Genomic DNA, 72,089 nt, shown 5'->3' with positions numbered 1-72,089 from the left:
GAGGGCATGCATGAGGAGTTCTAGTGCGCAGAGTTCAAATATGGGCTACTTTGCATGTTTTTCAACTGAGGTTATTTGAACCTCCAATTGAATATGATTTGAGTATTTGTATGTATTTGTTATGGATCCACATTAGCTGCTGCTACTCTTCCTGGCATCCAGCAAAATTAAGGCAGTTATGCAATTTCATAAACATTACAATACATTCATAACAGATCTCACACCACTGTGTGCCCTCAGGCCCCTACCCCACTACCACATATCTACGACACAAAATCTATGTGTACGCATGTGTATAGTACATATATTATCATGTGTATGCATGAGTCTGTGCCTATGTTTGTGTTGCTCTACAGTCCTCGCTGTTCCATAAGGTGTATTTGATTCTACTGATTGCATCAGTTACCTTTGTGAAATAGAGTTCCATATAGGCATGGCTGTATGTAGTACTGTGCACCTCCCATAATCTGTTCTGGACTTGGGGACTGTGAAGAGACCTCTTGTGGGGTATGCATGAGTGTCTGAGCTGTGTGGTAGTCGTTTAAACAGACAGCTCGGTGCTTTCAACATGTCAATACCTCTCACAAATACAAGTAGTGATGAAGTCAATCTCTCCTCCACTTTGAGCCAGGACAGATTGACATGGATGTTATTAATGTTTGCTCTCTGTGTACATCCACGTGCCAGCCATGCTGCCCTGTTCTGAGACAATAGCAATTTTCCTAAGTCCCTCTTTGTGGCACCTGACCACACGACTGAACAATAGTCTAGGTGTGACAACTAGAGCCTGTTGGACCAACCTTGTTGATAGTGCTTTTTAAGAAGGTAGAGCAGCGCTTTATTAATGGACAGACTTCTCCCCATCTTAGCTACTGTTGTATCAATATGTTTTGACCATGACAGTTTACAATCCATGGTTACTCTAATCAGTTTAGTCACCTCAACTTTCTCAATTTCCACATTATTTAGTTGAGGTTTAGGGTTTAGTCAATGATTTGTCCGAAATACAATGCTTTTTGTTTTTGAAATATTTAGGACTAACTTATTCCTTGCCAGCTCTTTGTTCTGTGTTGCAGTCATTTCAGTTGTTGTAGTAGCTGACGTTTATAATGTTGAGTCATCCGCATACATTGACACTCAAAGCCAGTGGCATGTCGTTAGTTAAGATTGAAAAAAGTAAGGGGCCTAGACAGCTGCCCTGGGGAATTCCTGATTCTACCTGGCTTCCATTAAAGAACGCCCTCTGTGTTTTGTTAGACAGGTAACTCTTTATCCACAATATAGCAATGGGTGTTAAGCCATAACACGTGTTTTCTTTTAGCAGATCATGTCAAAGGCCGCACTGAAGTCTAACAAATCAGCCACAATAATCTTTTTATCATCAATTTCTCTCAGCCAATCATCAGTCATTTGTGTGAGTGCTGTGCTTGTTGAATGTCCTTTCCTATCAGCGTGCTGAAAATCTGTTGTTAGTTGGTTTACTGTAAAATAGCTTTTTATCTGGTCAAACACAATTTTTTCTAAAACTTTACTAAAGGTTGGTAACAGGCTGATTGGTCGGATATTTGAGCCAGTAAAGTGGGCTTTACTATTCTTAGATAGCGGAATGACTTTTGCTTCCCTCCAGGCCTGAGCGCAGTAGGCTTGTAGTAGGCTTAAATTGACGATATGGAAATATCGTCCGCTATTATCCTCAGTAATTTTCCATCCAAGTTGTCAGACCCTGCTGGCTTATCATTGTTGCTAGACAACAATAATAATAATTTTTCTCACCTCTTCCACATTCACATTACGGAATTCAAAATTACAATTCTTGTCTTTGTGAATTTGGTCAGATATACTTGGATGTGTAGTGCATCCAATGTGTTGCTGGCATGTCATGCCTAAATTTGCTAATCTTGCCAATGAAAATATCAATAAAGTAGTTGGCAATATCAGTTGTTTTTGTGATGAATGAGCATGAGTTGAGTGCCTTTTTTCCCAAAATTTTGTTGAAGGTGCTCCAAAGCTTTTATCTTTGTCTCATAGTGTAGTTTCTTTTTTTAAAATTCCATTTATTCATATGATTTCTCAATTTGCAGTACATTTGCCAATCGGTTGTGCAGCCAGACTTTTGCCTCATCCCTCTCAACCATAAAATTGTTCAATTCCTCATTGAGTATACTGCTCTACACAAGCCCTTGCTGGAGGCTAAAGGAGCAAATACTCTGCAACGAGCTGCACTGTCAAACTGCCATAAACTAACTCAATTCACCATATTTGATGTGGCCACATATATCTTAATTATTCAAATGAAATTATTACATTCTCTAACTGGAGGATGTTCTTGAATTTTTCTGTTATGGAGAATGCCCACAATGATATAGCTGCTTGTCATATTGTATCAGCCAGAATCTTAATTTTAACTTCATATTTTCTTAATTGTCCGAGGGAGGTCCAGTCTGACCCTACTGATATAGTAACAAGTAATCCACTGTGATGATGGGATACATGGCTGCTCAGAGGGCAGATTTGATAACTGGGTGGGAGATAAGTGACTAATTAGCAAGTTAAATCCAGCCTCCTTAGTTGGGTTGTGTGAGCAGCAGAGCAGGCCTAGTCACTCCCCTGAGACCCCTACCACCAGGCTGCTGCTGCTACACCAAGGAACTAGAGGGAAGGACATCCTACATCACATTTACCGCTGGAGGAATTCACGTAGAAACCCACACACAAAACACTGTATGGACCTCACCCTTCATTTTGACTGGATCTGAGTGCCTCTCAACTGGTGAGTCCTCAAAAGTAAAATGTTAATTTTGTGAGAATAGATACACATACAATGTTTAGTGTTATTGCAATTATCTATCTTAGCTGAATCATTTGTATTCTTACTGAAATGTTTGCTGCATGACTTATTAAACGCTTATTCAGATAGTTCTTGATGCAGAAAATCCATACTTCTCTCTTCTTAAAGCCAGCTGTGGAGAGGCCACTATCTATGCTTAATAAGGTTTTGCAAGGCCCTAGGAGGGGGACTTTTGTCTGGCCCGGTTAGTTTGATAGGCAAACTGAGTCAGGCTATTTTGACCATATCTCACAGCTGGTGCTTTTAAGCTATGTCTGGTTTTATTTACAACAGCATTTAATAGCTAAAGTCCTGCCCAAGCCATTACTTCACTTAGCAGAAGTCCTTGCAAGACCTGACGTAGCTCATTTTAGGGTTATGCTGAACTAGCCATAGAAAAGGGACAGGTGTATGACAGCTAATCATTTCATAATAATGCCATGTCATGCTTTACAATGTTAGGATATGGACTCAGGGGCTGCTGCTCACTCTGAGGTTCTCAGGTCATAGAATTGATGTGGGCTCTGACCACTCACTGATGACCACTCACTGAGTCAACCACAACCACAGTCAACACTAATGTCCTGAGGCGCTCTACCCCATTCTTGAATATTGCCCAGGGCAAATCCTGAGTAACCCGACTAAATGTCATTGAAATTGAAATGCAAGCAATTTAAGTGGTTTCTTATGAAGATAAAAGGCTTCCATTGAATTACTATAGCTACAAAAGGTTCAAAAGGCCTACTTTGGAATGCATGAATCATTACCCCCAGTTCATCTGGTGACTCATTATAATAATCAGAAGCAGTAGCAGCCTCATCAAGCATGACAATGCATGACAAACAACAATATATGTGTACTGTTCAGCCTCTGGCTAGCACAGCAAGTCACTATCTTTATTGCTTAAATGCAATGTGTCAGTCTCTTTGACGAAAGTCACATTTTCAGGTTTGTATTGCCTCGTGTTTGATTTTGAATTATATTACAATATTAGCCAGATAAATAACATGGAGGCCAAAGCCAGAATGCATATTGTTATAAATAAAGGGAGGATCGCTACTCAGGCTTTTTAAAAACCAATCAAGCCAGGTTCCACACACTGTATGCACGATGTCACAGGATAAGGCGAACAAGCAAACAAACTGGTGTCTATAAACAAGCATCAAAAGAACGAGAGACCTCCAGATAGCCAAAGCAAACATAGGCATTTACAGGGTATTTCTGTTATTGTGGGATATTAGTAGGAGACCTGTGTTATGGGATGAGGCTGTACAACTGACGGTGTATTACAGTGTTCTATGTGACAATGTATTACAGTGTTCTAAATGACCATGTATTAGTGTTCTAAATGACCATGTATTACAGTGTTCTAAATGACCATGTATTACAGTGTTTTATGTGACAATGTATTACAGTGTTCTAAATGACCATGTATTACAGTGTTCTAAATGACAATGTATTACAGTGTTCTAAATGACCATGTATTACAGTGTTCTAAATGACCAGGTATTACAGTGTTCTAAATGACGAAGGTATTACAGTGTTCTAAATTACGAAGGTATTACAGTGTTCTAAATGACGAAGGTATTACAGTGTTCTAAATGACGAAGGTATTACAGTGTTCTAAATGACCAGGTATTAGTCTTCTAAATAACCATGTATTGCACTGTTCTAAATGACCAGGTGTTACAGTGTTCTACATGACCATGTAATACAGTGTTCTACATGACCATGTAATACAGTGTTCTAAATGACCATGTAATACAGTGTTCTAAATGACCATGCATTACAGTGTTCTAAATGACCAGGTATTAGTCTTCTAAATAACCATGTATTACAGTGTTCTAAATGACCAGGTGTTACAGTGTTCTACATGACCATGTAATACAGTGTTCTACATGACCATGTAATACAGTGTTCTAAATGACCATGTAATACAGTGTTCTAAATGACCATGCATTACAGTGTTCTAAATGACCAGGTATTATTCTTCTAAATAACCATGTATTACAGTGTTCTAAATGACCAGGTATTAGTCTTCTAAATAACCATGTATTGCACTGTTCTAAATGACCAGGTGTTACAGTGTTTTAATTGACCATGTATTGCAGTGTTGTGAATGACCATCTATTACAGTGTTCTAAATGACCGTCTATTACAGTGTTCTACGTGCCAATGTATTACAGTATTCTAAATGACCATGTATGGCAGTGTTATGAATGACCATCTATTACAGTGTTCTAAATGACCATGTATTCTAAATGACCGTGTATTAGTGTTCTGAATGAACATGTCTTAGTGTTCAAATTGACCATGTATTACCGTGTTCTAAATGACCAGGTATGACAGTGTTCTAAATTACCAGGCTTTACAGTGTTTTAAATTACCGTGTATTACAGCGTTCTAAATGACCGTCTATAACAGTGTTCTACATGCCAATGTATTACAGTGTTCTAAATGACCAGGTATTGCAGTATTCTAAATGACCATGTATTGCAGTGTTGTGATTGACCATCTATTACAGTGTTATAAATGACCGTGTATTACAGCGTTCAAAATGACAACGTATTACAGTGTTCTAAATGACCATGTATTCTAAATGACCGTGTATTAGTGTTCTGAATGAACATGTCTTAGTGTTCAAATTGACCATGTATTACCGTGTTCTAAATGACCATGTATTACAGTGTTCTAAATGACCAGGTATGACAGTGTTCTAAATGTATTACAGTGTTCTAAATGACCGTATATTACAGCGTTCTAAATTACAGTGTTCTAAATGACCTTGTACTACAGTGTTCTAAATTACGCGTATTACAGCGGTCTAAATTACAGTCTTTTAATTGACTGTGTTTTACAGTGTTCTAAATGACCGCGTATTACAGCATTCTAATTGACTGTGTATTACAGCGTTCTAAATGGCCATGTATAACAGTGTTCTACATGCCAATGTATTACAGTGTTCTAAATGACCAGGTATTGCAGTATTCTAAATGACCATGTATTGCAGTGTTGTGATTGACCATCTATTACAGTGTTATAAATGACCGTGTATTACAGCGTTCAAAATGACAACGTATTACAGTGTTCTAAATGACCATGTATTCTAAATGACCGTGTATTAGTGTTCTGAATGAACATGTCTTAGTGTTCAAATTGACCATGTATTACCGTGTTCTAAATGACCATGTATTACAGTGTTCTAAATGACCAGGTATGACAGTGTTCTAAATGTATTACAGTGTTCTAAATGACCGTATATTACAGCGTTCTAAATTACAGTGTTCTAAATGACCTTGTACTACAGTGTTCTAAATTACGCGTATTACAGCGGTCTAAATTACAGTCTTTTAATTGACTGTGTTTTACAGTGTTCTAAATGACCGCGTATTACAGCATTCTAATTGACTGTGTATTACAGCGTTCTAAATGGCCATGTATTGCAGTGTTGTGAATGACCATCTATTACAGTGTTCTAAATGACCGTGTATTACAGTGTTCTAAATTACAGTGTTCTAAATGACCATGTATTACAGTGTTCTAAATGACCATGTATTACAGTGTTGTAAATGACCGTGTATTACAGTGTTCTAAATGACCATGTATTACAGTGTTCTAAATGACCAGGTATTAGTCTTCTAAATAACCATGTATTGCACTGTTCTAAATGACCAGGTGTTACAGTGTTTTAATTGACCATGTATTGCAGTGTTGTGAATGACCATCTATTACAGTGTTCTAAATGACCGTCTATTACAGTGTTCTACGTGCCAATGTATTACAGTATTCTAAATGACCATGTATGGCAGTGTTGTGAATGACCATCTATTACAGTGTTCTAAATGACCATGTATTCTAAATGACCGTGTATTAGTGTTCTGAATGAACATGTCTTAGTGTTCAAATTGACCATGTATTACCGTGTTCTAAATGACCAGGTATGACAGTGTTCTAAATGACCAGGCATTACAGTGTTTTAAATTACCGTGTATTACAGCGTTCTAAATGACCGTCTATAACAGTGTTCTACATGCCAATGTATTACAGTGTTCTAAATGACCAGGTATTGCAGTATTCTAAATGACCATGTATTGCAGTGTTGTGATTGACCATCTATTACAGTGTTATAAATGACCGTGTATTACAGCGTTCAAAATGACAACGTATTACAGTGTTCTAAATGACCATGTATTCTAAATGACCATGTATTAGTGTTCTGAATGAACATGTCTTAGTGTTCAAATTGACCATGTATTACCGTGTTCTAAATGACCATGTATTACAGTGTTCTAAATGACCAGGTATGACAGTGTTCTAAATGTATTACAGTGTTCTAAATGACCGTATATTACAGCGTTCTAAATTACAGTGTTCTAAATGACCTTGTACTACAGTGTTCTAAATTACGCGTATTACAGCGGTCTAAATTACAGTCTTTTAATTGACTGTGTTTTACAGTGTTCTAAATGACCTCGTATTACAGCATTCTAATTGACTGTGTATTACAGCGTTCTAAATGGCCATGTATTGCAGTGTTGTGAATGACCATCTATTACAGTGTTCTAAATGACCGTGTATTACAGTGTTCTAAATTACAGTGTTCTAAATGACCATGTATTACAGTGTTCTAAATGACCGTGTATTACAGTGTTCTAAATGACCATGTATTACAGTGTTGTAAATGACCGTGTATTACAGTGTTCTAAATGACCATGTATTACAGTGTTGTAAATGACCATGTATTACAGTGTTGTAAATGACCATGTATTACGGTGTTCTAAATAACCATGTATTAGTGTTCTAAATGACCATGTATTACAGTGTTCTAAATGACCATGTGCTACAGTGTTCTAAATGACTGTGTATTGCAGTGTTCTAAATGACCAGGTATTACAGTATTCTAAATGACCAGGTATTACAGTATTCTAAATGACCATGTATTGCAGTGTTGTGAATGACCATCTATTGCAGTGTTCGAAATGACCGTGTCTCACAGCGTTCTAAATGACAACCTTTAACAGTATTCTAAATTACCATGTATTCTAAATGGCCATGTATTACAATGTTCTAAATGACCATGTATTAGTTTTCTGAATAACCGTGTATTATAGTATACTACTCTTTCTTCCCCCTTTTTTAAATTCCACCTTTATTTAACCAGCTAGACCAGAAGAGAACAAGTTCTCATTTACAACTGCGACCTGGCCAAGATGAAGCAAAGCAGTGCGACAAAAACAACAACAAAGAGTTACACATAAACAAACGTACAATAAAATGACCATGTATTACAGTGTTCTAAATGACCAGGTATTACAGTGTTCTAAATGACCATGTATTAGTGTTCTAAATTACCAGGTATTACAGTGTTCTAAATTAACACGTTTTACAGTGTTCTAAATGACCAGGTATTACAGTGTTCTAAATGACCAGGTATAACAGTGTTCTAAATGACCAGGTATTACAGTGTTCTAAATGACCATGTATTACAGTGTTCTAAATGACCTTGTATTACAGCGCTCTAAATGACAGTGTATCATAGTGTTCTAAATGACCGTCTATTACAGCGTTCTAAATGACAGTGTTCTAAATTTACATTTACATTTACATTTAAGTCATTTAGCAGACGCTCTTATCCAGAGTGATGACCGTGTATTACAGCGTTCTATATGACCGTGTATTACAGCTTTCTAAATTACAGTGTTCTAAATGACCGTGTATTACAGTGTTCTAAATGACTGTGTATTACAGCGGTCGAAATGACCGTGTATTACAGTGTTCTAAATGACCGTGTATTACAGCGTTCTATTTGACCGTGTATTACAGTGTTCTAAATGACCGTGTATTACAGCGTTCTATATGACAGCGTTCTAAATTACCGTGTATTACAGCTTTCTAAATGACAGTGTATTACAGTGTTCTAAATGACCGTGTATTACAGCGTTCTAAATGACAACGTATTACAGTATTCTAAATGACCATGTATTCTAAATGGCCATGTATTACAGTGTTCTAAATTACCATGTATTAGTTTTCTGAATGACCGTGTATTAGTGTTCTAAACGACCATGTATTATAGTATACTACTCTTTTTTCCCCTTTTTTAAATTTCACCTTTATTTAACCAGGTAGACCAGAAGAGAACAAGTTCTCATTTACAACTGCGATCTGGCCAAGATGAAGCAAAGCGGTGCAACAAGAACAACAACAAAGTGTTGTTAACACATAAACAAATGTACAATAAAATGACCGTGTATTACAGTGTTCTAAATGACTGTGTATTACAGCGTTCTAAATGACCATGTATTACAGTGTTCTAAATGACCATGTAATACAGTTTTCTATGTGACATTGTATTACAGTGTTCTAAATGGCCATGTATTACAGTGTTCTAATTGACCGTGTATTACAGCTTTCTAAATGACAGTGTTCTAAATGTTACAGTGTTCTAAAAACAACAAAGTGTTACACATAAACAAACGTACAATAAAATGACCATGTATTACAGTGTTCTAAATTACCAGGTATTACAGTGTTCTAAATGACCATGTATTAGTGTTCTAAATTACCAGGTATTACAGTGTTCTAAATTAACATGTTTTACAGTGTTCTAAATGACCAGGTATTACAGTGTTCTAAATGACCAGGTATAACAGTGTTCTAAATGACCAGGTATTACAGTGTTCTAAATTACCATGTATTACAGTGTTCTAAATGACCTTGTATTACAGCGCTCTAAATGACAGTGTATCATAGTGTTCTAAATGACCATCTATTACAGCGTTCTAAATGACAGTGTTCTAAATGACCGTGTATTACAGCGTTCTATATGACCGTGTATTACAGCTTTCTAAATTACAGTGTTCTAAATGACCGTGTATTACAGTGTTCTAAATGACTGTGTATTACAGCGTTCTAAATAACCGTGTATTACAGTGTTCTAAATGACCGTGTATTACAGCGTTCTATTTGACCGTGTATTACAGTGTTCTAAATGACCGTGTATTACAGCGTTCTATATGACAGCGTTCTAAATTACCGTGTATTACAGCTTTCTAAATTCATGTGTTCTAAATGACAGTGTATTACAGTGTTCTAAATGACCGCGTATTACAGCGTTCTAAATGACAACGTATTACAGTATTCTAAATGACCGTGTATTACAGCATTCTAAATGACCGTGTATTACAGTGTTCTAAATGACCATGTATTACAGTGTTGTAAATGACCATGTATTACAGTGTTCTAAATAACCATGTATTAGTGTTCTAAATGACTGTGTATTGCAGTGTTCTAAATGACCAGGTATTACAGTATCCTAAATGACCATGTATTGCAGTGTTGTGAATGACCATCTATTGCAGTGTTCGAAATGACCGTGTCTCACAGCGTTCTAAATGACAACCTTTAACAGTATTCTAAATTACCATGTATTCTAAATGGCCATGTATTACAGTGTTCTAAATTACCATGTATTAGTTTTCTGAATGACCGTGTATTACAGTATACTACTCTTTCTTCCCCCTTTTTTAAATTCCACCTTTATTTAACCAGCTAGACCAGAAGAGAACAAGTTCTCATTTACAACTGCGACCTGGCCAAGATGAAGCAAAGCAGTGCGACAAAAACAACAACAAAGAGTTACACATAAACAAACGTACAATAAAATGACCATGTATTACAGTGTTCTAAATGACCAGGTATTACAGTGTTCTAAATGACCATGTATTAGTGTTCTAAATTACCAGGTATTACAGTGTTCTAAATTAACACGTTTTACAGTGTTCTAAATGACCAGGTATTACAGTGTTCTAAATGACCAGGTATAACAGTGTTCTAAATGACCAGGTATTACAGTGTTCTAAATCAACATGTTTTACAGTGTTCTAAATTGTCGTGTTCTAAATTACTGTGCATTACAGCGTTCTAAATGACCGTGTGTTACAGCGTTCTAAATGGCAGCGTTCTAAATGACTGTGTATTACAGCGTTCTAAATTACAGTGTTCTAAATGACGTTGTATTAAAGTTTTCTAAATGACGTGTATTACAGCGTTCTAAATTACAGTGTTTTAAATGTCTGTGTATTCCAGTGTTCTAAATGAACGTGTATTACAGCGTTCTAAAATACAGTGTTCTAAATGACCATGTATTACAGTGTTCTAAATGACAGTGTATTACAGCATTCTAAATTACAGCGATCTAAATGACCGTGTATTACACTGTTCTAAACTACCATATATTACAGCATACTACTTTTTTTTGTATTTTGATTGATTTTGTATTTTGATTTGATTTCATTACAGAATCACCCACCCAAATCGGAACAAGCGGCGTGGTAAAGGACAGCGACGACAGCAGCAGCAGCATCAACAACAGAGGCCAGCATCACAGGACTCCTGGACATGGGAGGAGATACTGAACGGAGAGGGACCCTGGGCACAGGCTGGGGAAAATCGCCTCCCCAAAGCAGAGCTGGAGGCAACAAGAGCTGAGCGGCGGCAATATGAGGAGCCAGCACGGCAGTGCGACAGGTACGAAAGGCAGCCCCCAAATTTTTTTTTGGGGGGGGGGGCACACGAGGTGTGGTACTAAGCCAGGTAGCAGACCTGAGCTCACTCCTCGTGCTTATGATAAGCAGCGCATTACTGGTCAGGCACCGTGTTATGCGGTTAAGCGCACGGTGTCGCCAGTGCGTGCCCGTAGCCCGGTGCGCTATAGGGCAGCCCCCCGAAAGTGCCATGCGAGTGTGGGCATTGAGCCAGGGCGTATGGTGCCTGCTCAGCGGGTCTGGTCGCCGGTACGCAGTCTTGGTCCAGGTTATCCTGCGCCGGCTCTGCGTGCTGTGTCTCCGGGGCGCTGGGAGGGTGCTGTGCGTCCTCTGCCTGCGCTCCGCTCGTGCCGGGCAACTGTGGGAGTGGAGCCTAAGGGAGAGGTGCATGTAGTAAGCACTAGATCTCCCGTGCTTACCCACAGCCCGGTTCAACCTGTGCCTGCACTCTGGAGGGTCCGGGCTAGAATAGTTGTCCAGCCTGGGGAAGTGGTGCCAAGGTTGCGCACCAGAGCTCCAGTGCTCCCCCACAGCCCGGTCTTTCAGGCTCCTCCTAACACCAAGCCTCCTGAAGGTCTCCCCAGCCTGGTGGTTCCTGTGGCAGCCCCACGCACCAGGCTGTCTCTCTGTCTCCTCCCTGCAGGTGCTCCCGCCTGTCCGGCGCCGCTGCCGGAGTGTCCCGCCTGTCCGGTGCCGCTGCCTCCTGTGGCAGCTCCACGCACCAGGCTGTCTCTGTCTCCTCCCTGCATGTGCTCCCGCCTGTCCGGCGCCGCTGCCGGAGCCTCCCGCCTGTCCGTCGCCGCTGCCGGAGCCTCCCGCCTGTCCGGCGCCGCTGCCGGAGCCCCTCAGCCCAGAGGTTCCAGAGCCCCTCAGCCCAGAGGCTCCAGAGCCCCTCAGCCCAGAGGCGCCAGAGCCCCTCAGCCCAGAGGCGCCAGAGCCCCTCAGCCCAGAGGCGCCAGAGCCCCTCAGCCCAGAGGCGCCAGAGCCCCTCAGCCCAGAGGCGCCAGAGCCCCTGCCCCTCTGTCCAGAGCTTCTGCCCCTCTGTCCAGTGGGGTCATTGAGAGGGTTTGCCATGGTGAGAAAGCCACGGAGGCGGACAATAAGGCGGACTAAGACAATGGTGAAGTGGGGTCCGCGTCCAGCGCCAGAACCGCCACCGCGGACAGACGCCCACCCAGACCCTCCCCTATAGGTCAAGGTTTTGCGGCCATGTAATACAGTTTTCTATGTGACAATGTATTACAGTGTTCTAAATTACCGTCTATTACAGCGTTCTAAATGACAGTGTTCTAAATGACCGTGTATTACAGCGTTCTATATGACCGTGTATTACAGCTTTCTAAATTACAGTGTTCTAAATGACTGTGTATTACAGCGTTCTAAATGACCGTGTATTACAGTGTTCAAAATGACCGTGTATTACAGCGTTCTAAATGAAAGTGTTCTAAATGACCGTGTATTACAGCGTTCTATATGACAGCGTTCTAAATTACCGTGTATTACAGCTTTCTAAATTCCTGTGTTCTAAATGACAGTGTATTACAGTGTTCCAAATGACCGTGTATTACAGCGTTCTAAATGACGTGTATTACAGTATTCTAAATGACCGTGTATTACAGCGTTCTAAATGACGTGTATTACAGTATTCTAAATGACCGTGTATTACAGCGTTCTAAATGACCGTGTATTACAGTGTTCTAAATGACCAGGTATTACAGTGTTCTAAATGACCATGTTTTACTAAATGACCGTGTATTATAGTGTTCTAAATGACCGTGTATTACAGTGTTCTAAATTACAGTGTTTTACAATGTTGAAAATGACAGTGTATTACAGCGTTCTAAATTACCATGTATTATAGTTTTCTAAATGACCATGTATTACAGTGTCCTAAATTACCATGTATTCTAGTGTTCTAAATGTTGTTTGGCAGGCTATTTCTGCTATATATTTCATTTTCTCATTCTTCTGCTTTTTTGTGACTATAGTCTTTCTCCTTTTTTTCACAGATACAGTATGTTTTGTTTGATAAAAATATTTGATCTTTATGCTTATATATAGCTGGGGCTGAATGTGTATTATTAAATGCAATGGAGTCTACAGCTAGGTTAGAAATTGTGCAGAAGGGAATAACGATAATGGTAATCCTAAATGATTATGCTGACATGAGGATTTCCCTCAGTATAAATTTAGTGTTAACATGTTAATCCTTAGGTCATAAATTCAGAGAGAAACGTAGATTGGATCGTATTTGAGATTAGGATGATTCATAATAACCAGCCACAGAAATAGCCCTCTCTGGTCACGCTCCCATCACTGACCCTGTCATTAACATGGATAATGCATCCATTGACCGGGCAGGAAGAAAACGGTTACTGCCACTGTTCTCCTATCACCCCCTCGTGTGGTGCAGAAGGGCAGGGGGGCCAGGTGGATGAAACGTATCCTAGATGATGTATACAGCAGCTCTCCTTTCCTTTCAGTCATTGGAAACCAGCCTAAACAGACACACACGGCACACTGCTATCAATTTAGGGCCACTGCAAAGACAGCCCAATGAGAGAGTGGGAGGAGGTAGCGAGGTGATAAAGGGAGCGAGAGAGAGTGGGAAGGGGTGTGTGTGTGTGTGTGTGTGTGTGTGTGTGTGTGTGTGTGTGTGTGTGTGTGTGTGTGTGTGTGTGTGTGTGTGTGTGTGTGTGTGTGTGTGTGTGTGTGTGTGTGTGTGTGTGTGTGTGTGTGTGTGAGAGAGGAGGGATGGAGGGATGTGTGTGTGTGTGTGTGAGGGAGAGAGAGAGAGAGAGAGAGAGAGAGGAGGGGGGTGGAGAAGCTCTCTGTATGGCTGTGATAGTCTCTCATCCTGGATACTGCCTTTCCTCTCTGGTTTTGTCCCTTTCACTGGCCACCCTGTGTCCCCAGGAGCAGGCAGCGGTGTAGCGGCACACGGACAAGTTGTTAGCCACGGAGGAAGCTGGGGATGAATCATCCCCCAAAAAGAGCTATTGAGATGGCAGTGTGTGCGTCTGCCTGGAGGGAGGAACGCGTCAAGCTTTCTCAAGCAAGCAGCAGCCTGCAGTGTGTGCCTGCTTGAGAGCCAGCCCTTCTCGACTGTGTGTGTGTGTATATTCTTGTGTGAGGGTTTGTGTGACGGAGTGTGTATAACGAGTGCTTGTGTACAGTGTATGTGTGTGTGCACACTCTTGCTCGCAAGCCTCTGCCCTTCCTGGAGGAAAGGCTCTCCTTTTCAGCGAACCGCAAGGTAAGGAGCCTGCCATTTTTATAGCACTAATTTCTCCCTCCACAGACCCTGTTTATTCCCTGGGGGCATGGGGGAGAAAAAAGGAAAAGTGGCTTAGCTCCATTGATAAAGAGCGGGCTACTGTGTGTGTGTGTGTGTGTGTGTGTGTGTGTGTGTGTGTGTGTGTGTGTGTGTGTGTGTGTGTGTGTGTGTGTGTGTGTGTGTGTGTGTGTGTGTGTGTGTGTGTGTGTGTGTGTGTGTGTGTGTGTGTGTGTGTGTGTGTGTGTGTGTGTGTGTGTGTGTGTGTGTGTGTGTGTGTGTGTGTGTGTGTGTGTGTGTGTGTGTGTGTGTGTGTGTGTGTGTGTGTGTGTGTGTGTGTGTGTGTGTGTGTGTGTGTGTGTGTGTGTGTGTGTGTGTGTGTGTGTGTGACGTCTGCAGGCAACAGCGTTGGTGGAGGAGATGCAAATACAGAGGGAGAGAGGGGGAGGGAGAGAGAGAGCAGAATGCAGTATGCCCATGTGGTAATAAGGGAGAGAAGAAAATACTATGAAAAGCTGATTGGGTGATGTGCTGGATTCTGGGAAAGGCTGCATCTCAGAAAGGAGCTGCTTTCACCTTCTGCCCACCCACCCCACGTTCTCTCTCCCTCCATCCCTCTCTCTGTCCTCAGCTTCTGTTGAAAGGATGTAACCTCAGTTTAGCTGGTGAGCAAACAGAGTTTTGACAGATTTAATCATGTGAAGATAATACAGACAAAGCTATAGCATTTAATGCTGATTACATGTATGCACTGACAATAAAGGTGCTTAATTGTTGTCACTATGCATCTGTCCTTATCTGTGACTGTGAGCTGAGAGCTCAGGTGAACTCTATAGCTTTATATCAGACGAACACTGAGTTGAATTGGATCCAGCTGCTGCATGTATAGTTATGCTTACGTGGATGCCGAGGGAAGGCATCCACATAAGCTTTATTCTTCTGCAAAGTGACAACATGCACAAAATGTGTTCCTTTTGTGAGTCAGGATGGTTGTACTGTACACAGTTCTTGACTTGGGAAGGAGCTCTGCTGGGGACCGGCCCCTCAAATTTTCTACTGCTTGTGCTCCTGTTCCTCTTTTAGAACATTAGCTCAAAAGTATTGTGGAGTTCCTGCACCTAAATATAAACACCTATTTCATTCCAAGTCAAGCACTGACTGTACTCTGTGGAATTGATGATACAGAGAATACATGTTCAGGGAATAGCAGAGACCCAGTGGCAGACTGACAGTTAAACAGTCATGTCATTTCACAAGGTCTTATACTATAGATTGCATTATTGTAATAGTCTACGCCACACTAGTCTTGTTTTAAGTAATTAAATCAATTAGAGAATATAATGGTATATAGTTTTCATGGGATTGCTGGTACGGTAAAACATTGATGGATTTATCTTTACTGTGACCAGTGGTTAGGACTCTAACTACATGCTCTGGAGGGACACACTGCCAATTATGTCTTAAAATAAATGTCCAGTGTTTCCAGATTTCTCTGAAATATGACCTATAATTAATTACAATATAGGTTCAATATTTTTTAAACTTTTTATTTGATTAAGTATGTTACAAAGCAGTTTTTCTGTGTTGAAATGGTGTGAGCGTACCTAAACAACAGAATGGTGTGGGCATATACCGGTCATTCATATACTGTATACCGGTCAGAGCACTTATTGGTCTGCTTGTCTTCCTCAGGAGGGTGACATCATCCTCTATGAGGAAATAGCAAGCAATTTTTAAACAGTCAGTTTGTGGTTGGGATTTCGAAGTGTTTTTTTTTACCTCCAAATTATGCTTTGGCCACAAATACATTATTTGGGTATGAGTCAACAGAATTTTTACTTTTAAAGTGAGATTTTCACTGGACAGTTACTTGCGGCTAGGTGTCCCGCTAGCGTTCCACTATGACAACATCCTGTTAAAATCCTGTCAAAATACATAAATCGTAATATTAAACATTCATGAAAATACAAACATTCATGAAAATACAAATAAAGCTTAACTTCTTGTTAATCCAACCGTGTTGTCAGATTTCAAAAGGCTTTACGGCGAAAGCACACCATGTGATTATCTGAGGACAGCGCCCCACATCAAAATACTTTTTCAAACCAGCACAGGCGTCACAAAATCACAAATAGCGATAAAATAAATCACTTACCTTTGAAGATATTCCTCTGTTTGCAATCCCAAGGGTCCCAGCTACACAATGAATGGTTGTTTTGTTTGATAAAGTCCTTCTTTATATCCAAAAAAGTATGTTTAGTTGGCACCATTCATTTCAGTAATCCACTCGTTCAACATGCATACACACGAATCCAAAAAGTTATTGGTAAAGTTTGTCCAAACAAGTCAAAGGATGTTTCTAATTAATCCTCAGGTACTCTAATATCTAAATAAATGATCATATTTAATACGGAGAGTAGTATGTTCAATAGGGAAGATAAATAACGAAGAGTGCGAACCTCATTCACGCACGCAACAAGACTACTTTTCTAATGAGGGACACCTTGGATAAACTACAACTACTTGTTCATTTTTCAAGAAACAAGCCTGAAACCCTGTCTAAAGACTGTTGACATCTAGTGGAAGCCATAGGAACTGCAATCTAGGTCACTTTTTTGTATATCCCATAGGCTAGCATCGAAATGGCCTGTGACCTAAAAACAAATGTCCAGATGGATGGTCCTCGGGTTTTCACTTATCATATAAGTTCTGTTATACCCACAAACATTATTTTAACAGTTTTAGAAACTTCAGAGTGTCTTTTACCCAATGCTACCAATTATCTGTATATCCTAGCTTCTGGGCCGGAGTAACAGGCAGTTTACTTTGGGCACATCAGTCATCCGGAATTTAGGATACTGCCCCTAGCCTTAAGAAGGTGCATTCCAGTCTGACTGCAGCAGTATGACATACAGCACTTACCTCTCATACCATTAGTAAAGTTGTGAGTAGTTGACCCCGTTTGACTCAGCTGAATGGCCCCTGTGCACCTGCAGCACAGCACAGGGATGTTTCTTTTACCTAGCAGGCTAAGGGCCAGTTAGAGCCATCAGACAGGGAAGTGCTGCTCTGGGACATCCTGGATCAACAGATCTATAGAGCTCAGCTCCCCCAAACCAGAGAAGGTTAGGAGTGGCAGAGGCTCCACTCCTAGGTGCTGGAGGATTTAATTGAGGTTAATCAATAATCAGCACTCATGCAACTTGATCAGTCATTAATTTACCCCATTCTACATTTTGTAAGTATGTTTAATTAATTGGTGGGGGGAGGCTACAGCTTGGTCACTCTGTATACCACAGCCAGCGGTAACGAACACGCCATGTGTTTGTGTCTCAGGTTTCTCACTGATATTCAAGAAGGCCAGGTAGGGAGGGATAGAAAGAGTAGATGAAAGGAGAGTTTTAATATTCCACACAGAGCCAGATGGACATAGAGTATGTTACCTGGGCGTGAGTGACGCGTCATGCACACTCATGGGTCCTCTACTCACTTCATGACTTCTTTTGGAGCCTTTTTTCTAATTTTTCCCTTCACGGTCTAGCACGGCCTTAGAGTGCTGTCAGAGCGATGGCAAATGAAATTATGCACCCCATGGAGAAGCACACATGTGCTGCTGGGACATACTTCTTCCTATACTGTATGTACCCTTACCATATAGCCCAGCACTGTGTGCACATGTTGGCCTGCCAGAGGAATGCTTGTTTAGCAGTTATGTCCGCTAGGGGAGAGGAGAGCTGAGGAGAGGAGAGTGGTTATTAAAAGCTTACTGTGGCCAATGGCCATGACCAAGTAAAATGAGGACGGGGTGCCCAGCAGTCACATTGTGTGATGAGACAGCGGCCATACTGGATGAAGGAATAAGAACTGAGCTGCCGCAAATTGACAACATGGGAGATTTAAAAATCTTTGTCATTTTGTCTCTGGGAGAGGTGCGCTGAGGATGAAGCGGTGAAAGATGAATCATGGCTTCATAGGGAGAAGGGTGTACAGTAAAGCTCGCTAGGGAGGCCCAATGCATCAATAAATTAGACCCCTGAGAGGCCATTTGACCTGCTTCATTGATCCGGCCAGATGATCAAATCAAATCAAATCAAATGTATTTATATAGCCCTTCGTACATCAGCTGATATCTCAAAAGTGCTGTACAGAAACCCAGCCTAAAACCCCAAACAGCAAACAATGCAGGTGTAAAAGCACGGTGGCTAGGAAAAACTCCCTAGAAAGGCCAAAACCTAGGAAGAAACCTAGAGAGGAACCGGGCTATGTGGGGTGGCCAGTCCTCTTCTGGCTGTGCCGGGTAGAGATTATAACAGAACATGACCAAGATGTTCAAATGTTCATAAATGACCAGCATGGTCAAATAATAATAAGGCAGAACAGTTGAAACTGGAGCAGCAGCACAGTCAGGTGGACTGGGGACAGCAAGGAGCCATCATGTCAGGTAGTCCTGGGGCACGGTCCTAGGGCTCAGGTCCTCCGAGAGAGAGAAAGAAAGAGAGAATTAGAGAGAGCATATGTGGGGTGGCCAGTCCTCTTCTGGCTGTGCCGGGTGGAGATTATAACAGAACGTGGCCAAGATGTTCAAATGTTCATAAATGACCAGCATGGTTGAATAATAGTAAGGCAGAACAGTTGAAACTGGAGCAGGAGCATGGCCAGGTGGACTGGGGACAGCAAGGAGTCCTCATGTCAGGTAGTCCTGGGACATGGTCCTAGGGCCCAGGCCAGTTGAAACTGGAGCAGCAGCATGGCCAGGTGGACTGGGGACAGCAAGGAGTCATCATGTCAGGTAGTCCCGGGGCATGGTCCTAGGGCTCAGGTCCTCCGAGAGAGAGAAAGAAAGAGAGAAGGAGGGAATTAGAGAACGCACACTTAGATTCACACAGGACACCTGAATAGGACAGGAGAAGTACTCCAGATAAACAAACTGACCCCAGCCCCCCGACACATAAACTACTGCAGCATAAATACTGGAGGCTGAGACAGGAGGGGTCAGGAGACACTGTGGCCCCATCCGAGGACACCCCCGGACAGGGCCAAACAGGAAGGATATAACCCCACCCACTGATACGACTTTATCCGCTGAGAGTCAGATTGTTTAAAGGACTGGTGGAAGCAAGGAGCATCATAAATTAGACAGAGTGTGTGTCAGTAGTATACTTTACTTACCTACTGCCTATAGGCCTGTGGTACAGTTAGAAGTACAATATATGACCGGGCGGTTTGGGGGCTAGGACTCATTAGAGCACTCATTTGGTACAGGCATGTGTCAGCAGCATCCCTGTAGACATGCAGTGAATAGCACATCAAAGATGATGACTTGAGATGTGCTGCATTTACAATGTCATTATGTCAAAGTTCTTGGGCTAGATAAGAGCTAACTTTTAATGTACATGACTCGTACATGTTAGTGTTTCATCGAATCTGGCCTAGTGGAGAACAAAGCCATTTTGTCTCCCACTTACTGGGCCTGGAGAATCTGTGCCAATCTAATTCAGGCAGAATGATGTATATTCTTTGTCAAGCTCCCCGTCCTCTTCTCAAATCCCTCTTATCACGGCTTGTTTATAGCCAGCGAAGCCAGTCAAGGTTGACATATAAAGACATTGAGTCTCTTGGTGTTGAGGAGGGATGACAACATGCAGCAAGATAATAAAGTGAGACAGCAAAACAAGTGAAACGTCAGTGGCAGGCGACAGTGACAGCCCTCACTCAATACCCCCCCTTCCCCTCTCGCTCTCTCTCTCTCTTTGGTCTGTTCCTTCTCTCAGACTATTCCTCCACTCCATACTTTGAACATTCAACCAAAAGTGATGTGCAGTCATGCACTGTGTCTACCCTACAAGCTCAGAAAGCACAAAGTTGTTGGATAAGGACATTTATGTATTGTCCTGTCTCTGGCTCCATATCTGGGGCTGTTTTCTGTTCATTCAGTGACTAAAAACATGATAAAAAATCATTCAGGTTTTTTTTCTAACCAGAATGTCCGTGGTTGATGCAGTCTAATGACCAGTGACCTCATGGGTGGAATGTTTTTCATATGTTTGATAATTAATAAACAATAAAAACATGTAACACAGTAAATACAGTGTTTCCCTGTCAAACGGTTATGTTATATTTCAGTCTTCTGTGATGTATCTAAAGTGTAATATTGGGATGAAAATGTAAAAAAATGTAATACATTTCAACTCTATATCTGACATGGTACAGGTGTCTTGTTTTTTTTAGGCCCATAACCATGTGTGTGAGGTGTATACTTTGGTTTCAAAGTAGATTTGTTTACCAAGAAACACTTTGTGACCCCGATTTAGCTCACTGCAGAAGAAGGTTGAGACAGTTCTGACTTTCTTACTTCACAGGAGTCTTTATCTCTTGCAGGGACAGATGATGTAGTTCAGTGAATTTTACATTCTCACTTTTCAAAGATGTTGTTCTTTTTATAGCCATGAATGTGAAAATAATCTGGTTCTGCTCCCATGTGTGATCTTCATTTGAGCTAGCGATATAATAATACGGTTGGGAAAGGCTGTTGTTGTAGCACTTGCTCAAATAAAGACCACACTTGGGAGGGGTAAGCAGCATGCACAAATTAACCTTCTTTATTTTCATAGCATTTTATTTTTGTCTAGCCCTTATTCCACATTTGATGTGTGTAATTCATCTCCTTGAATACGTTGTATTTTAGTGTCCCGTGCCCTCTGCTCAAATAGCTCCTGTTATATTGAGTAATTGTAACATGATTATGGATTATCAGCAAATAAAATAAATTTTTCCTCTATGAGGAAGGTCTGTCCCTAGTGACTCTACTGTCTGGCATGCTATAACACGGCTGCTGGGAGCACAGTCACACTCTGGCAACAATTAACTTAGTGCAGGTTCTATAGCATGTCTCGCTTTTTGCTTGCACACGACTTGCATGATACATCAGACCACCTATTAATGAAATATGCATGTAGGGAGTGTGCCTTTTTGTCTCATATGAATCTAGCTTCATTACACCTGTTTAACACAATAATCATCACACATGTTGACTCATCTCTGTTATTGCCTCTAGAAGTGACTTTTTAGAGAAAACAGGCAGTCCTACTGAATGAAAGGACAGCATCAACCACAGTCATAAACACTGAAATTGTGCCGTCCAGTCACGTCCAGTTCTTGTTTACCTTTCTCTTACCCTCAGAGTGTGTGTGTGTGTGTGTGTGTGTGTGTGTGTGTGTGTGTGTGTGTGTGTGTGTGTGCGTGCGTGCGTGCGTGCGTGCGTGCGTGCGTGCGTGCGCGTGCGCGTGTGCGTGATTGTGTGTGCGCTGAGAAGACAGACACCTCCACCCCCGGCCCCTTGAGGGACAACACAGTCTCATTACACTCAAAGGGCAAAATGGTCATCATAATAAAGCTGATAGAAGAGCACGGCACAGATCCAGCTGTGCTATTTAGCCTTTCATTATGCTTATTTCTGCATTGACAAACGGAAAGAGGATTACCTTCTGTCCTTTCTCCCACCCACACCTCACAATTTGACACAAATCTTGTGCACAACAAACATGCGTCAGGAGAAACTGTGTCCTAAAATTGGATCAGAGGAGGGCTGAACACAGTGGACACGCTACTAATCCTACAAGCATAGTTACCTACACTCTCCATACATCAGTACAAGCCTGCCAAAACAAGATAGAAATGGAATCAGGGCAAAATAGGGAAAACGCTCACTTGAGCTTGGCGGACTCAAATCTAATACCTCTCTTATCTCTCTGTATCTCTTTCTACCCCCTCCCACTCAACATCTCCAAATCTGGCTGATATAACTACGGTAGGGGGGTGCATAAGCTATCCCTCACCAGTCCTGTCCATAATAGATTGACGGGATAGCTGAGAGGCTTGTCTGCCTGTTAAAGCTGCTCACGGGGAGTATGGCTGTTGTTAGATCTGAAGATGAGCGTAGGGTGTGAAGGCATGTTTGGGGTCTGAGGTATGTTGTTTACAGGGCCACTGACATACTAGAATTCATACAAATTAGAAGTGAGAAAGGCTATCAGGCTGTCAGTCTGCATGAAGCAGCCAGAACTGCCAGTCTGCAAGGAGCTGCCAGTCTGCAAAGAGCTGTCAGCCTGCAAGGAGCAGCCAGAGCTGTCAGTCTGCAAGGAGCTGTCAGTCTGCAAGGAGCTGCCAGTCTGCAAGGAGCTGCCAGTCTGCAAGGAGCTGCCAGTCTACACGGAGCTGCCAGAGCTGCCAGAGCTGCTAGTCTGTAAGAAGCCGCCAGAGCTGTCAGCCTGCATGGAGCAGTCAGAGCTGTCAGTCTGCATGGATCAGTCAGAGCTGTCAGTCTGCATGGATCATCCAGAGCTGTCAGTCTGCATGAAGCATCCAGAGCTGTCAGTCTGCATGAAGCAGCCAGAGCTGTCAGTCTGCATGAAGCAGCCAGAGCTGTCAGCCTGCAAGGAGCTGTCAGTCTGCAAGGAGCTGCCAGTCTGCAAGGAGCTGCCAGTCTGCAAGGAGCTGTCAGTTGTAAGGAGCTGTCAGTCTGCAAGGAGCTGCCAGTCTGCACGGAGCCGCCAGAGCTGCTAGTCTGTAAGAAGCCGCCAGAGCTGTCAGCCTACATGGAGCAGCCAGAGCTGCCAGTCAGCATGGAGCAGCCAGATCTTTCAGTCTGCCAGGATCCGCCAGTCAGCCAGACTCTTCCAGATCTGCCAGTCAGCCAGACTCTTCCAGATCTGCCAGTCAGCCAGACTCTTCCAGATCTGCCAGTCAACCAGACTCTTCCAGATCTGCCAGTCAACCAGACTCTTCCAGATCTGCCAGTCAACCAGACTCTTCCAGATCTGCTAGTCAACCAGACTCTTCCAGATCTGCTAGTCAACCAGACTCTTCCAGATCTGCCTGAACTGCCAGTCGGCCAGGATCTGCCAATCAGCCAGGATCTGCTGAGACCACCAGCCAGCCAGGATCTGGTAGATCTATCTACCTGCCTGAGCTTCCTCTCACTCCTGAGCTTCCTCTCACTCCTGAGCTTCCTCTCACTCCTGAGCTTCCTCTCACTCCTGAGCTTCCTCTCACTCCCGAGCTGCCTCAGTCCCGAGCTGTCCTTCAGTCCCGATCTGCTCCTCAGTCCAGTGGGGTTCTGGGTGAGGACTACTAGGCCATGGTCGGCGGCGAGGGTGGACTATCCAGGGACACAAGGAGAGGGGATTAAGACATTTACTGAGTGGTGTCCACGTCCCGCGCCGGAGCCGCCACCATGGACAGACGCCCACCTGGACCCTCCCTATTGTTTTGAGGTGCGTTCGGGAGTCCGCACCTTGGGGGGGGGGGTTCTGTCACGCCCTGGTCGAAGTATTTTGTGTTTATCTTCATGTATTGGGTCAGGCCAGGGTGTGGCATGGGGTTTTTGTATTGTGGTGTGTTTTGTCTTGGGGTTTTGGTGTGTATGTATTGGGATTGTAGCTAGTGGGGTGATCTAGCAAAGTCTATGGCTGTCTGGAGTGGTTCTCAATCAGAGGCAGGTGTTTATCGTTGTCTCTGATTGGGAACCATATTTAGGCAGCCATATTCTTTGAGTTTATCGTGGGTGATTGTCCTTAGTGTCCTTGTAACTGTCTAGTGTTAGTTTGCACCAGTTTAGGCTGTTTCGGTTTTCATTACGTTTATTGTTTTTGTATTGATTCGTGTTTACTTTGTTTTTATTACACATGGATCACAATCTACACGCTGCAGTTTGGTCCGACTCTCCTTCATCACACCAAGAAAACCGTTACAATGTGTCCCTTTGACAAGTGATTTTAAATGATTGTTTGTTCTGAGCTATCAATCGTTTAAAATGTAATTGTCAAAGAGACTGGTGTCAAAGTGATTGGTTCTGTGTTCATGGCAGATATTTGGATTCATGCTATATTGCTGGTGTGTTCATGGAGTTAGAAAGAAATAAACCAGTGTAGCACAATTTAGAATGGCCTCATCCTCTTTGGCTTTTGATATCCTTGACAGCATCTGCCCAAGTTTTGCTTCAGCACTTTGGTAGGATTCAAGCCAAGCTGCATGGGGTCAAGTCCCTGTAGTTCAGAGGCATTTAAAGTGGGGCAAAAAAGTATTTAGTCAGCCACCAATAGTGCAAGTTCTCCCACTTAAAAAGATGAGAGGCCTGTAATTTTCAACTATGACAGACAAAATGAGAAGACAAAATCCAGAAAATCACATTGTAGGATTTTTAATTTATTTATTTGCAAATTATGGTGGAAAATAAGTATTTGGTCACCTACAAACAAGCAACATTACTGGCTCTCACAGACCTGTAACTTCTTCTTTAAGAGGCTCCTCTGTCCTCCACTCGTTACCTGTATTAATGGCACCTGTTTGAACTTGTTATCCATATAAAAGACACCTGTCCACAACCTCAAACAGTCACACTTCAAACTCCACTATGGCCAAGACCACAGAGCTGTCAAAGGACACCAGAAACAAAATTGTAGACCTGCACCAGGCTGGGAAGAAGAAATCAACTGTGGGAGCAATTATTAAGAAATGGAAGACATACAAGACCACTGATAATCTCCCTCGATCTGGGGCTCCACGCAAGATCTTGATCACAAGAACGAGAAGAAGATTGGGAGAATGTTATATGGTCAGATGAAACCAAAATATAACTTTTTGGTAAAAACTCAACTCGTCATGTTTGGAGGACAAAGAATGTTGAGTTGCATCCAAAGAACACCATACCTACTGTGAAGCATGGGGGTGGAAACATCATGCTTTGGGGCAGTTTTCCTGCAAAGGGCCCAGGACGACTGATCTGTGTAAAGGAAAGAATGAATGGGGCCATGTATCATGAGATTTTGAGTGAAAACCTCCTTCCATCAGCAAGGGCATTGAAGATGAAACGTGGCTGGGTCTTTTAGCATGGCAATGATCCCAAACACACTGCCCGGGCAACGAAGGAGTGGCTTCGTAAGAAGCATTTCAAGGTCCTGGAGTGACCTAGCCAGTCTCCAGATCTCAACCCCATAAAAAATCTTTGGAGGGAGTTGAAAGTCTGTGTTGCCCAGCAACAGCCCCAAAACATCACTGCTCTAGAGGAGATCTGCATGGAGGAATGGGCCAAAATACCAGCAACAGTGTGTGAAAACCTTGTGAAGACTTACAGAAAACGTTTGACCTCTGTCATTGCCAACAAAGGGTATATAACAAAAGTATTGAAATAAACTTTTGTTATTGACCAAATACTTATTTTCCACCACAATTTGCAAATAAATTCATTAAAAATCCTACAATCTGATTTTCTGGATTTTTTTCTCATTTTGTCTGTCATAGTTGAAGTGTACCTATGATGAAAATTACAGGCCTCTCTCATCTTTTTAAGTGGGAGATCTTGCACAATTGGTGGCTCACTAAATACTTTTTTGCCCCACTGTATGTGACCAGAAACCATTATTACAGCAAGTGCAAGTTTAGCTCCACATGCATGTGTACTTATTTTCCTATGGGCTGAGAAATCTATAAGATATTGTTATCTGGACATTCATAAGTTTAGTAGATTTGTGAGAGGTCGGTATAAGTGCAGATGCATGTTATTACATCTTGTAAACCAATATTTTTTATTTATTTTTTATTTGACCTTTATTTAACTAGGCAAGTCAGTTAAGAACAAATTCTTATTTTCAATGACAGCCTAGGAACAGTGGGTTAACTGCCTGTTCAGGGGCAGAAAGACAGATTTGTACCTTGTCAGCTCAGGGGTTTGAACTTGCAACCTTCCGGTTACTAGTCCAACGCTCTAACCACTAGGTTACGCTGCCTAGCTCCTCCTTTTCAATTAATTTTGTTGAACATGAATCAAGATACTGTGTTTTTTTATTTGGGTCCAAATACTTGGTTCTTTACTTCGTAATGTCCATGTATACCGAATGGAAACACATAGAAGGAATACAGTGATGTATAATGAATGCTGTTGTGTTCTGTTATCTGCAGGTCTGCATGGCATTGATGCCTCATAGATGATGCCTCATCAATGATGCCTCATAGAATAGCACAGAGCAGTGAGAGCAGCTATTCTGTTTGTGACGGTATCAGCCTATCATCACTGGCATCGGATGACTGTATCAGTTTGCATTTCACTCATGAGTAAATATTGATTGATCTGCTTGTACAGGAAACACAAGCGTAGTGTATAAATATTTGGTTCAGTACTGCCAACATCTGCACTTCACAGTGCTACACAGAACCAGAGAACCGGGCATACGGAGTGAAAAAAACAAAAAAACAGTAGTGTATTTTCTGTCTATTTCGAGCCTTTCGTTACTCAACCTCAAAAGACACACAGGCCTTAAAAGCCTTTTCATGTTTTAGAGTGAAAAACTAGGTCCATTTCTGAAAACACAGCCAGGTTTACCCTGCTCTGTGGTCCCAGCTCCATTCTCCATCTCACCCACCCCCACCTCCCGACAGCCTCCCTCACGCCATAGTGTCCCTGTCAGATGGAATTAAATTAAATTCCTTCTCAGCTCCGCACTATGTACATAGGGAGAGCACAGAATGATACGCTTATGCAACACTTAGCACATTAGCCTTGTGATGGAATTATCCTTGGAGGGGGACATGTCCCTCCCAGCATTGATACTCTACTCCCTCAACCTTGTCCCCACCTTCCCCTCCATCTCTCCCTTTATAAATCAGGTTAATCTGAAGTGTGACTGGGGGCCTCTCCACTCTGGTGCCAGGGTGAAGACCGGGCTGTTGGCATGCAGTGGTTAGTCATAACGGGGGTCACTGCAGCTGATTAGAGGGCTGTCTGGGGGAGGAGAGCAGAGGAGGCTGCCAGTGTGATTGCATGCCGAGTTGGAGAACGCTGCAGTAGTGATTTCCTCAACTCCCACAATGCATCATGGCAGATGTTGGGTATTCTACTGATGGCATCTTTGTTGTGTTAAATGTGATGGTGTGTCATGAGAACTTGTTACAGTGGGCCACCAGCCATGTTCCCATATCAACATTAATCAGTTCTCCAACAATACTTTATCTTTTTTATTTTATTTTTTAACCCCCTTTATCTCCTCAATTTCGTGGTATCCAATTGTTTAGTATTGTCTCATCGCTACAACTCCTGTGCGGGCTCGGGAGAGACGAAGGTTGAAAGTCATGCGTCCTCCGATACACAACCAAACCAAGCCGCACTGCTTCTTAACGCAGCGCCATCCAACCCGGAAGCCAGCCGCACCAATGTGTCGGAGGAAACACTGAGAACCCAGAGTCTCTGGTGGCACAGCTGGCTCTGCAGTACAGCTGGCGCTGCCCTTAACCACTGCGCCACCTGGGAGGCCCAACAAGACTTTATCAAAGAGCAGCTCATATAAAGCAGTATATTTTCAACTAATTATGGACACGTAAATGTGGGTGAATTATGTCCAAGTACAGCAAATTTAATGATATGTAATATAATTGATTACTGTATCGTGGTACAAAATGATTGACACTTGATAAAGATGAGCAAAACTTATGGTATGAAATAAATAATTCAAATACAGAGCTCTTTTGTATGCTACAAACAAGTATTTTATACTAATACAATTGTTCAGGGAAAGAGATTTTGTTGAAAAAGTAATAAAAAAATTCTCAAAAAGGTAGGGGTCAAAATGATTGACATCCCTGTTTTCAATACCTTTCAATACCTCACCTTGCAAGGATAACAGCACTGACCCTTTTTCTAAAATGTTTTATGAGTTGGAGAACACACTGGGAGGGATCTTTCAGATCCTTGATATCCTTTGTCTGCCCTCTTCAATTCAAACCACAAGTTTTCAATGAGTTTCAAGGCCAGAGACAGAGATGTCCATTGCAAAAGGTTATTGAAAGGTATGTCAATATTTCTGACCCCTACTTTTTGAGAAAATAAATTGTTACTTGTTAAACAAATCTCTTTCTCTGGGCAATTATATTAGAATAAAATAACATAATTTCCAATTTGTCTTGTTGTATACAATATAGTTCAGTATTTTGTATTATTTATTTTATACTGTCATATTCACTCATCTTTTTCAATGGTGTCAATAATTGCAGACCTCATTGTACATATAAGATTCATAACAGCAGTGTCCCTAGCTTACACTATGCCACTCATTTTATACAATACAATTGTTCAGAGAAAGAGATTTTGTTTAACAAGTAACATTTTATTTTGTCTGGTTATGTTTGGTTATGGTGGTAGACTCCAGCATAGGGACATTTACATTTACATTTAAGTCATTTAGCAGACGCTCTTATCCAGAGCGACTTACAAATTGGTGCATTCACCTTATGACATCCAGTGGAACAGCCACTTTACAATAGTGCATCTAAATATTTTAAGGGGGGGGGGTGAGAAGGATTACTTTATCCTATCCTAGGTATTCCTTAAAGAGGTGGGGTTTCAGGTGTCTCCGGAAGGTGGTGATTGACTCCGCTGTCCTGGCGTCGTGAGGGAGTTTGTTCCACCATTGGGGGGGCCAGAGCAGCGAACAGTTTTGACTGGGCTGAGCGGGAACTGTACTTCCTCAGTGGTAGGGAGGCGAGCAGGCCAGAGGTGGATGAACGCAGTGCCCTTGTTTGGGTGTAGGGCCTGATCAGAGCCTGGAGGTACTGAGGTGCCGTTCCCCTCACAGCCCCGTAGGCAAGCACCATGGTCTTGTAGCGGATGCGAGCTTCAACTGGAAGCCAGTGGAGAGAGCGGAGGAGCGGGGTGACGTGAGAGAACTTGGGAAGGTTGAACACCAGACGGGCTGCGGCGTTCTGGATGAGTTGTAGGGGTTTAATGGCACAGGCAGGGAGCCCAGCCAACAGCGAGTTGCAGTAATCCAGACGGGAGATGACAAGTGCCTGGATTAGGACCTGCGCCGCTTCCTGTGTGAGGCAGGGTCGTACTCTGCGGATGTTGTAGAGCATGAACCTACAGGAACGGGCCACCACCTTGATGTTAGTTGAGAACGACAGGGTGTTGTCCAGGATCACGCCAAGGTTCTTAGCGCTCTGGGAGGAGGACACAATGGAGTTGTCAACCGTGATGGCGAGATCATGGAACGGGCAGTCCTTCCCCGGGAGGAAGAGCAGCTCCGTCTTGCCGAGGTTCAGCTTGAGGTGGTGATCCGTCATTCACACTGATATGTCTGCCAGACATGCAGAGATGCGATTCGCCACCTGGTCATCAGAAGGGGGAAAGGAGAAGATTAATTGTGTGTTGTCTGCATAGCAATGATAGGAGAGACCATGTGAGGTTATGACAGAGCCAAGTGACTTGGTGTATAGCGAGAATAGGAGAGGGCCTAGAACAGAGCCCTGGGGACACCAGTGGTGAGAGCGCGTGATGAGGAGACAGATTCTCGCCACGCCACCTGGTAGGAGCGACCTGTCAGGTAGGACGCAATCCAAGCGTGGGCCGCGCCGGAGATGCCCAACTCGGAGAGGGTGGAGAGGAGGATCTGATGGTTCACAGTATCGAAGGCAGCCGATAGGTCTAGAAGGATGAGAGCAGAGGAGAGAGAGTTAGCTTTAGCAGTGCGGAGCGCCTCCGTGATACAGAGAAGAGCAGTCTCAGTTGAATGACTAGTCTTGAAACCTGACTGATTTGGATCAAGAAGGTCATTCTGAGAGAGATAGCGGGAGAGCTGGCCAAGGACGGCACGTTCAAGAGTTTTGGAGAGAAAAGAAAGAAGGGATACTGGTCTGTAGTTGTTGACATCGGAGGGATCGAGTGTAGGTTTTTTCAGAAGGGGTGCAACTCTCGCTCTCTTGAAGACGGAAGGGACGTAGCCAGCGGTCAGGGATGAGATGATGAGCGAGGTGAGGTAAGGGACAAGGTCTCCGGAAATGGTCTGGAGAAGAGAGGAGGGGATAGGGTCAAGCGGGCAGGTTGTTGGGCGGCCGGCCGTCACGAGACGCGAGATTTCATCTGGAGAGAGAGGGGAGAAAGAGGTCAGAGCACAGGGTAGGGCAGTGTGAGCAGAACCAGCGGTGTCGTTTGACTTAGCAAATGAGGATCGGATGTCGTCGACCTTCTTTTCAAAATGGTTGACGAAGTCATCTGCAGAGAGGGAGGAGGGGGGGGAGAGGAGGATTCAGGAGGGAGGAGAAGGTGGCAAAGAGCTTCCTAGGGTTAGAGGCAGATGCTTGGAATTTAGAGTGGTAGAAAGTGGCTTTAGCAGCAGAGACAGAGGAGGAAAATGTAGAGAAGAGGGAGTGAAAGGATGCCAGGTCCGCAGGGAGGCGAGTTTTCCTCCATTTCCGCTCGGCTGTCCGGAGCCCTGTTCTGTGAGCTCGCAATGAGTCGTCGAGCCACGGAGCGGGAGGGGAGGACCGAGCCGGCCTGGAGGATAGGGGACATAGAGAGTCAAAGGATGCAGAAAGGGAGGAGAGGAGGGTTGAGGAGGCAGAATCAGGAGATAGGTTGGAGAAGGTTTGAGCAGAGGGAAGAGATGATAGGATGGAAGAGGAGAGAGTAGCGGGGGAGAGAGAGCGGAGGTTGGGACGGCGCGATACCATCCAAGTAGGGGCAGTGTGGGAAGTGTTGGATGAGAGCGAGAGGGAAAAGGATACAAGGTAGTGGTCGGAGACTTGGAGGGGAGTTGCAATGAGGTTAGTGGAAGAACAGCATCTAGTAAGGATGAGGTCGAGTGTATTGCCTGCCTTGTGAGTAGGGGGGGAAGGTGAGAGGGTGAGGTCAAAAGAGGAGAGGAGTGGAAAGAAGGAGGCAGAGAGGAATGAGTCAAAGGTAGACGTGGGGAGGTTGAAGTCGCCCAGAACTGTGAGAGGTGAGCCGTCCTCAGGAAAGGAGCTTATCAAGGCATCAAGCTCATTGATTAACTCTCAGAGGGAACCTGGAGGGCGATAAATGATAAGGATGTTAAGCTTGAAAGGGCTGGTAACTGTGACAGCATGGAATTCAAAGGAGGCGATAGACAGATGGGTAAGGGGAGAAAGAGAGAATGACCACTTGGGAGAGATGAGGATCCCGGTGCCACCAGCCCGCTGATCAGAAGCTCTCGGGGTGTGCGAGAACACGTGGGCGAACGAAGAGAGAGCAGTCGGAGTAGCAGTGTTATCTGTGGTGATCCATGTTTCCGTCAGTGCCAAGAAGTCGAGGGACTGGAGGGAGGCATAGGCTGAGATGAACTCTGCATTGTTGGCCGCAGATCGGCAGTTCCAGAGGCTACCGGAGACCTGGAACTCCACGTGGGTCGTGCGCGCTGGGACCACCAGATTAGGGTGGCCGCGGCCACGCGGTGTGGAGTGTTTGTATGGTCTGTGCAGGGAGGACATTAGGGGTTATGGTGGTAGACTCCAGCATTTGAACGTTAGGGGTTATGGTGGTAGACTCCAGCATAGGGACATTAGGGGTTATGGTGGTAGACTCCAGCATAGGGACATTAGGGGTTATGGTGGTAGACTCCAGCATAGGGACATTAGGGGTAATGGTGGTAGACTCCAGTATAGGGAAGTTAGGGGTTATGGTGGTAGACTCCAGCATATGAACGTTAGGGGTTATGGTGGAAGAATCCAGCATATGAACGTTAGGGGTTATGGTGGTAGACTCCAGCATAGGGACATTAGGGGTTATGGTGGTAGACTCCAGCATTTGAACGTTAGGGGTTATGGTGGTAGACTCCAGCATAGGGACATTAGGGGTTATGGTGGTAGACTCCAGCATAGGGACATTAGGGGTTATGGTGGTAGACTTCAGCATAGGGACATTAGGGGTAATGGTGGTAGACTCCAGTATAGGGAAGTTAGGGGTTATGGTGGTAGACTCCAGCATATGAACGTTAGGGGTTATGGTGGAAGAATCCAGCATATGAACGTTAGGGGTTATGGTGGTAGACTCCAGCATAGGGACATTAGGGGTTATGGTGGTAGACTCCAGCATAGGGAAGTTAGGAGTTATGGTGGTAGACTCCAGCATAGGGACATTAGGGGTTATGGTGGTAGACTCCAGCATAGGAACGTTAGGGGTTATGGTGGTAGACTCCAGCATAGGGAAGTTAGGGGTTATGGTGGTAGACTCCAGCATAGGGAAGTTAAGGGTTATGGTGGTAGACTCCAGCATAGGGAAGTTAGGGGTTATGGTGGTAGACTCCAGCATATGAACGTTAGGGGTTATGGTGGTAGACTCCAGCATAGGGACATTAGGGGTTATGGTGGTAGACTCCAGCATTTGAACGTTAGGGGTTATGTTGGTAGATTCCAGCATATGAACGTTAGGGGTTATGGTGGTAGACTCCAGCATAGGGACATTAGGGGTTATGGTGGTAGACTCCAGCATTTGAACGTTAGGGGTTATGGTGGTAGACTCCAGCATTTGAACGTTAGGGGTTATGGTGGTAGACTCCAGCATATGAACGTTAGGGGTTATGGTGGAAGAATCCAGCATATGAACATTAGGGGTTATGGTGGTAGACTCCAGCATAGGGACATTAGGGGTTATGGTGGTAGACTCCAGCATAGGGAAGTTAGGAGTTATGGTGGTAGACTCCAGCATAGGGACATTAGGGGTTATGGTGGTAGACTCCAGCATAGGAACGTTAGGGGTTATGGTGGTAGACTCCAGCATAGGGAATTAGGGGTTATGGTGGTAGACTCCAGCATAGGGAAATTAAGGGTTATGGTGGTAGACTCCAGCATAGGGAAGTTAGGGGTTATGGTGGTAGACTCCAGCATATGAACGTTAGGGGTTATGGTGGTAGACTCCAGCATAGGGACATTAGGGGTTATGGTGGTAGACTCCAGCATTTGAACGTTAGGGGTTATGTTGGTAGATTCCAGCATATGAACGTTAGGGGTTATGGTGGTAGACTCCAGCATAGGGACATTAGGGGTTATGGTGGTAGACTCCAGCATTTGAACGTTAGGGGTTATGGTGGTAGACTCCAGCATTTGAACGTTAGGGGTTATGGTGGTAGACTCCAGCATATGAACGTTAGGGGTTATGGTGGTAGACTCCAGCATAGGGACATTAGGGGTTATGGTGGTAGACTCCAGCATAGGGAAGTTAGGAGTTATGGTGGTAGACTCCAGCATAGGGACATTAGGGGTTATGGTGGTAGACTCCAGCATAGGAACGTTAGGGGTTATGGTGGTAGACTCCAGCATAGGGAAGTTAGGGGTTATGGTGGTAGACTCCAGCATAGGGAAGTTAAGGGTTATGGTGGTAGACTCCAGCATAGGGAAGTTAGGGGTTATGGTGGTAGACTCCAGCATATGAACGTTAGGGGTTATGGTGGTAGACTCCAGCATAGGGACATTAGGGGTTATGGTGGTAGACTCCAGCATTTGAACGTTAGGGGTTATGTTGGTAGATTCCAGCATATGAACGTTAGGGGTTATGGTGGTAGACTCCAGCATAGGGACATTAGGGGTTATGGTGGTAGACTCCAGCATTTGAACGTTAGGGGTTATGGTGGTAGACTCCAGCATTTGAACGTTAGGGGTTATGGTGGTAGACTCCAGCATATGAACGTTAGGGGTTATGGTGGAAGAATCCAGCATATGAACATTAGGGGTTATGGTGGTAGACTCCAGCATAGGGACATTAGGGGTTATGGTGGTAGACTCCAGCATAGGGAAGTTAGGAGTTATGGTGGTAGACTCCAGCATAGGGACATTAGGGGTTATGGTGGTAGACTCCAGCATAGGAACGTTAGGGGTTATGGTGGTAGACTCCAGCATAGGGAAGTTAGGGGTTATGGTGGTAGACTCCAGCATAGGGAAATTAAGGGTTATGGTGGTAGACTCCAGCATAGGGAAGTTAGGGGTTATGGTGGTAGACTCCAGCATATGAACGTTAGGGGTTATGGTGGTAGACTCCAGCATAGGGACATTAGGGGTTATGGTGGTAGACTCCAGCATTTGAACGTTAGGGGTTATGTTGGTAGATTCCAGCATATGAACGTTAGGGGTTATGGTGGTAGACTCCAGCATAGGGACATTAGGGGTTATGGTGGTAGACTCCAGCATTTGAACGTTAGGGTTATGGTGGTAGACTCCAGCATTTGAACGTTAGGGGTTATGGTGGTAGACTCCAGCATATGAACGTTAGGGGTTATGGTGGAAGAATCCAGCATATGAACATTAGGGGTTATGGTGGTAGACTCCAGCATAGGGACATTAGGGGTTATGGTGGTAGACTCCAGCATAGGGAAGTTAGGAGTTATGGTGGTAGACTCCAGCATAGGGACATTAGGGGTTATGGTGGTAGACTCCAGCAGAACGTTAGGGGTTATGGTGGTAGACTCCAGCATATGAACGTTAGGGGTTATGGTGGTAGACTCCAGCATAGGGAGTTAAGGGTTATGGTGGTAGACTCCAGCATAGGGAAGTTAGGGGTTATGGTGGTAGACTCCAGCATAGCGTTAGGGGTTATGGTGGTAGACTCCAGCATATGGGTTAGGGGTTATGGTGGTAGACTCCAGCATAGGGAAGTTAGGAGTTATGGTGGTAGACTCCAGCATAGGGAGCATTAGGGGTTATGGTGGTAGACTCCAGCATAGGGAAGTTAGGAGTTATGGTGGTAGACTCAGCATAGGGACATTAGGGGTTATGGTGGTAGACTCCAGCATAGGAACGTTAGGGGTTATGGTGGTAGACTCCAGCATAGGGAAGTTAGGGGTTATGGTGGTAGACTCCAGCATAGGGAAGTTAAGGGTTATGGTGGTAGACTCCAGCATAGGGAAGTTAGGGGTTATGGTGGTAGACTCCAGCATATGAACGTTAGGGGTTATGGTGGTAGACTCCAGCATAGGGACATTAGGGGTTATGGTGGTAGACTCCAGCATTTGAACGTTAGGGGTTATGGTGGTAGACTCCAGCATATGAACGTTAGGGGTTATGGTGGTAGACTCCAGCATAGGGAGGTTAAGGGTTATGGTGGTAGACTCCAGCATAGGGAAGTTAGGGGTTATGGTGGTAGACTCCAGCATATGAACGTTAGGGGTTATGGTGGTAGACTCCAGCATAGGGACATTAGGGGTTATGGTGGTAGACTCCAGCATAGGGAAGTTAGGAGTTATGGTGGTAGACTCCAGCATAGGGACATTAGGGGTTATGGTGGTAGACTCCAGCATAGGAACGTTAGGGGTTATGGTGGTAGACTCCAGCATAGGGAAGTTAGGGGTTATGGTGGTAGACTCCAGCATAGGGAAGTTAAGGGTTATGGTGGTAGACTCCAGCATAGTGAAGTTAGGGGTTATGGTGGTAGACTCCAGCATAGGGACATTAGGGGTTATGGTGGTAGACTCCAGCATAGGGAAGTTAGGGTTATGGTGATAGACTCCAGCATAGGGAAGTTAGGGGTTATGGTGGTAGACTCCAGCATATGAACGTTAGGGGTTATGGTGGTAGACTCCAGCATAGGGACATTAGGGGTTATGGTGGTAGACTCCAGCATTTGAACGTTAGGGGTTATGTTGGTAGATTCCAGCATATGAACGTTAGGGGTTATGGTGGTAGACTCCAGCATAGGGACATTAGGGGTTATGGTGGTAGACTCCAGCATTTGAACGTTAGGGGTTATGGTGGTAGACTCCAGCATTTGAACGTTAGGGGTTATGGTGGTAGACTCCAGCATATGAACGTTAGGGGTTATGGTGGAAGAATCCAGCATATGAACATTAGGGGTTATGGTGGTAGACTCCAGCATAGGGACATTAGGGGTTATGGTGGTAGACTCCAGCATAGGGAAGTTAGGGGTTATGGTGGTAGACTCCAGCATATGAACGTTAGGGGTTATGGTGGTAGACTCCAGCATAGGGACATTAGGGGTTATGGTGGTAGACTCCAGCATAGGGAAGTTAGGAGTTATGGTGGTAGACTCCAGCATAGGGACATTAGGGGTTATGGTGGTAGACTCCAGCATAGGAACGTTAGGGGTTATGGTGGTAGACTCCAGCATAGTGAAGTTAGGGGTTATGGTGGTAGACTCCAGCATAGGGAAGTTAAGGGTTATGGTGGTAGACTCCAGCATAGTGAAGTTAGGGGTTATGGTGGTAGACTCCAGCATAGGGACATTAGGGGTTATGGTGGTAGACTCCAGCATAGGGAAGTTAAGGGTTATGGTGATAGACTCCAGCATAGGGAAGTTAGGGGTTATGGTGGTAGACTCCAGCATATGAACGTTAGGGGTTATGGTGGTAGACTCCAGCATAGGGACATTAGGGGTTATGGTGGTAGACTCCAGCATTTGAACGTTAGGGGTTATGTTGGTAGATTCCAGCATATGAACGTTAGGGGTTATGGTGGTAGACTCCAGCATAGGGACATTAGGGGTTATGGTGGTAGACTCCAGCATTTGAACGTTAGGGGTTATGGTGGTAGACTCCAGCATTTGAACGTTAGGGGTTATGGTGGTAGACTCCAGCATATGAACGTTAGGGGTTATGGTGGAAGAATCCAGCATATGAACATTAGGGGTTATGGTGGTAGACTCCAGCATAGGGACATTAGGGGTTATGGTGGTAGACTCCAGCATAGGGAAGTTAGGAGTTATGGTGGTAGACTCCAGCATAGGGACATTAGGGGTTATGGTGGTAGACTCCAGCATAGGAACGTTAGGGGTTATGGTGGTAGACTCCAGCATAGGGAAGTTAGGGGTTATGGTGGTAGACTCCAGCATAGGGAAGTTAAGGGTTATGGTGGTAGACTCCAGCATAGTGAAGTTAGGGGTTATGGTGGTAGACTCCAGCATAGGGACATTAGGGGTTATGGTGGTAGACTCCAGCATAGGGAAGTTAAGGGTTATGGTGGTAGACTCCAGCATAGGGAAGTTAGGGGTTATGGTGGTAGACTCCAGCATATGAACGTTAGGGGTTATGGTGGTAGACTCCAGCATAGGGAAGTTAGATGGTATGGTGGTAGACTCCAGCATAGGGACATTAGGGGTTATGGTGGTAGACTCCAGCATAGGGAAGTTAGGGGTTATGGTGGTAGACTACAGCATAGGGAAGTTAGGGGTTATGGTGGTAGACTCCAGCATAGGGAAGTTAGGGGTTATGGTGGTAGACTCCAGCATAGGGACATTATGGGTTATGGTGGTAGACTCCAGCATAGGGAAGTTAAGGGTTATGGTGGTAGACTCCAGCATAGGGACATTAGGGGTTATGGTGGTAGACTCCAGCATAGGGAAGTTAGGCGTTATGGTGGTAGACTCCAGCATAGGGACATTAGGGGTAATGGTGGTAGACTCCAGTATAGGGAAGTTAGGGGTTATGGTGGTAGACTCCAGCATATGAACGTTAGGGGTTATGGTGGTAGACTCCAGCATATGAACGTTAGGGGTTATGGTGGTAGACTCCAGCATATGAACGTTAGGGGTTATGGTGGTAGACTCCAGCATAGGGACATTAGGGGTTATGGTGGTAGACTACAGCATAGGGAAGTTAGGGGTTATGGTGGTAGACTCCAGCATAGGAACGTTAGGGGTTATGGTGGTAGACTCCAGCATAGGGAAGTTAGGGGTTATGGTGGTAGACTCCAGCATAGGGAAGTTAAGGGTTATGGTGGTAGACTCCAGCATAGTGAAGTTAGGGGTTATGGTGGTAGACTCCAGCATAGGGACATTAGGGGTTATGGTGGTAGACTCCAGCATAGGGAAGTTAAGGGTTATGGTGATAGACTCCAGCATAGGGAAGTTAGGGGTTATGGTGGTAGACTCCAGCATATGAATGTTAGGGGTTATGGTGGTAGACTCCAGCATAGGGACATTAGGGGTTATGGTGGTAGACTCCAGCATTTGAACGTTAGGGGTTATGGTGGTAGATTCCAGCATATGAACGTTAGGGGTTATGGTGGTAGACTCCAGCATAGGGACATTAGGGGTTATGGTGGTAGACTCCAGCATTTGAACGTTAGGGGTTATGGTGGTAGACTCCAGCATAGGGAGGTTAAGGGTTATGGTGGTAGACTCCAGCATAGGGAAGTTAGGGGTTATGGTGGTAGACTCCAGCATATGAACGTTAGGGGTTATGGTGGTAGACTCCAGCATAGGGACATTAGGGGTTATGGTGGTAGACTCCAGCATTTGAACGTTAGGGGTTATGGTGGTAGATTCCAGCATATGAACGTTAGGGGTTATGGTGGTAGACTCCAGCATTTGAACGTTAGGGGTTATGGTGGTAGAGTCCAGCATAGGGAAGTTAAGGGTTATGGTGGTAGACTCCAGCATAGGGAAGTTAAGGGTTATGGTGGTAGACTCCAGCATAGGGAAGTTAGGGGTTATGGTGGTAGACTCCAGCATAGGGAAGTTAGGGGTTATGGTGGTAGACTCCAGCATAGGGACATTAGGGGTTATGGTGGTAGACTCCAGCATAGGGAAGTTAGGGGTTATGGTGGTAGACTCCAGCATAGGGACATTAGGGGTTATGGTGGTAGACTCCAGCATAGGGAAGTTAGGAGTTATGGTGGTAGACTCCAGCATAGGGACATTAGGGGTTATGGTGGTAGATTCCAGCATATGCACGTTAGGGGTTATGGTGGTAGACTCCAGCATAGGGAAGTTAGATGGTATGGTGGTAGACTCCAGCATAGGGACATTAGGGGTTATGGTGGTAGACTCCAGCATAGGGAAGTTAGGGGTTATGGTGGTAGACTACAGCATAGGGAAGTTAGGGGTTATGGTGGTAGACTCCAGCATAGGGAAGTTAGGGGTTATGGTGGTAGACTCCAGCATTATGGGTTATGGGTAGACTCCAGTTAGGGGTTATGGTGGTAGACTCCAGCATAGGGACATTAGGGGTTATGGTGGTAGACTCCAGCATAGGGAAGTTAGGCGTTATGGTGGTAGACTCCAGCATATGAACGTTAGGGGTTATGGTGGTAGACTCCAGCATATGAACGTTAGGGGTTATGGTGGTAGACTCCAGCATATGAACGTTAGGGGTTATGGTGGTAGACTCCAGCATAGGGACATTAGGGGTTATGGTGGTAGACTCCAGCATAGGGAAGTTAGGAGTTATGGTGGTAGACTCCAGCATAGGGACATTAGGGGTTATGGTGGTAGACTCCAGCATTTGAACGTTAGGGGTTATGGTGGTAGATTCCAGCATATGAACGTTAGGGGTTATGGTGGTAGACTCCAGCATAGGGACATTAGGGGTTATGGTGGTAGACTCCAGCATTTGAACGTTAGGGGTTATGGTGGTAGACTCCAGCATAGGGAGGTTAAGGGTTATGGTGGTAGACTCCAGCATAGGGAAGTTAGGGGTTATGGTGGTAGACTCCAGCATATGAACGTTAGGGGTTATGGTGGTAGACTCCAGCATAGGGACATTAGGGGTTATGGTGGTAGACTCCAGCATTTGAACGTTAGGGGTTATGGTGGTAGATTCCAGCATATGAACGTTAGGGGTTATGGTGGTAGACTCCAGCATTTGAACGTTAGGGGTTATGGTGGTAGAGTCCAGCATAGGGAAGTTAAGGGTTATGGTGGTAGACTCCAGCATAGGGAAGTTAAGGGTTATGGTGGTAGACTCCAGCATAGGGAAGTTAGGGGTTATGGTGGTAGACTCCAGCATAGGGAAGTTAGGGGTTATGGTGGTAGACTCCAGCATAGGGAAGTTAAGGGTTATGGTGGTAGACTCCAGCATAAGGAAGTTAGGGGTTATGGTGGTAGACTCCAGCATAGGGAAGTTATGGGTTATGGTGGTAGACTCCAGCATAGGGAAGTTAAGGGTTATGGTGGTAGACTCCAGCATAGGGAAGTTAAGGGTTATGGTGGTAGACTCCAGCATAGGGAAGTTAGGGGTTATGGTGGTAGACTCCAGCATAGGGACATTAGGGGTTATGGTGGTAGACTCCAGCATAGGGAAGTTAGGCGTTATGGTGGTAGACTCCAGCATAGGGACATTAGGGGTAATGGTGGTAGACTCCAGTATAGGGAAGTTAGGAGTTATGGTGGTAGACTCCAGCATATGAACGTTAGGGGTTATGGTGGTAGACTCCAGCATATGAACGTTAGGGGTTATGGTGGTAGACTCTAGCATAGGGACATTAGGGGTTATGGTGGTAGACTCCAGCATAGGGAAGTTAGGAGTTATGGTGGTAGACTCCAGCATAGGGACATTAGGGGTTATGGTGGTAGACTCCAGCATAGGAACGTTAGGGGTTATGGTGGTAGACTCCAGCATAGGGACATTAGGGGTTATGGTGGTAGACTCCAGCATAGGGAAGTAAGGGGTTATGGTGGTAGACTCCAGCATAGGGACATTAGGGGTTATGGTGGTAGACTCCAGCATAGGGAAGATAGGGATTATGGTGGTAGACTCCAGCATATGAACTTTAGGGGTTATGGTGGTAGACTCCAGCATATGAACGTTAGGGGTTATGGTGGTAGACTCCAGCATTTGAACGTTAGGGGTTATGGTGGTAGATTCAAGCATATGAACGTTAGGGGTTATGGTGGTAGACTCCAGCATAGGGAAATTAGGGGTTATGGTGGTAGACTCCAGCATAGGGAAGTTAAGGGTTATGGTGGTAGACTCCAGCATAGGGAAGTTAGGGGTTATGGTGGTAGACTCCAGCATAGGGAAGTTAAGGGTTATGCTGGTAGACTCCAGCATAGGGAAGTTAAGGGTTATGGTGGTAGACTCCAGTATAGGGAAGTTAGGGGTTATGGTGGTAGACTCCAGCATAGGGACATTAGGGGTTATGGTGGTAGACTCCAGCATAGGGACATTAGGGGTTATGGTGGTAGACTCCAGCATAGGGAAGTTAGGCGTTATGGTGGTAGACTCCATCATAGGGACATTAGGGGTAATGGTGGTAGACTCCAGTATAGGGAAGTTAGGGGTTATGGTGGTAGCCTCCAGCATATGAACGTTACGGGTTATGGTGGTAGACTCCAGCATATGAACGTTAGGGGTTATGGTGGTAGACTCCAGCATAGGGACATTAGGGGTTATGGTGGTAGACTCCAGCATAGGAACGTTAGGGGTTATGGTGGTAGACTCCAGCATAGGGAAGTTAGCGGTTATGGTGGTAGACTCCAGCATAGGGAAGTTAGGAGTTATGGTGGTAGACTCCAGCATAGTGAAGTTAGGGGTTATGGTGGTAGACTCCAGCATAGGGAAGTTAGGGGTTATGGTGGTAGACTCCAGCATAGGGAAGTTAGGGGTTATGGTGGTAGACTCCAGCATAGGGAAGTTAGGGGTTATGGTGGTAGACTCCAGCATAGGGAAGTTAAGGGTTATGCTGGTAGACTCCAACATAGGGAAGTTAAGGGTTATGGTGGTAGACTCCAGCATAGTGAAGTTAGGGGTTATGGTGGTAGACTCCAGCATAGGGACATTAGGGGTTATGGTGGTAGACTCCAGCATAGGGACATTAGGGGTTATGGTGGTAGACTCCAGCATAGGGAAGTTAGGCGTTATGGCGGTAGACTCCAGCATAGGGACATTAGGGGTAATGGTGGTAGACTCCAGTATAGGGAAGTTAGGGGTTATGGTGGTAGACTCCAGCATAGGGAAGTTAGGGGTTATGGTGGTAGACTCCAGCATAGGGAAGTTAAGGGTTATGGTGGTAGACTCCAGCATAGTGAAGTTATGGGTTATGGTGGTAGACTCCAGCATAGGGACATTAGGGGTTATGGTGGTAGACTCCAGCATAGGGAAGTTAAGGGTTATGGTGGTAGACTCCAGCATAGGGAAGTTAAGGGTTATGGTGGTAGACTCCAGCATAGTGAAGTTATGGGTTATGGTGGTAGACTCCAACATATGAACGTTAGGGGTTATGGTGGTAGACTCCAACATATGAACGTTAGGGGTTATGGTGGTAGACTCCAACATATGAACGTTAGGGGTTATGGAGGGTGGACTATTTGTGTTTTCCTCCCTCTAATGCACTGAAAGCCTGTGGGCTTTGGCCAGGCCGACTGTGTGCTCGTCAGTAAAAGGGCACAGAGAATGAATAAGCCTTAATAGATATCCTTCATTACACACAGGCTTACAAACCTGTCCCCCCAAGACAGGTTATAAGGCACAAAAGCAAATGACAGACATAAAGCCAGTCTGGAAGATGAACATATCACGGAGAGAATATTTTTAGACTGACAGATTGGAGTTTATTCACTTGTATTTCGTTTTCTAATGGAAGTGTCTGATGTTGTTATAGTAACTTCAACGTACACATTGATGGATAATTGACTGTTCATTGATTAAAGAAGCTGTAAGTGACTTTATCAATGGTAACTGCTCATTTAGAAAAATAATGTATTGAATGTGTCTACTTCTTGTCTATGCAGGGCCGTCTTGACTTTGGCAAGCTGTCAGTCTTCTGGACCTGACGATGTTTCGTAAGAAGAAAAAGAAGAGGCCAGAGATCTCAACACCGAAGAACTTTGAGCACCGGGTGCACACCTCGTTTGACGCCAAGCGGTGCTGCTTTGTGGGCCTGCCGACCCAATGGCACAGTCTGATAGAGAACCTCCGTAGGCCCAAGCCTATGGTGGACCCCTCCCGGATCACCTCCGTGGAGCTCAAGCCAAAGAAGGTACTGGACCTTATTCTCAGCTCACTTTCCTGTTTGCACGTTTTTTTTCTCTGAATGTATTATTTAACAGACAAAAAGTGCTGAGAATGTATAGGATTTTATTTCTGAGATTTTTCCAGTTTTAGTAAGCCTCAAAACCCTCCATCAAAAGTGTTTTTATCAGAGGCTATAACGCCCTTTAGATCTTCAGCAGAGTTACCCTGCTTTTGTCGTCTAACGTTTCCTTAGTCCAGTGATGGCAGTGTGGTTGACAGCACTTGCTGTTCTCCCTGTCATATTGCTTTCTTATCTATCACGGGGCTCAGCTAATGATCCTGCTGTGTACATTGACTGTACTACGCGAATCCTTGAAGTCTCCAAGATTTATTACTCCATGCAGGAAAATAATAACGATCCATGGCTGAGGGATAGAAAGTGCACGTACAGCAGTGGAAATGCCAGTGAGCAAAAAAGCCTGCAAATCTAAGGATTTCTGCACTAGGCTGAATACTCATGCCGATATGCCCCTTACAAAAACACAACACATTTTCATTACCACCATTGGATAATTTTCAGTTTTGCATTTCAAAATCCCACTGTCAGCTTCTGAAGCAAGGTCATGGTTTTAACAGGATCATCAGGATTGAATTGGTAGTACATGGGAGACTTGTGTTCTGTATGTAAATAATGTAGCGTTTACGGCAGAGGCAAAGGTTGGAGAGGTTACAAAAATAATTATTACATTTGAGACATTTGTACAATAATTCGCAATTTTGTCATTTGTAAAGAATTTGAAGTGGGATGTTAATTAGTGTGGCTAAATTACCTGTGCAGCTGTGAGAGCTGACCAGAGCACCATTCCAAAGACAGAGAAACATAGGAGACTCTCGTGATGATGAACAGAACTTTACTTTAACCAGAGATTGAGTAATCAGCCAATTGGCCTTTCTCTAATAGGTTCAACTGGAAGGCCCAACACATTTTTTAAGTCTGTGTCATCTTGTTTTGTCAGGGCAAGGTAATGCTCTTTTTCTACGCACACTGCAATGTTTGCTGCTTGACATTTCACTCTTCAGAAATAATCTATCCGTCATTACAGTTTTTATACAAGCCACATTGCAAAATAGAAGTGCCTGTGTGCAGTATGTTACAATCATTCCAGGTTGGCTGAACATTACTGCTTTCATTTCAGACCATTGTGCGTGGGAGTATGATCGGTCATGGAGACTACATCTCAACCATGATCTCCGACATGAGCAGGTTGTCGGTGACCAGCTCCAACTCCCTGAGGAAGAGCAGCCCTTCGGCCAGGAAAAGGGCCCAGTCCCTGGGCAGGCTGGGTGAGGTGAAGGAGGGGGACACCTACCAGTATGAAGACCTGGGAGAAGATGAGCTGGAGCAGCAGCAGTGGAGAGACAGGGCTCATAACGTCCACAGTGAGAGTGGGACGAGTATTACCTTACAGCCGAACGGCGTTCTCCCCAGGGCCAAGTCCACCTATGAAGTGAGCATCAGTTGTCTGGAGGGACCCCTGGCTCCATCCCAGCCAATGCAAGTGCCTTTTAAAGGGGCTTATATCAGCTGTGAGGTGGGTAGCCCCACAGAGACACTGATGGTTAAGAGAGACTTCCAGGTGCCCAGGGTTATGCCACAAAAACAGAGGCCTATCTCGTTCTTCTACAGCCCAGCCATGGCTGTCCAGCATACCGACCATGGGGGTCGCCCCCCTCCGGAGTACAGCACCAACCCTCTACATCCACTCCCACAACAGCCCTGTCAGACCATACTCCTCCTACGACCTGAAGGTGAGCAGATCACTTAATCATAATCTCTCATCTATATTTTAGATGGACATTGTCATAGGCCAGCCCGTTTGCTGCTATAACAGCCTCCACTCTTCTGGGAAGGCTTTCCGCTAGATGTTGAAAATTTGCTTCGGGTACTTGCTTCCATTCAGCCACAAGAGCATTGGTAAGGTCGGGCACTGATTGGGTTGAGGTCAGGGTTCTGCGCAGGCCAGTCAAGTTCTTCCACCCCAATCTCGACAAACCATTTCTGTATGGACCTCACTTTCTGCATGGGGCATTGTCATACTGATATAGGAAAGGGACTTCCCCAAACTGTTGCCACAAAGTTGGAAGCACAGAATCGTTTAGAATGTCATTGTATGCTGTAGCGTTAAGATTTCCCTTCACTGGAACTAAGGGACTTAGCCCGAACCATGAAAAACAGTCCCAGACCATTCTTCCTCCACCAAACTGTACACTATGTTCTCCTGGCATCTGTAAAACCCAGATTCGTCCATTTGACTGCCAGATGGTGAAGCGTGATTCAACACTCCAGAGAACGCGTTTTCACTGCTTCAGAGTCCGATGGCGGAGAGCTATACACCAGTCCAGCCGACTCTTGGCATTGCGCATGGTGATCTTAGGCTTGTGTGCAGCTGCTCGGCCGAAAAACCGATTTCATGAAGCTCCCGACTAACAGTTATTGTGCTGAAGTTGCTTCCAGAGACAGTTTGGAACTTGGTAGTGAGTGAGGACCGACAATTTTTAAGTTCTTCATCACTCGGCGGTCCCATTCTGTGAGCTTGTGTGGCCTACCGCTTTGCGGCTGAGCCATTGCTGCTCCTAGACGTTTCCACTTCGCAATAACAGCACCTACAGATGACCGGGGCAACTCAAGCAGAGCAGAAATTTGAATGAACTGATTGGTTGGAAAGGTGGCATCATATGACGGTGTCACGTTGAAAGTTACCGAGCTCTTCATTAAGGCCATTCTACTGCCAATGTTCATCTATGGAGATGGCATGGCTGTGTGCTCAATGTGTGCTCAATTTTATAACCCTGTCAGCAACAAGTGTGGCTGAAATTGCCGAATCCACTAATTTGAAGGGATGTTCGCATACTTTTGTATATATAGTGTAGTCAACCAATATCACATTGGCCAGTAGCTAACTCTGGTATAAACTGTAACTTACAGCTTTACTCTTTTAAAAATCCTTTTCCATAATATGGCCAGTGAGTTAGTTCTTAAACTGTTTTTTTTAGGTAAAACATCTTATAGCAGCCTGCATTCCTGCATTCTACAGTTGATTGCTCAATTTATGCTGTTGTTTTTTGGGGGATGCTAAAATATGATTTGTGACTTGATTGCTTCGATGTGCTTGTAAACATTGAGAGATGCTATGTTTGGCATAATCTCAAGGGTACATTGAGGTACCTATGGCAACGTTTTAGCAGGGAGCGCAACAGGTGAAGTCAATGCATAGTGTGAGAGTGAAGCACTGTGATTTATATCCAGTAATAAAGCAAGCCAGGGACCCTGGGAAGACAGCCAACTCTACCTCTCTCTCTCTCTCTCTCTCTCTCTCTCTCTCTCTCTCTCTCTCTCTCTCTCTCTCTCTCTCTCTCTCTCTCTCTCTCTCTCTCTCTCTCTCTCTCTCTCTCTCTCTCTCTCTCTCTCTCTCTCTCTCTCTTTGTTATCGTCCAGGCAGAGTCGGCTCTGAGGCACCACCAGTCAGGCTTCCTACCAAGCACCACCAGTAGTCCCTTCATGAGTGGCATCAGACCCCACAGGATGGTACACTCCTCAGCCAGCTACACCCTGGGACTGTCTCCCAACATGGGCCTGAGACCCAACGGCCCTGACCCCTTTCTGAGACACTCAGACTGCCCTAATACTCCCTTCCCCGGACAGGACAGCCCCTCCCAGCTCCGTCCTTCCCCCACCGGCTCCCTGGCCACCAGCCCTCTAGGCACATGTTCCCCTGCCTTCAGACCCCCTCAGAACCCACAGAGGCCACCACCAGACCCCCCCAAGGTGACCCATAAACAGTTTAAGGCTGCCCTGAACATGGTGGTGGACAAGGGAGACCCTCGGTCGTACCTGGAGAACTTTGTGAAGATTGGAGAAGGGTCCACAGGGGTGGTGTGTATCGCTCGGGAGAAACACAGCGGCAGGCAGGTGGCCGTGAAGATGATGGACCTGCGGAGACAACAACGTAGAGAGCTGCTTTTCAACGAGGTATGACGACCTCCAGTCAACACTATCCTCAATGACCCCCCTCAAAACACCACCCCGAATCACCAATAAATCATGCTGGGATAAATCACATAACAGAGCCCAGATGTTATTTATTTGTTGCCGGGTTTAACATGTTCATGCATTTTAAATTGTCAAACAAAATACATTGAAACTGCTGGGTCAAATGCCCCCTTAGATCCATCTAGTTCTAGCGTAGAGATAGATAACACGAAGTCACTGTTTTGGTACACTGTAAAGTCCATGGAGAATAAGAGCACCTCCTCCCAGCTGTCCACTGCACTGACACTCGGAAACACTGTCACCACCAATAAATCCACCCGTACAAATCAGCTGGGCTAGACAATCTGGACCCTCTCTTTCTAAAAATTATCCGCTGCCATTGTTGCAACCCCTATTACCAGTCTGCTCAACCTCTCTTTCGAGAGATCCCTAAAGATTGGAAAGCTGCCGCGGTCATCCCCCTCTTCAAAGGGGGTGACACTAGACCCAAACTGTTACAGCCCTATGTCCATCCTACCCTGCATTTCTAAAGTCTTCTAAAGCCATGTTAATAAACAGATCACCGACCATTTAGAATCCCACCGTACCTTCTCATCTGTGCAATCCGTTTTCCGAGCCGGTCACGGGTGTACCTCAGACCCGCTCAAGGTATTAAACAATATCACAACAGCCATCAACAAAAGACAGTACTGTGCAGCTGTCTTCATCGACCTGGCCAAGGCTTTCGACTCTGTCAATCACTGCATTCTTATCGGCAGACTCAACAGCCTTTGTTTCTCAAATGACTGGCTTGCCTGGTTCACCAACTACTTCTCAGATAGAGTTCAGTGTGTCAAATCGGAGGGCCTGTTGTCCAAACCTCTGGCTGTCTCTATGGGGGTACCACAGGGTTCAATTCTCGCGCTGACTCTTTTCTCTGTATACATCAACGATGTCGCTCTTGCTGCTGGTGATTCCCTGATCCACCTCTACGCAGACGACACCATTCTGTATACATCTGGCACTTCTTTGGACACTGTGTTAACAAACCTCCAAAAGAGATTCAATGCCATACAACTCTCCTTCCGTGGCCTCCAACTGCTTTTAAATGCTAGTAAAACTAAATGTATGCTTTTCAACTGATCACTGCCCGCACCCGCCCGCCCGACTAGCATCACTACTCTGGATGGTTCTGACTTAGAATATGTGGACAACTACAAATACCTAGGTGTCTGGCTAGACTGTAAACTCTCCTTCCAGACTCATATTAAACATCTCCAATCCAAAATGAAATCCAGAATTGGCTTCTTATTTCGCAACAAAGCCTCCTTCACTCACGTTGCCAAACATACCCTCGTAAAACTGACTATCATACTGATCCTTGACTTCGGCGATGTCATTTACAAAATAGCCTCCAACACTCTACTCAGCAAACTGGATGCAGTCTATTAGAGTGCCATCCGTTTTGTCACCAAAGCCCCATATACCACCCACCTCTGCGACCAGTATGCTCTCGTCAGCTGGCCTTTGCTTCACATTCGTTGCTAGGTAAATCTCCGCCTTATATCAGCTCACTGGTCACGATAACAACACCCACTCATAGCACGCGCTCCAGCAGATATATCTCACGGGTGATCCCCAAAGCCACACCCACGTTTGTGATCCCCAAAGCCACACCCACGTTGCAAAAATCGCTGAAGTTGGAGACTTATATCTCCCTCACTAACTTTAAACATCAGCTATCTGAGCAGCAAACTGAACGCTGCAGCTGTACACAGCCCATCTGTAAATAGCCCATCCAATCTACCTACCTCATCCCCCTATTGTTTTCATTGATGTTTTTGCTCTTTTGCACACCAGTATTTCTACTAGACCATCATCATCTGCACATCTATCACTGCAGTGTTAATTTGCTAAATTGTAATTACTTCGCTACTATGGCCTATTTATTGTATACCTTCTCACTCCATTTGCACACACTGTATATAGACTTTTTTCTATTGTGTTACTGACTGTACGCTTGTTTATTCCATGTGTAACTCTGTGTTGTTGTTTGTGTTGCACTGCTTTGCTTTATCTTGGCCAGGTTGCAGTTGTAAATGAGAACTTGTTCTCAACTGGCCTACCTGGTTAAATAAAGGTGAAATAAAAAATATAAGAAAATAAAAACTGTTTCCCAGACAATAATACCCAAATAACCTTTTTTTGCCCATGAGTACCCTCTTGAAATCATCAGGTACATTACATGACACCTCTGTTATCAACTGTATGTGTTTGTCCAGGTGGTGATCATGAGGGACTACCAGCACAGGAATGTGGTGGAGATGTTTAAAAGTGCCCTGGTGGAGGAGGAGCTCTGGGTCATTATGGAGTACCTTCAGGGTGGAGCACTAACCAACATTGTGTCTGAGACCAGGTATGGAGACATTGCACAGACTTGACCTACACAGCCAGAAATAACTGCTGTCATACAGGGGGAAAATTGTATTGAGGGGTCAATATAATGTAAAATATAAGCATTTTTGAGAGACAAGACTTCAAGGACATGTGTGACAGAAGGATGAAGCAAAAATCTTGTTATGTCTTCAGTACCTATTTTCACCATTAAGGGGTAGTGTGGTACTAATTAGTTGAGAGGACAGGCACAGTCACTCCCATTCTCACTGCCACTTTAGCAAAACACTGTCCTCCTATGGGAAAATATAATCCGATAACATCATTGGATTTGTGTGTGTTCAAATGAAATGTGGTGAAATTAATTTAGTCCCAAAACACAATTGTATCTATGCTCTCATCCTATTCAGTACTGTATATCAGATACTCTAGAAATGCATAAACAAAAGCAAGAAAATGGCCCACTCGATATAAGAAACAAGGAATTGTCAGTGAATTTGAACTCTACCTGTCAATGTATTTTCAATTCCAAACTGAAGGTTGGCTCATTCACAATACAGAGACAGGGGTATACCTCAGACCCTAGAGACATGGGGACTGAGTGCATTTCTAACTGACATATACAAATGGGCCAGATCACATTGGCTGTCATTTTCATTTTTTGTCAGCAAAACCCAAGATTTGCTAAATTATACCTCCTTCATACTCCAATCCAACCCCAAATAAGTTTTTTTTAAACAATCAATAAAGCTATTAGCCAGAACAAAAAAAAACTATTTTCTGGGGTGTTTCTGTAGCACAGTTCTTCAGTGTTCAAAATCACCTAGGCTATATTTTCATGGTGCAAACACGAGATACAGTGAATGCATGTAGTTGTCTGAACTTCACCTATACCACCCACCACTACACTCCTCGAAAAAAAGGTTACATCTAGAACCTAATAGGGTTCTTCGACTGTCCCCATAGGATAACATTTTAAAGAAACCTTGATGGTTCCACATAGAATCGTTTTGGGCTCCATGTAGAACCCTATTCACAAGGATATACTGCTTTCACTGGAACAGGCCCAGATCCCTTTCATTTGCTTGAAGAAAAGACGCAGGAAAAGGGGCCACAGATCGGGCATCCTTCTGAGAATCCATAGGCGAGCGAGTAAACTCCCACTACTATCCATTCTTCTTGCTAACGTGCAGTCATTGGAAAATACAATTGATGACCTACGATTAAGATTATCCTACCAACGAGACATTAAAAACTGTAATATCTTATGTGTCACCGAGATGTGGCTGAACGACGATACGAATAATATAGAGCAGGCGGGATTTTCCATGCACCGGCAGAACAGAAAAGCTATGTCTGGTAAAATGAGGGGTGGGGGTGTGTGTCTATTTGTCAATATCAGCTGGTGTGCGATGTCTAATGTTAAAGAAGCCTTGAGGTATTGCTCGCCTGAGGTAGAGTACCTTCTGAAAAGCTGTAGACCACACTATCTACCAAGAGAGTTCTCATCTATATTATTGGTAGCTGTCTATTTACCACCACAGAACAAAGCTGGCACTAAGACTGCTCTTAACCAACTCTATAAGGCCATAAGCAAAGAAGAAAATGCTAACCCAGAAACGGCAATCCTAGTGGCCTGGGACTTTAATGCAGATACATTTAAATAAATGTTTACCAGCATGTCACATATGCAAAAAAAAAAAATCCTAGACCACCTTTACTCCACACACAGAGATGCATACAAAGCTATCCCCCGCCCTCCATTTGGCAAATCTGACCATAATTCTATATTCCTGATTCCTGCTTACAGGCTAAAACTAAAGCAGGAAGTACCAGTGACTCGCTCAATACGGAAGTGGTCAGATGATGCGGATATTACATTACAGGACTGCTTTGCTAGCACAGACTGGAATATGTTCCGGGATTCATCCAATGGTATTGAGGACTACACCACCTGTCGTGCATAGGTGTAATAGGTGGCAGGGAAGTCAGGCGCAGGAGAGTCAAATGGAGTGTAAAATGGAGTCGTTTAATAAAGTCCACGGAGTGTGCTCCATAACACTAAACGTACATAAACAAACAAACATGGGTACGAGGACCCGACGCTCACCTAATACAACAAACACACTACACTGACAATAAAACAATCTCTGACAAAGACATGAGGGGAAACAGAGGATTAAATACACAACAGGTAATGAATGGGATAGAAAACAGGTGTGTGGGAAGACAAGACAAAACCAATGGAAAATGAAAAAAGGATCAATGATGGCTAGAAGACCGGTGACGTCGAACGCCGAGCACCGCCCGAACAAGGAGAGGCAACGACTTCGGCAGAAGTCGTGACACCACCTCAGTCATCGGCTTCATCAATAAGTACATCGACGATGTCCCCCCCATAGTGACCGTACGTACATATCCCAACAAGAAGCCATGGATTATAGGCCACATCCGCGTCGAGCTAAAGGCTAGAGATGCCACTTTCAAGGAGCGGGAGACAAATCTGAACGCTTATAAGAAATCGTGCTATGTCCTCAGACAAACCATCAAACAAGCAAAGCAGGATACAGGATTAAGATAGGAACCTATTACAGCTTCTCTGACACACATCGGATGTGGCATGGTTTGAAAACTATTACGTACTACAAAGGGAAACCCAGTCGTGAGCTGCCCAGTGACGTGAGCCTACCAGACGGGCTAAATGCCTTTTATGCTCGCTTCGAGGCAAGCAACACTGAAGCATGCACGGGAGCACCAGCTTTTCTTGATGACTGTGTGATATCGCTCTCAGTAGCCGATGTGAACAAAAGGTTTAAACAGGTCAACATTCACAAAGCCGCCTGGCCAGACGGATTACCAGGACGTGTACTCAAAGTATGCGTGGACCAACTGTCAAGTGTCTTCACTGATATTTTAAAACTCTCCCTGACCGAGTCTGCAATATCTACATGTTTCAAGCAGACCACCATAGTCCCTGTGCCCAAGGAGGCGAAGGTAACCTGCCTAAATGATTACCGCCCGTAACACTCACGTCGGTAGCCATGAAGTGCTTTGAAAGGCTGGTCATGGCTCACATCAACAGCATTCTCCCGGACACCCTAAACCCACTCCAATTCGCATACCGCCCCAATTGATCCACAGATGACACAATCTCAATCGCACTCCACACTGCCCTTTCCCACCTGGACAAAAGGAACATCTATGTGAGAATGCTGTTCATTGATTACAGCTCAGTGTTCAACACCATAGTGCCCACAAAGCTCATCACTAAGCTAAGGACTCTGGGACTAAACACCTCCCTCTGCAACTGGATCCTGGACTTCCTGACGGGCCACCCCAGGTGGTAAGAGTAAGCAACAACACGTCTGCCACGCTGATCCTTAATACTGGGGCCCCTCAGGGGTGTGTACTTGTCCCCTCCTGTACTCCCTGTTCACCCACGACTGCGTGGCCAAACACGATTTCAACACCATCATTAAGTTTGCTGACGACACAACAGTGGTTGGCCTGATCACCGACAACGACGAGACGGCCTATAGGGTGGTGCCAGGACAACAACCTCTCCCTCAATGTGAGCAAGACAAAGGAGCTGATCATGGTCTACAGGAAAAGGTGGGCCGAACAGGCCCCCATTAACATCGATGGGGCTGTAGTGGAGCGGGTCAAGAGTTTCAAGTTCCTTGGTGTCCACATCACCAACGAACTATCATGGTCCAAACATACCAAGACAGTCGGGAAGAGGGTACGACAAAATATTTCCCCCCTCAGGAGACTGAAAAGATTTGGCATGGGTCTCCAGATCCTCAAAAGGTTCTACAGCTGCACCATCGAGAGCATCCTGACTGGTTTCATCACAACCTGGTATGGCAACTGCTCGGCATCTGACCGTAAGACGCTACAGAGGGTAGTGCGTACCGCCCAGTACATCACTGGGGCCAAGCTTCCTGCCATCCAGGACCTATATAAAAGGCAGTGTCAGAGGAAAGCCCATTAAATTGTCAGAGACTCCAGTCACCCAAGTGTGACTGCTACCGCACAGCAGGCAGTAGCGGAGCGCCAAGTCTAGGACCAAAGGCTCTTCAACAGCTTCTACACCCAAGCCATAAGACTGCTGAACAATTCATAAAATTGTCACTGGACTATTTACATTGATCCCCCCCCCTTTTGTACACTGCTGCTACTTGCTGTTTATTATCTATGCATAGTCACTTCACCCCTACCTACATGTACAAATTACCTCAACTAACCTGTACACCCGCACACTGACTTGGTACCGGTACCCCCTGTATATAGCCTCGTTATTGTTATTGTGTTACTTTTTATGATTATTTTTTACTTTTGTCTATTTGGTAAATATTTTCTCAACTCTTCTTGAACTGCACTGTTGGCTAATGGCTTGTAAGTAAGCATTTCACGGTAAGGTATACACTTGTTGTATATGGCGCATGTGACAAATAAAGTTTGATTTCATATATCAGTGTCACTCTCCTATGCAGGCTGAGTGAGGAGCAGATAGCCACAGTCTGTGAGGCTGTGCTGCAAGCCCTGGCCTACCTTCACTCCCAGGGGGTTATCCACAGGGACATCAAGAGTGACTCCATACTGCTAACACTGGATGGGAGGGTAGGTCTCTCTCTCATAAGTATTTTTAATTCAGTGGAGAAAAACACTTCTGTTTATAATTTAATTTTAATGTCCCTGTATAGATCAAGCTGTCCGACTTTGGGTTCTGTGCGCAGATCAGTAAAGACATCCCCAAAAGGAAGTCTTTAGTGGGAACACCCTACTGGATGGCTCCGGAGGTCATCTCTAAATCACCATACAGCACTGAGGTGAGAAAGAAGATATTCAAAACAAATTTGTATCCTAACAAACTGTGCATGTATATTACTGCATACTAATGACATACTAGCTGTATCCAAAGAAATACTCATGATGTCCAGTATTCATGTGCATGTCAACACTGACTGAAGGTGAATATATACTGGTTTGTTGTGTCTGCCAGGTAGATGTGTGGTCTCTGGGTATCATGGTAGTTGAGATGGTGGATGGAGAGCCCCCTTACTTCAGTGAGACCCCTGTTGCAGCCATGAGAAGACTGAGGGATGAGCCAGCTCCCACTGTACGGAACGCAACACAGGTCAGAGGTGAAACAGAATACATACATAGAGGGCCTCCCGAGTCTGGGGCTGTGTCATTACCGGCCGTGACCGGGAGTCCCATAGGGCGCGTCCGGGTTAGGGGAGGGTTTGGCCGGGGGGGCTTCATTTGGCTCATCGCGCTCTAGCAACTCCTTGTGGTGGGCTGGGCACCTGCAGGCTGACTTTGGTTGTCAATTGAACAGTGTTACCTCCGACACATTGGTGCAGCTGGCTTCCGGGTTAAGCGAGCGGGTGTTAAGAAGTGCGGTTTGGTGGGTCATGTTTTGGAGGACGCATGACTTGACCTTCACCTCTACCGAGCTCGTTGGGGAGTTGCAGTCATGAGACAAGATCGTAATCACGAAATTACGAAAAAGGGGGGTAAAAAAATAAAAGAATACATACATAGAGAGATAACACCTTTTCCTATTTCAACATGTCTGCTGAATTAACTTGGAATTCACACTTTGTGTAGGTCTCCCCGGTGTTGAAGAACTTCCTGGACCGTATGTTGATCCGAGACCCAGTGGAGCGTGCCAGCGCCACAGACCTGCTAGAACACCCCTTCCTCCTAAAGAGCGGCTCCCCGCAGTGCCTGGTGCCCCTGGTGGAACAGTACCGCAAGCGCATGTCCCGCTGCTGATCCCCCCCCCCCTTGATGGACCCTGATCTCTGATTACTACTGTACCCTGAGTGTGACCTGCCCAGGCCCAACCCAGTCAGTACCCATCCCAGTGAGGGAGCAGCTCCAGAGAGCCTGGTGCTGCTACAGAGCTCATGGCAGCAGGCCGGCAGGCTTGGTAGACAGTGACACAGCCTGCAAATCTAAGAAGCACTTTAGCAATGAGTTGGCGTAGTGTTACGGCAGCATGCAAACAAACAGTATTCCTCACTCATCTCAACAACGTCTGGGCCTACCTGAGATAGACAACATCCAATGGAATTCCTCTCGACACAACACCAATCTAGCATCGGTGCATTATATAAAACTTGAACTCCAAGGGAAATGTAAACTGTAGCATATTGTGAACCTTTACCGTAATTGAGCAGTTTCCCATCGTAGTGTTTGGATATTAGTTGTGTATTTTCAGCTTGTGCTATAGGCTCAAGCTGTGGTAGCTCTTGACTTTGAGAGGAGTGTGATGTTACATACCTCTACAACCATATGGGACACTGACTGAAGTTCAGTGAAACCTTGCACCTTGTCAGTGAACAATTTGCATGGCCAAATGAAGCACACCTGGCCTGATCGGAATGGTTAAAATATGCTACTGAGAGATGACATGAGAGACATCCTCCAACATCACCATGACAAATGTGTAGATGGGTTGGCTGCTTGTAATTATATTGGGCTCAATGAATCATATTTCTTTTAATATTTATTATATTTTGCTTTTCTGAAAAGGGTTGTGAACTGTTTGTAGCCTAAGATGTGAAATTGCAAATAAGTTAACATTTTAGATTATCAACTTGAAATGTAGCGGTTGAACAAATAATGTAAATACAGATACTGTATATTAGGACTTACTACTTGCAGAGCCATTGTATAGTTAGTTATATGGGATGAATTTGACTTAATTTTGAAAGGGTGTGTGTTTATGTTTGGATGCTGTGTTAGTGTTGCCTCAAACATCCCTTCCACTGTGTTGTGACTGACTTTTGAAACTACAGGATGTGTGTGTTGCTACTGAACGTGTGTGTGTGTGTGTGTGTGTGTGTGTGTGTGTGTGTGTGTGTGTGTGTGTGTGTGTGTGTGTGTGTGTGTGTGTGTGTGTGTGTGTGTGTGTGTGTGTGTGTGTGTGTGTGTGTGTGTGTGCGTGTGTGCGTGTGTGCGTGTGTGCGTGTGTGCGTGTGTGCGTGTGTGCGTGTGTGCGTGTGTGCGTGTGTGCGTGTGTGCGTGTGTGCGTGTGTGTGTGTGTGTGTGTGTGTGTGTGTGTGTGTGTGTGTGTGTGTGTGTGTGTGTGTGAAGTATTTGAATTGGTTTGAATAGATAAAGCACACAGGTTTGGCATGTGAAGAACATCCACCAGCTGAGAGCACATTGCACATTGTCTTCGTATTCTTACCAGTGTCACAACATATTTCATGTATTTGTATTTCTATGTAGGACATTCATGAAAAAGATAATTATACATTATTTACATTTTCTAAAAATCAATAAATAATGCATATTGACTCTTGATCTTGATAATCTAAGCACTGTTATTTTGTTCCAATTCAGTTTGATGTTTTATGCCCCCTTTCACACAGTTGTATCTCTCTCTCTCCCAGCTCTCCCTCTCACATACATACATCATATCAAATGCAGAAATGACAATTCTGTCACATTTTTTATATTTTAATAAATATATGACAAGTCACACAGAGCTTGTGCATATTAACATCATGATTCATTGTAAATAATTATACATGACAGGCTTACCTAGAATATAGGCTACATATTCCATAGTATAATAGTATAATATAACATTATTTTTGACAAATAAAATCGACACTGCCATCATTACGATTGACGCATATAGCACATGACTGAATCGACAGACAAAGCAATGGACTATGTTCATTAGACTGAAGAAACACGATAGAGCTATAGGATTATCGTTATTTTACAATCTAAGAATATAGGAGATAATGTACCACACTGCTTGAACATGTGGAATCTAAAGTGCTTTATCAAATCGACTTCTCCTAATTCTTCAAATTGAACAATTGGTTTCCCTGTTACTCCAGGGAGACAACTTGGGAAGTGCTCTCAAATTCACACTTCACCCCACTAATGCTGTCCACGCTTGGCTGACTGTTAACTCTCTGGTGCGTGTGTGAAAAGGGAAAAGTCTCGGACCGGGACATCCTCCCTCTGCCCTGTGAGGAACCGGAGGAACAGTCAATTACCAGCCTCATGAACTCGGGGGCAGTGAATCGCCGCAGTAATCTGGTCCCCAGCCCGGTGAACCCCGGTGGACGGACAGGAATCTTCTCCGGCTCCATCTCTCCTCTGTGGAAGAGGAGCTTGTTGAGTCGCCCGTTCGGTGGGAGGCTGCCACGCTTCTGACTCCCTCTCCTGCTTGTTTGAGTGACGTCATTATTATCATTTTTTGGTGCCCTGATGGAATCCTCGGGTGCTCTCTGAGATTTATTTATACCGATTAAAAGTGCTTTTGGTGCCGTGACGGATTTGTCAGTGTCGTTTGTCACCTCCCAGGTGCTCTTTTGACATTCAATCTTTGCTATCAGGGATCTCTCGTCCTGCAGCGAGGCTCTCTTTAATTTCCTGCCTGATAGGCTCATGTCACACACATCACCCTGATAGGACTGCTTTCTGCTGCTCAGGAGGTCCAGGTTAAATGGCTTTGCTTTGTCCCAGAGTGGAATACTCTCTGGCTCCTCCTGTTTCATTCCTCTGTGTCTGTTGACATCTTTCTGGCATGGCGATGGGTGATGGCTCAGTGTTTTAACCCCCCTCATGTCCCGTAGCTTATGGTTCTGTATCTGTTTGGGGGTGAATATGTCATCCTGTTCTTCTTCTGACAGGGCCCGCTCAAGGTGATTTCTATCTAGAGACTGATTCTGGCATCTGATGCGCGCCCACAGTTTGTTACTGTCCCCGACCCTCAGCTGTCTCTGGAACACGCCAGGCAGATGGTCTTCATCCTGACTCTGGAACTGTTTAGAGAACCTCTCCAGAACCTGCCTGGGGAGCTTGTTGGGCTGCTGCCGCTCTGCCCCGGCCTCCATCCCAAATCCGACCTCCCCTAGTGGGTCATCTGACACTACCCCCCTCCTCCCAGAGTTCAGGGCCTGGACACAGTGGTCATGCCCAAAGAAGTTGGCCACCTGGATGGCAGAGTGGCCAGCCTGATTGGTGCGGTCCAGTCTCAGGCCCATTCTTTTGAAAGCCCTGACCAGGAAATCCAACACGTGGCTATGGCCGGTGTAGGCTGCGTACATCAGGGCGCTGTTCCCCCAGGCATCAGATACATCAGGGTCCGCGTTGAATTGCACCAGGAGTTTGACCACGTCCAGGTGGCCTAGCTCACAGGCCAGGCTCAAGGAGGTACGCCCGTGCTCATCCTGGCAATTCACGTTGGCCCCTTTTTCCAGCAGCAGGCGGGTAAACTTGGCCCTACCCCCGGGGTCCTGCAGGCAAACGGCGAACATTAAAGGGGTACGGCCATTTTCCGTCTTGGAGTTGATTATGCGGTTGTCCAGCGCATCCAGGACGAAGCGCGCCAGGTGCACTTTGCCATCGTGCATGGCGTCCAGGAAGGTCTTGGTGCCAGAGCCCTGACGCAGATCCTTAGGTCTCATCATGCTTGACGGTAACTTCTGGAGGTGAGCCTCAGACTGTGTTCTGAGATAGGAAGGGAGAGTGAATCAGGGCCCCCTCTGTGTTGACAGTGAGTGTATTTACCTCAGAGTGAGCCTCAGCGAGGAGCTGCATGTGCTTTTATACCTCTCTCTCTACACACCCTCCTTGCGTTGTCAAGGAAACAGCCATCTGAGGTCCATTATGCTGCTGCAACATCCGTTCAGAATAACTTCCCTCCGCCGGGAGGAAATATATGCTATTTGAACTGAATAATTACTCAAGGAGAAAAACATTGCTGCGTTTTTGTTGTGTGCCAGGTTAAAGCGGTTGCAAAAGAGGTGCTTAAATCAGTCTCTTTCTCCCCCAGGTTTAATACCATTCTTTCACATACAGCTCTAATTCAATTTAGCAGCCTCTCTCACATGGGTCAAAATAGAAAGCTTGGATTTTAAATTTTATACCATTTCGTTGCTAAAGATCAGCTAATCCTGCATGATATAAACGTTTTAAATAATGTATTATATTATGACTTATACATATGCATGAATATAGTTTCTTCTCTTACCAAAGTTTTCAGAGAATAATATAGAATAGTCAGGTTTGGAGCACTGATTTAGCTTTTTAAGACAGAATGGAAATTTGAGTTTTCATCACTGCACAGGTGCCAAAAACACCATCCCACCCCTATGATACAGCTCCAGTGAATTGAGGTGTTATTTACATACTGTAGCAACTCCCCTCGGCTCTCTTGTGCCAGGAAACCTGGCCCTCTCACTGCCTTTGATCCCTTTGATCTCTGTAATCAGTACGACAACGTCTATTCTTTTCCCATGTAACCTGCTGCATGCTGTGATACTAATAATGTGTCATGTTCTGTCCACGTGACAGGAGAGAGGTCTCTGAACATGGCTACCGTAATATGAATAGTGTATTGAGGAAAATGTTTTTTTCAATGCTTTATTTGTCCTGTTGAAGTGCTTCGCAACCAACTGTTTTGTAAATCACTGTTATTTTTTGTTTTCCATATACACTGAGTTTAGAAACATTAGGAACACCTGCTCTGTCCATGACGTAGACTGACCAGGTGAATCCAGGCGAAAGCTATGGATGAATGGGCAAGACAAAATATTTAATTGCCTTTGAACGAGGTATAGAAGAAGGTGCCAGGCGCACCGGTTTGAGTGTGTCAAGAACTGCAACACTGCTGGGTTTTTCACACTCAACAGCTTCCCGTCTGTATCAAGAATGGTCCACCACCCAAAGGACATCCAGCCAACGGCAGGCCAATGGTAAAAAAATTGTAATTGATGAAAGAGGACAAAGAAGGCTGACAAATTGTGCAGCGCAACAGACTGGCTACAGTTAGTCAACTGACAGTCCAGTACAACAATAGTGCCCAAAGAGCCATAAAAGAATGTACAACTCGTCGTACATTGACATGAATGGGGTATGGCAGCTGACGACCTGGGGTATGGCAGCTGACGACCTGGGGTATGGCAGCTGACGACCTGGGGTATGGCAGCTGACGACCTGGGGTATGGCAGCTGACGACCTGGGGTATGGCGCTGAAGACCTGGGGTATGGCAGCTGACGACCTGGGGTATGGCATCTGACGACCTGGGGTATGGCAGCTGACGACCTGGGGTATGGCAGCTGACGACCTGGGGTATGGCATCTGACGACCTGGGGTATGGCAGCTGACGAGTTCAACTTCTTTCAGCAAAAAACAAGAAACTGCAATTGCAGTGTTCTAAGGAATGAAAACACTGGACACTGGAAAATTGCAAAAACATTGTCTGGTCTGATGAATCCTGGTTCCTGCTGTTTCACACTGATGGGAGGACTAGGGTATGGAGAAAACCACATGAGTACATGCATCCATTATGCCGCATGTCAACATTTCAGGCTAGTGTTTGTGGTGTGATGGTGTGGGGTAGTTTCCATTGCACACATTGGGCGCCTTGATAAAAGTGGAGCAACATTTGAATGCCACAGGATATCTGAACATCAGTGCCATTCAGATGCATCCCTTCATGAGAGCAATGTATCCATCTGCAAATGTATTTTTTCAGTAGGATAATGCCCAATGTCACAAGGTTAGGACTATACAGGAATGGTTCCGTGAACATTATGGTGAATTCTGCTTACTGCAGTGGCCTGCCCAGTCACCAGATCTCAATGAGAATCTGTGGGTTGAGAAAAAATGAGCTAATCAGTATAGAGATCCACTGTCGGCCAACTTGTGGGAAGCATTGGAGCATTGGAAGCATCGGAGTCAACATGAGCCAGCATCCCTGAGGACACCTTGTAGAGTCCATGCCCTGATGAATTGAAGCTGTTCTGATGGCAAAAGGGGATGCAACTCAATATTAGGAACATGTTCCTAATGTTTTGCACACTCAGTGTACATAGATCATTCATTTGATGATGTTGTTCAAAAACCTTATTCATGTTCCCCTCAGCAACTCCTTTCAATAGGTTTATTTTTTCAGGTTCAATGGCATTGACCTGTAAGAGCGCAGCAACCAGGCTCCTGGAAGAGGAGATTTAGAGGAGGGAATGGGGATGAATCAGCCCGTTCTGTCTGTCAACTGGTGTAATTAACCACCAGCAGTATACACTAACACACTAACACAGCTTGGCCTGAATTCTAGTAAGTAGAAAACGCTTAAGGCAAAAAAGGCCATTTTTAAAATCATGTCCAGCAGCACCCCCCTCCACGCCTTCTGTTGATTTTAATGAGGTTTTAATTGCTAATATAAAAGACAGCAGGAGAAAAGCAGGACCCAGATAGTGTAGGTGAGAGAAGAAGCACTTCCTTACTGTTCACCAGCCGGTCAACATGTCTCTTCATCAAAACCCACAGCGGGTCTCTGATGAGCCAGATCCATTATCTCAACATTACATCTAAGATTTCCCCTCAGATAGATTTGATCAGAGGCAATGTGATATAAATAGGACTGAAGTTTACTCATGCAGAAACTAACAATAAGAGTTTAAATCTGGTTGTTTTGGTATTTGTATTTATTATGGATCCCCATGAGTTGTGTATAGTGCACATGCTATCATGTGTGTATATGTGCATGTGTCTGTGCCTATGTTTGTGTTGCTTCACAGTCCCTGCTGTTCCATAAGGTGTTTTTTTAATCTGTTCTTTAAATCTAATTTTACTGCTTGTATGAGTTACTTGATGTGGAATAGAGTTCCATTTATTTAGTACTGTGCACCTTCCATAGTCTGTTCTGGACTTGGGGACTGTGAAGAGACCTCTTGTGGTATGTCTTGTGGGGTATGCATGGGTGTCTGAGCTGTGTGCCAGTAGTTCAAACAGAGAGCTCTGTGCATTCAACATGTCAATACCTCCACTTTGAGCCAGGAGAGATTGACATGCATATTATTTATATTAGTTCTCTGTGTACATCCAATGGCCAGCCCTTTTCTGAACGAATTAAAGTCATTTTTTGTGGCACCTGACTGAACAGTAGTCCAGGTTCAACAAAACTAGGGCCTGTAGGACCTGCCTTGTTGATAGTGCTGTTAAGAAGGTAGAGCAGTGCCTTATAATGGACATACTTCTCCCCATCTTAGCTACTGTTGTGTCAGTATGTTTTGACCATGACAGTTTACAATCCAGCTTTACTCCAAGCAGTTTAGTCACCTCAACTTGCTCAATTTCCACATTATTTATTACACGTTTTAGTTGAGGTTTAGGGTTTAGTGAATGATTTGTCCTAAATACAAAGCTTTTAGTTTTAGAAATATTTAGGACTAACTTATTCCTTGCCACCAAATCTGAAACCAACTCTTTGTTAAGTGTTGCAGTCATTTCAGTCGCTGTAGTAGCTGACGTATAGTGTTGAGTCAAAGCCAGTGGCAATTCATCAGTAAAGACTGAAAAAAGCAATGGGCCTAGACAGCTGCCTTGGGGAATTCCCGATTCTACTTGGATTATGTTGGAGAGGCTTCCATTAAAGAACACCCTCTGTGTTATGTTAGACAGGTAACACTTTATCCACAATATAGCAGGGGGTGTAAAGCCATAAAACATGTTTTTTCAAGCAGCAGACTATGATCGATAATGTCAAAGCCATTATGGGGTATTGTGTGTAGATTGATGAGGACAAAAATATGTTTGATCCATTTTAGAATAAGGCAGTAACGTAAGAAAATGTGGAAAATGTCAAGGGTCCTGAATACTTTCCAAATGCACTGTATATGTTATTATAAACTGGGTGGTTCAAGCCTTGAATGCTGATTGACTGACAGCCATATATCAGACTGTATACCAGGGGTATGACAAAACATTTATTTTTCCTGCTCTAATTACGTTGGTAAACCAGTTTATAATAGCAATAAGACACCTCAGGGGGTTTTGACATATGTCCAATATACCACGACTAAGAGCTGTATCCAGGCACTCCGTGTTGCGTCGTATGTAAGAACAGCCCTTAGCCATGGAATATTGGCTATATACCACAACCCCTCAGGCCTTGCTTAGCTATAACACCAGAGAAGTAAAAATAATAATAATAATAAGTTGAGCAATCATACATTAGCAAGCATACAAACAAAAATCTATGAAGGCCTAATCTCTATTTTCTTGCCGCTCTCCCTCTGTGGGACTTTCTCGGCTGCTCTGATTCAGTAGCTTGCTCAATGTCAATTTCCTGAGATACAGCTTTTCCCTTTTGGGGCGCCTTTCCTCTTCCTTTTGTATCTGCCACAACTGTAGCTTCTGAGATGGTCTCTGGCACTTCCTCCGTGACAGTAGGAGACGGAGTAGTGCTAGTGGCCTCAATGGGAGCTGCATCAGTAGACTTTGCTCCTCGTGTTGTTTTCTTGACAAGTTCCTTTTTCAGATGGAACTGTTAGCAGGTGTGTCTGTGATGGCCAATACAGCACGGCTTGGAACTCTGCTTTCCCAATCCGTATCCAGGATCAAACAACCCGTTTTATAATATATCATTGTAGTGGATATGTAAAACATTAGCAAATATTTGTATAAATATTTTAATTATGGTTCTACATTCACCCTCTTAATTTCAAGGATACATTTCCCTGTCTACCCTCAAATATTTTAGGCTTTCCCCTTCAATTTGAAGTTATCCCAAGGGGTAACTTAACTCCAGAGGACCTCAGTTGTATTTTCTGGTAAAAGCGCAGACTGAGTGGTGTATCAGCGCTGAATGTCCTCAGAGACAGCTTTATTCCTTTAGCTCCAGGACAGCCAGCGTCTCCGCTTCTCACCACCATCCTACTTTAATTATTGCTAACGCACGCTCTCCATACCAATGAGCCATTGTGTTTATGATGCAACCTCTGTCTCCTCCAATGCTGATAAGATCTTAATCAGGTCAATGTGATTCAGCAGATTCTGTAATTTAACAATATAACCTAATCCCAGGAGGCCAAACTAGGTCAGCCCTAGAGAAATGTAACCTCTCTTAAACTCATAGACAGAGCTATGGATGCAAGTACTGACCATCCATGATATCACAATTTATAATTTTAACAATGTTTTGTGGCTGTAGAGTGTTATTTTTTCAATTTTAATTGTTTACAAACATTAGAGTAAAACAAGCTTATATTCTGGGTTTTGATGGGGTATGACAGTTGAACGTAGCTCATGATTAATTAATTAATTATATTCTTCAATAATCAATAGGTATATAAAGTGTATCATTAATTAATAAGTCCAAAAATAGTTTTAGCAACTAAGGTAATTAAGTTAATTATATGAGTCATTGATAAACCATATATACAAAAGTATGTGGACCCCTTCAAATTAGTGGATTTGGCCATTTCAGCCACACCTGTTGCTGACAGGTGTATAAAATCGGGCTCACAGCCAGGCAATCTCCATAGACAAACAGTGGCAGTAGATTAGCCTTACTGAAGAGCTCAACCTTCAACGTGGCACAGTCATAAGATGCCACCTTTTCAACAAGTCAGTTTGTCAAATGTCTGCCCTGCTAGAGCTGCCCATGCCAACTGTAAGTGCTGTTATTGTGAAGTGGAAACGTCTAGGAGCAACAACGGCTTAGCCGTGAAGTGGTAGACCACACAAGCTCACAGAACGGGACTGCCGAGTACTGAAGCGCGTAGCACATGTCCTCGATTGCAACACTATTGAGTTCCAAACTGTCTCTGGAAGCAACGTCAGCATAAGAACTGTTCGTCGAGAGCCTCATGAAATGGGTTTCTATGGACGAGCAGTCGCACACAAGCCAAAGATCACCATGTGCAATGCCAAGCGTTGGCTGGACTGGTGTAAAGCTATCCGTCTTTGAACTCTGGAGCAGTGGAAACACGTTCTCTAGAGTGATGAACCCCGCTTCAGCTTCTGTCAGTCTGAATTATGAATCTGGGTTTGGAGGATGCTAGAAGAATGCTACCTGCCTGAATGCATAGTGCCAACTGTAAAGTTTATTGGGGGAGGAAAAATTGTCTGGGGCTGTTTTTCATGGTTCGACATTCTATATTCTGTCCTTCCAACTTTGTGGCTACAGTTTGGAGAAGGCCCTTTCCTGTTTCAGCATGACAATGCCCCTTTGCACAAAGTGAGGTCCAAAGCGAGATCCATGCCTGACCTCACTAATGCTCTTGTGGCTGAATGGAAGCAAGTCTCCGCAGCAATGTTCCAACATCTAGTGGAAAGCCTTCCCAGAAGAGTGGAGACTGTTGTAGCAGCAAAGGGGAGACCAACTGCCCATGATTTTGGAACGAGATGTTCGATGAGCAGGTGTCCACATACTTTTAGCCATGTAGTGTACAAACAAGCCCACCTTGTAGATTATGACTTAGAGGAAAGTTGCACAGTTGGCTGCTTGATAAAAGTTGTGCTCTCCGTGCTCTTATCTGGTACTCCAGTGGAGTGCTTGCAGCCCTTGGCGGCTATTTCAGAGCTGGGTTCCTCCAGAAATAGACTTGCGCTCTCAGACTAAAGTGAATCCTAGCAGGGAGTCTGCAGGCTGTGCTTGAGTTACTGTGTTGGCTCTCACACTTCTCTCCAACTCCAGATAATCTGTAGGCCTACTTGTTGATATCATTGATGCCTTTTGAGGTGCATAATATTACAAATATATTTTAGGAGAGGTCGAAATGTACACAATAGTTAGCTGGAGGAAAATGGGGGAGTTTCATGCTTTTTCAATTTCAGACAGGGAGGGTTTAGTATTTATTTTTTTAGTCTAGAGGAGCATCATGTAATTTGGAATGAATGTAATGTCATATTGGTCAGGTTTTGATAATTAGTTGCTTATTGTCTTATGTGTGCTTGGTGATGCCCCTAATCCCTGATTCTCTGCTGGGCGTGCAATATTAAGTGCGCCTAGTGTGGTCTCAATAAAATTATGGACCGACACCAATCTGTTGAGGAATGCTTGCCGGTCTGCAGCATACAGTGCATCCGGAAAGTATTCAGGCCCTATTGGAGCTGTCCTGTGACCAAGGCCTGCACACTCGTTTTAATGAGATGCGCCGATCCACATTCTAGCTGTTCAGTAGCGGAGAATACCAGCAACTCTGCGAGATTGCAGTAAAAGACGTTAATCCCCATTCATTCTACCTACTTATGTGAGACCAGTTTCTCCTCTCTTGCTGCAACAACATCTAAATATCGCAACAGACTGGCTGTTGAAAACACCTTGACACCTCTGGACTGTCCCTGGCACAAAGCAGTTTGAGAAAGGCTGGCCTATACTGTAGATAAGCCATGTTCAAATCATTTACATGATGCGGTCACCGTGGAGATGGACAGCACATCGGTGCTGAAGTTAGGCTAATTAGAGAAGACCTAATTAATATAAACAGCCCTCATTTTCATTTGACAACAAGACCGCTTTGTGCTGGACCCTATTTCTTCCTATTCAATAAATAAGAGGTAGGCTTACCTGTTTGACAGATTAAATGATAGTCTACTATCCAAAGATTTTGTCAGCCAATTCAGTCACCAAGAACTCCTTAAATATCTCAGTGTCAGTGAAGAGCTTGGTGTGTTAAGTTAAAACCAGTGCTTGAATTGAAGGAGTATGTGAGGGAATTGTGGCTTTTGTTAAAGAAAATGGCTAAAAGCATAGGACTACCCCTTGTTAACTTGAGATTTTGTTAAAAAAATTATGGATCTGATTATGTAATGTGATCTATAACGATGCTTTAATCCGCAATGCTTTATGCTAGAAACTAGCTGTAAAATCCTGGGGAAAGACGTGACTCTGATGAATATGGGATATATTTGGTTTGTCTCTATGACATTCAGAGCCTTCTATAGCCGATGAGGAGACAAAACATGTGCTTTGTATGGGAAGTAATGATTCTGTTCGACATTGATTTTCGACATTGACGTTGGACCTTTCAACAGACTGTAAAACAACGTACTAGCTCTAAATCAGTCTGGAGCAAGCCAGGTGGCCTAAGGAATGAAAAATAAAGATTTAGGCTATATTATTATTATTTCAAGGCTATAGCCTGCCATTTAAGAAATCAATTGTAAAGCATTTGTGACACGCTACAGGCTGGCAGGAACGCTCAGCCTTTCATCAACACATCAACAACAGCACTTCAACAACATGCCTATATATTTAGCATTTATGCTATATACAATGACATTTAAAAAATACAATTACTTAGAATTAAATAATAATGAAAGGGAAAATGCCTTATTAGGCTATACAGTCATTCAACAGTGCCTTTGAATTCAGTTTTAGATACTCGAGTTTGGTCAGTCTTTGGTTTGAGGATCATGTGGTGAGCTATGCATGCCTAGTTGGTTAATTTAGCCTAGCAGATGCTCTTACATTCCCATGGCCTAATCACAGTCAACACACACCTATTTTGTAATAACAATGTCGTATAAAATATAATAAATTTGAAAATGAATGTTTCCCAAATTAGTCAATATAGGCCAACCTGATGATATGTGGCTGCTGTGTTAAACAATGAATGGCTTTTTCATTGATGATCAGATACTTCATTTGTAACTGGTTCTGTTGCCTACATTTTTACAGTTGATAGACAATTTTAGCACTGTTCCAAACTTACACTATACTCTTTTTAAACAATAGCCTGTCTAGAAATCAAAACTTCTCCGTTGCTGCAGCATGTACTCATTCGTTGTCATGCTCTGTTGTGGTATTAAAAAAGATTCTGCTTGTCTCCAGTCATGTGAAATGAATTGATTCATGCAGTGCCTTTATTATAATGGATATCTTTTCACCCTTGTCCGTGGTGATCTGCAAATCCACAACCATCTGGCTACTTTGTCATGTAATGCTTACAAATCGAAAAACAGTTTCTAAACTGTCACGCCCCCTGATCTGTTCCACCTGTCCTTGTGCTTGTCTCCACCCCCCTCCAGGTGTCTCCCATCTTCCCCACTCATCCTCTGGGTATTTATACCTGTGTCTTCTGTCTGTCTGTGCCAGATCGTCTTATTTTGTTCAAGCCTACCAGCATCTTGTGTCTCAGCGCTTGCTTTTTCCAGTTTCTCTTTTCTTTATGTTTTAATAATTATTTAGGGTATAGGGGAGGGTCTTTTTTTTCAAGAGTTCAGGGAGGGTAGGGTAAAAATATACTTTACTAAAGGGAGGGCCATCCATTTTCATTTTAAAGTGATCTGATTTTTTTCAGGTATCCCTCATTATAAATAACATACACTCCCTAATACAGAAATAGCTCAGGATCGGTGCGTGGCATGCCATTCTACGTGTACATCATTTTCATGTATCATTTTCCTAGGCTTTGACAAAAAAGTGCAATTATGTGTTTAGCATTTTAAGTGATCCAAAAGAGTGCAGAATAAGAATTGTCATTGAACGTGTTCAGAGATGACAAAAAAATGCACAGGGGTTGAATTTGTCATTAAATACACTATACCTTCCATTCAGATAATAGAATGAAAGGGATATAGTTTAAATATGCAGAGTCTGAATGAGCAGGACCCATGAGGCTGAGTAATTGAACAGATGTATGCAGAGAAAGCAGAGATGCCAGGATAAATACTCTATCTCCCATTCCCTGCTCGCTCTCACCCAGCTGCAGCCCACTAGAATGGCTGATCAAAAATTAAGGCTCATGTAAAGCCAGCTTGTTATTATCAGTCATAATGACTTAATTAGTCTCTAGGGAGAGGACACGTCCACATATACTGAATCAACAAGTCTCTCAAGGCACAGCAGAAAAAAATAACATAGCTACTTGTGGATGGTAAAGAATCCTCACACAACATGTATGATCATTATTTTATAGAAATCATGAACAGGGGTTAGTCTGGGACCTGATTAAACCAGACCTTTTAATTTTACCTGTAAATTCCAAAAGGCACACAGCCCATTAGGAGTGTTTCATCATGTCTGTCCTAATTGGACCACACCTGAGGATGCCTGCCTGGGTCTGGGATTACCCAGATCACACTGAGGAAAACAAGATGTACTCCTTCACTATCATTATTCTGCTTCTCCCTCGACAACTTCCCGAGGAGAAAAATAAGACAAGCCGGGCCATAACGAAGGGCCCTCCAGATTAATTAACTAAGCTTCATATTCAGACATGGTACAGTATTAACTCCCTGGGATGCATACAACCATCGCAGTTCTGCAGATTTTGTTGCGAGGAAACAGAATCAATAGACCATTTGTTCTGGTATTGCCCTCAGGTAGCCTGCTTCCGGTCTCAGGTTCAGGAATAGCTGAAAAAGCATAACAATTTTCTAAAATTAACTTTAGAAAAACACTACATGACCAAATGTAGTGTATGTAGACACCTGCTCATCGAACATCTCATATTAATGGGAATTAATATGGAGTTGGTCCTCCTTTTGCTGCTATAACAGCCTCCACTCTTCTGGGAAGGCTTTCCACTAGATGTTGGAACATTGCTGCGGGGACTTGCTTCCATTCAGCCACAAGAGCATTAATGAGGTCAGGCATGGACCTCGCTTTGGAGCTCGCTTTGTAAACGGGAGCATTGTCATGCTGATACGGGAAAGGGCCTTCCCCAAACTGTTGCCACAAACTTGGAAGGACAGAATCGTCTAGAAGGTCATTTTACAGTGCATTCGGAAAGTATTCAGATCCTTGACTTTTTCTACATTTTGTTACGTTACAGGCTTATTCTAAAATGTATTAAATAAAAACAATTCCTCATCAATCTAAACACAATACCCCATAATGACAAAGTAAAAACAGGTTTTAGATTTTTTTTCAATGTATAATTTTTTTTTAATGGCTTTGGAAGCGTGATTTATTAACTTTGGAAGCGTGATTCATCACTCCAGAGAACGCATTTCCACTGCTCCAGAGTCCAATTGCCTTTAAACCACACCAGCCGACGCTTAGCATTGTGCATGATCTCAGGCTTGTGTGCGGCTGTTCGGCCATAGCCGTTTTTGATCCTAGGCGTTTTCACTTCACAATAACAGCACTTACAGCTGACCGGGGCAGCTCTAGCAGGGAAGAAATTTGATGAACTGACTTATTGGAAAGGTGGCATGCTATGACGGTGCCATGTTGAAAGTCACTGAGCTTTTCAGGAAGTCCATTCTATTGCCAATGTTTGTCTATGGATATTGCATGGCTGTGTGCTTGATTGTATACACCTGTCAGCAACGTGTGTAGCTGAAATAGTCGAATCCACTATTTTGAAGGGGTGTCTACATACTTTTTTCATATATAGTGTAGCATTTTTAGAAGATTAGAGACCTGGTCAGTCAATCGATAATATATTAATACTTTTAGCAAAAGTATTTATCTTTAACTCACAATCAGTGGATTCTATTCGATTAGATATATTCAAATTGTATGTTAAAAATCACAGCACAGTTGAAAGATACATGGCTCATAAAAATCAAAAGAGGGTGGCCAGGGGAGATAGGCGGGATGGGTTGAGGGAAACCGAGGGTTGGAATTTGGAACTGGAGATGAGTGGGAGTGAAGTTGCTGAGTGAGCAACCTGGTCTCAGAGCATTTCATATTATTATGTATGTAAATGTGAGACATGTGTGGATATCCATCACCCATTTTGTATGATATGTTACAAATTTGCAAAACAAAAAATATGTTACGAATTTGCTAAACTTAAGATATGCTACGAATTCTAGCTAGGCTGTTAGTCTAGAGGTTGGGGTTAGTGGTTAAGGTTAAGTTTAGGAGTTAGATTAAAGGTTTAATGTTATGGTTAGGGGAAGGGTAGCTAAAAGGGTTCAAGTTAGGGTTAGGGTTAGGGTTCGCTAACTGGCTAATTAGTGAAAATGCTAAAGTTGTCCATGATGAGATGTTTAGTGGGTTCGATCCCCGGGACCACCCATACGTAGAATGTATGCACACATGACTGTAAGTCGCTTTGGATAAAAGCGTCTGCTAAATGGCATATATTATTATTATTATTATTATCCCACCCATCCACCTCGACCAACCACCCTACTTTTGTTTTTGCCTTAAGTAATCATCTTTCTTATGTAACCATGCCAAACGGAACACACTGTATTCTCATCCTACCATACCTTTGTCTGTACATTATGCCTTGAATCTATTCTACCGTGCCCAGAAATCTGCTATTTTACTCTCTGTTATGAACGTACTAGACAGCCAGTTCTTTTAGTCTTTAGCTGTACCCTTATCCTACTCCTCCTCTGTTCCTCTGGTGATGTGGAGGTTAATCCAGGCTCTGCAGTGCCTAGCTCCACTCCCATTCCCCAGGTGCTCTCATTTGTTGACTTCTGTAACCGTAAAAGCCTTTGTTTTATTCATTGCCCTAGCACACTCTGCCAACCCGGATGTCCTGGCTGTGTCTGAATCCTGGCTTAGGAAGACCACCAAAAACCCTGAAATTACCATCCCTAACTATAACATTTTCCGACAAGATAGAACTGCCAAAGGGGGCGGAGTTGCAATCTACTGCAGGGATAGCCTGCGGAGTTCTGTCATACTATCCAGGTCTGTGCCCAAACAATTTGAGCTTCTACTTTTAAAAATCCACCTCTCTTCTAAACAAGTCTCTTTACCGTTGCCGCTTGCTATAAAGCACTTTCTGCCCCCAGCTGTGCCCTGGACACCATACACTAATTGATTGCCCACCATCTATCTTCAGAGCTCTTGCGATTAGATGACCTAAATTT

At 44.2% G+C, this 72,089-nt stretch overlaps 1 protein-coding gene across 1 annotated transcript; it reads left to right on the top strand.

The window, feature by feature from the left end:
- The first annotated feature begins 14,305 nt into the window (after positions 1–14,305).
- LOC124001381 (serine/threonine-protein kinase PAK 6) lies at positions 14,306–56,369 on the top strand. Its single transcript, XM_046308135.1, has 9 exons — positions 14,306–14,629; positions 42,882–43,129; positions 44,301–44,913; positions 46,605–47,134; positions 49,417–49,550; positions 54,025–54,151; positions 54,235–54,360; positions 54,534–54,668; positions 55,145–56,369. The coding sequence occupies exons 2-9, from the start codon at positions 42,926–42,928 to the stop codon at positions 55,310–55,312; spliced, it is 2,037 nt and encodes a 678-aa protein (XP_046164091.1). The 5' UTR covers positions 14,306–14,629; positions 42,882–42,925; the 3' UTR covers positions 55,313–56,369.
- Positions 56,370–72,089: the final 15,720 nt, after the last annotated feature.

The sequence above is a fragment of the Oncorhynchus gorbuscha genome, linkage group LG17 (genome assembly GCF_021184085.1).
Source record: "Oncorhynchus gorbuscha isolate QuinsamMale2020 ecotype Even-year linkage group LG17, OgorEven_v1.0, whole genome shotgun sequence".
Taxonomy (NCBI): Eukaryota; Metazoa; Chordata; class Actinopteri; order Salmoniformes; family Salmonidae; genus Oncorhynchus; species Oncorhynchus gorbuscha.
This window is presented reverse-complemented; position numbering and strand designations above follow the sequence as displayed.

What these genes read in the sequence shown, in the direction of transcription:
- LOC124001381 (XM_046308135.1), top strand. Translation starts at nt 42,926, where the DNA reads ATGTTTCGTAAGAAGAAAAAGAAGAGGCCAGAGATCTCAACACCGAAG. An exon ending in GAGAGCTGCTTTTCAACGAG is followed by an intron (nt 47,135 to 49,416) that starts GTATGACGACCT and finishes GTGTTTGTCCAG; the next exon opens with GTGGTGATCATGAGGGACTA. An exon ending in AATCACCATACAGCACTGAG is followed by an intron (nt 54,361 to 54,533) that starts GTGAGAAAGAAG and finishes TGTGTCTGCCAG; the next exon opens with GTAGATGTGTGGTCTCTGGG.